This window comes from Schistocerca serialis, chromosome 2 (assembly GCF_023864345.2).
Source record: "Schistocerca serialis cubense isolate TAMUIC-IGC-003099 chromosome 2, iqSchSeri2.2, whole genome shotgun sequence".
Classification (NCBI taxonomy): Eukaryota; Metazoa; Arthropoda; class Insecta; order Orthoptera; family Acrididae; genus Schistocerca; species Schistocerca serialis.
In genome coordinates, this window is record NC_064639.1 from 45,380,408 (window position 1) to 45,452,496 (window position 72,089).

General features: G+C 43.4%; 1 pseudogene; it reads left to right on the forward strand.

Annotated features, from left to right (window-relative positions):
- Window positions 1-37,885: 37,885 nt before the first annotated feature.
- LOC126459551 (5S ribosomal RNA) lies at window positions 37,886-38,002 on the forward strand (annotated as a pseudogene).
- Window positions 38,003-72,089: the final 34,087 nt, after the last annotated feature.

Sequence of the window (72,089 nt, forward strand, 5' to 3'; positions counted from 1 at the left end):
GCCACTAAAGCCGAGAATTTTGATAGTAGTAACAATGAAATGTTAAATATAAAAATACTTCACAATAATTTTTTACACCAGTGCATACCATATCGGTTTTACATAAGTTCTAGAAATTACGATTCAGGAAGTACATAATTTAAACTCTTTCTTCCGAAAATTTTAGATTTACTCGTGTCCTACACTTAAGAAGTACGGTGGCAGCAAACTCTCATTACTTTCACTGCGTCACAAGTTACGAAGCATAAAAATTGGAGCCAGCCACCACCGTATCAGTCAGTATTCACGTATCAGTACACTACACGCACAGGTAAGCGTGTTAAAGGGGAGGGGGACGCTATTATTTTCAGCTGTTGCCGCCTACATTTCTGATATTTCCTTTATGTATGGATGATTTTACCCCTTCCATCCTACGTAAAACAAGTTGGTTTTTGCGGGTCTACTCTGTGGACTCACGAACCGTGTTACATTTGTTGTTGACGGCAGACAGGGTCAGTTTCTCTGCAGCTGAAAATTCCTTCATCAGAGAAGACGAAGTAAATATTCCCGAATTGTACTGAAGGACAGCTGCGAACATAAGCAACTTAGAAGTAGATATCCTCGGTGTAGCGAAGCAGTATAGACTAAAGACTCGTACCTGAAGCCTGGGAAGTTTCGCAGATCGCACCAATACATAAGAAAGGAAACAGGAGTAATCTGCTCAATTACAGACCAGTAACGCTAACATCAATTTGGAAAAGAATTTTGAACACGGAAAAGGGGTACAGAAATGAAAATGAGATAGGTGGAAAAAAGTAAGTGAACTGTTTATTATTTCTAAAGTGATGCCATACCTTTTAACAAATTTATCCCACTGTGAGACAAGACGGTCAATGCCCTCATAGAAAAATGTTTGCGGTTGTCTACGGAACCATGAATGTGCCCAGGCATCCATCCCTTCGTCTGAAGCAAATCGACGGCAATGACTTGTTCAGGGGTTCACAAATATGAAAATCGCATGGGGTGAGGTCAGAACTGTATGGAAGAAGTGAAGTGACTGTCCAGTGGAACCTTTGCGGCGTGTGCGGGCCCAGTCGTTGCCAAGTTTTTGCTGGGAAGAGCTTACACATCCTCCATACAGTCATCTCCTACCCCCTCTCCCTCCCTGCGAATTCGTTACTTCTGAAGGTGAGAAAAAACACATTCGAGGCCGCCGATTTTCTTCGGATGAAGAAGTGCGCGCCTGGTTGCACAGTGGTTCCGTAAGCCAAGTGCAGACATCTCTGATGAAGGCAGTGACTGTGTTTTCCCACAGTGAAACAAATGCATTAACAGTTATGGCGATTACTTTTGAAATAATAAACAGATTAGCTACATTTTTTTTGTATCGTTTCCACCTGACAGCACCTTATATTATTTTCGAACGTTATGAATTATCTCGAAGAACTCGATCGAATGACACATATTCAGCACGGTTTAGAAAATATCGACCTTATCAAACACAATTAGCATTTCACTCACCTGAAGTAGTGAGTGCTACGTATCTGTATCTGTATCTGCATCTACATCTACATCCATACTCCGCAAGCCACCTGATGGTGTGTGGCGGAGGGTACTTTGATTACCTCTATCGGTTCTCCCTTCTATTTCAGTCTCGTACTGTTCGTGGAAAGAAAGATTGTCGGTATGCCTCTGTGTGGGCTCTAATCTCTCTGATTTTATCCTCATGGTCTCTTCGCGAGATATACGTAGGAGGGAGCAATATACTGCTTGACTCCTCGGTGAAGGTATGTTCTCGAAACTTCAACAAAAGCCCGTACCGAGCTACTGAGCGTCTCTCTTGCAGAATCTTCCACTAAAGTTTATCCATCGTCTCCTTAACGCTTTCGTGATTACTAAATGATCCTGTAGCGAAGCGCGTTGCTCTCCGTTGGATGTTGTCTATTTTTTCTATCAACCCTATCGGGCACGGATCCCACACTGGTGAGCAGCATTCAAGCAGTGGGCGAACAAGTGTACTGTAACCTATATCCTTTGTTTTCGGACTGCATTTCCTTAGGATACATCCAATGAATCTCAGTCTGATATCTGCTTTACCGACGATCAACTTTATATGGTCATTCCATTTTAAATCACTCCTAATGCCTACTCCCAGATAATTTATGGAATTAACTGCTTCCAGTTGCTGACCTGCTACATTGTAGCTAAATGATGATGGATGAAGGATCTTTGTTTTTATGTATTCGCAGCATATTACACTTGTCTACATTGAGATTCAATTGCCATTCCCTGCACCGTGCGTCAATTCGTTCCACGTACATGGAATTTCAGTTGAATTCCACATTTCCAGTAAGCTTTTAACGCCGGCTTCTAGTCGAACTACGTGCCTCTGGAGTATAGTCCTAGTTGTGCGACTGGATTCATGATTTCCTGTCAGAACTTGAGGAAAGTAATCACGGACAACGAATATGATATGTGGCGTTCCCGAAGAAAGCGTTACGGGTCCTCTGCTGTTTGTAATCGATGTAAATAATTTAGGAGACAATCTGAACAGCCCTCTTAGATGGTCTGCAGATGATGCTTCCGTTCATCGTCTAGAAAAGTCGTCAGAAGAAGAAAACCATTTTCAGAATGGTTTAGACATCGATATGGTGCCAAATTAGGGGGGGGGGGCGATACCCTATGGTGCAGTTTTTCACTGCAGTGGACACCTGTTACTGTCGCTTCTTTGGCGTTTTTGATCTCTCACGAGGATGGAAGTGCACACAGCGCACAGCACCAGTAGGGAGTATCCAAGGGGGTGGACTGTGTGCATTTGCAGCCTCACAAACTGATTAAAAACAACTGGACAACTGCACCACAGAGTTAAGTATCCGTTACGCGATAAATCACAGAAATATAAACACTTTCAGTTCAACTAAATACCTAAGGATTATAATTACGAGCAACGTAAGTTGGAACGATCATATAGATAATATTGTGGAGAGTCGAAACGAGACGGTGTTTAACTGACAGAACACTTAGAAGACACAACAGGTCCACTAAAGTTAACCGCCTACAATACGCTGGTCCATCCTCTTCTAGAGTGTTGCTGGGTGGTATAGGATCATTACCGTATAGGATTGACGGACCGCGTAGAAGAATTTCACGAAAGCGCTAGATGTCCTGTAATATCGTGAAACAGGGAGAGGGTGTCTCGGAACTGATATGCGAGTTGGGGTGACACTCATTAAAAGAAAGGCGGTTTTCGTTGCAGCAGGATCTTCTCACGAAATTTTTATCACCAACTTTATCCTCGGAATGTGTAAATATTTTGAAAAATGTCGTATTACCGCCCTTTATTTACACAACCAGTTTCACTCGTCTGACCATCACCAGGTTCATAAAAGTATTCAGAGCATCATGTTAGGCGAAATATAAAATCGTTATCGCCAGATGACAAAACCATGAACTAGACACTGTAATCATATCATTATGTAAATTACGTCATCAGTCTGTAAAAACTGTTCAGCCACCTCTGCGTGGTATGAATCTGTTTACAGCGTTAACGCGGATTACGGTTTTAACGCGGATGAGTACACTGCCTAGCACAGTCCTCTGGTGTACTTAGGTGTACTTCGCTAATGAAGCGTTGAGAGCCAACAGTAATTACATATCTAAGTTTGACGAGGATAGAAACTATCAGTTCGACAGTGTCTTGTCGGCTAGAAGAAAAACAGTACCGTTATATCAAGTCTCGAAGACCAGTCCGTTCATCATTTAGAGTCCCAGCCGCGGAGACGGCTTGCTGTCCAGAAGCCTATGGCCCAGTCTCTCGCGCGATGTAGTGGAAATATTCACGTTGCTGGCTGCGACAGAACCGTTCTCCAGACCTCGTGCGCTGGCCTAAGTAGCCACCACGTGGACAGACATGAGCGGGCCTATATTCACCAGGTGACATGGCGGATGCATGAAGAGTTGCACTCTTCCAGAGACTACTGCCGCCTGGTGATATGGCCGGAGTGCTTCTGACGCGTTTACTAATCTGGCCACGGAGTTCTAGCGTTGTGAAGTTCCATGGCGTAAGCGCTGTAGGGGCTGACTCGCTGCAACCCGCACGACGAGTAAGTTGTGCGTGGTGTTGTCAGCGCCTGACGTCTAGAGCGCCACAGCGCTGGCCAGCATGGTTTGAAACCTTGTTTTAAAACGATTCTTATATGGAATATGTCAACCACAACCACATGTACACTGAACCGTGGATAGGGAGCACGGCCAAACCGAGAACAGTTTATGGGACCACCGCCATTTGTACTCCCGCTCGTGTTACAAACTGTCAGCGACTTTTGAGGAACCTACTCAAAATGGTTCAAATGGCTCTGAGCACTATGCGACTTAACTTCTGAGGTCATCAGTTGCCTAGAACTAAGTAATTAAACCTAACTAACCTAAGGACATCATACACATCCATGCCCGAGGCAGGATTCGAACCTGTGACCGTAGCGGTCGCTCGGTTCCAGACTGCAGCGCCTAGAACCGTACGGCCACTCCGGCCGGCGAACCTATTTCTGATGGCTCTTTGGCGTACATAATTATGAACGGGAAGAGGAATTTGACTTATGACCTTAAGCACGGAATAATTACTGAGAATTTTTAAACGGGTTGAGAGGTATAGTGTTGTTTAATGGATCTTGATCCATTAAAAAGGTTCGCTCTGACGCTTAGAAGAAGTGCTGAAAAATTGCGCATGTTGTTGTTGTTTTCGTTGTTATAAGATAGGTGTTCTACACATTGGACAATTTTATTGCATTCCTCGCTGCTGGCCAATGCATTCCTTATGAAAAAAATATTTGCGTCTTGTCATCACAAATTACCGTTACTGGTTTTCTTCTTCATCCAAGCTGATGGCACATTTTTCCTGACACTGCTCAATTAGATCATATAGTTGAAATAATCTTTCGAAGAATGGTACAGATAATTTTTTCCACACTGGCATTACCTCCAAGTCTAATCTATCTCGAAATTCCATTATAAAATCTTCAGACAGTTCCTGATAACTTGGGAGCTTGTGCCAGTCTACTTTATGTTGAATTTCACGAATGAATTTTTCAGATAACTTTTGTGAGTATGAAATTCCTTTCCAGTCTACTTTATGTTGAAATTCACGAATAAATATTCGACATAATTTCTGTTCACGTGAAATAACTGTCCAGTCTACTTTATGTTGAAATTCCCGAATGTTTTCTTGAGATAATTTCCGCGACAATGACATCTCTTTCCAGTCCAATTTATGTTGGAGAACACGAATGAAATTATCTGACAGCTTTTGTTTATTACCGGACATCCTCTTCCGATCTAGTTTATCATGAAATTGGCGCATTAAATTTTCTGATAATTTTGTACTTTTGAACTGCACTCCAATTTAATTTAATCTCTTCTCTCATGATTAACTGCACAAATACTTCTATGCATGTACCTTTCATTGAATACAATTTGTGTAGCACTCCAAAGCTTAATTTTTTGCATGCATAGCTCAACCCATTAAAAATTGTTCTTCTGCAGTGTAATTCTTCAACTGTTTGGTAGCCATTTATAACACAAACAGTCCTAATCTTTTCAATAAGGCAGTTCAGTTTTTTATAAGACAATGGTCGCCATCTTTTGCACAAAGTCTTCAGGGTTTGTCCTCAACCGCCGCACTTACTTTAAACCGCTAAGATTTTGCAAAAAAGTTACCACAAAAAAGTGTCCACCATCTTTTCTCCACTGTAAATAAATATTGCATTTTTTCGGTCATCGACGATGACTTTATTTAGGTAATATAATTCGTACCTCATTGGTTTTATACGTATTTGCAGTAACTGTCAATTGCAACGTAATTATAATTTTGTTATTTTTTCCTAAACTCAAATGTAAGTTCTATGTAATTCTATATTAAGTGCTGTGGTTCTGTAGGTTCTCCGTAACTTTATCGAAGAGGAGAGGAGAGACAGCTGACGAAAGTCTGAAGTGAAAAGACGAAGAGAGAGGAGTTTACAGCTTGGTAGCGTAGAATCTAGTTGCATGTCGTGGAAGTTATTTCTTCGTGGTAATGTTCGGATACCAAACTGCGGAGAAGTGAGTGGAATTATTAAGGAATTAGGAAGCAGTTTTGGAAGTTTAGCGACGAACGGAACGGAAGATGTTGCCAGAGAAAAGTGATGGAGCCACTGTTGCAACGAGTTGCTGATTTGTATGACGAAACATCGAAGTGTGTAAGTTTCGACGGAGAAAAGGGCCTGACGAGAGAGAAAAAATGGTTCAAATGGCTCTGAGAACTATGGGACTTAACAGCTGTGGTCATCAGTCCCCTAGAACTTAGAACTACTTAAACCTAACTAACCTAAGGACATCACACACATCCATGCCCGAGGCAGGATTCGAACCTGCGACCGTAGCAGTCGCGCGGTTCCGGACTGCGCGCCTAGAACCGCGAGACCACCGCGGCCGGCGACGAGAGAGAAGGAAGAGAGAAGACAGAACTAATGTTTACGCGCAGAAGATTAATCAAGAGAGTCGACGCCGAAGATCATCAAGTTATGTAGAAACCGAGGTACTGGAGGAGGAGGAAGAAGAAGAAGAAGAAGAATTGTGAGAATTCTTGTCAAACGAATTTGAATGTACAGAGGAATAGCAGTGGCATAGAAGGTAACAGCTGTTTATCTCGACTGAGGCAAGAGGAAAAACAGTAAACTATAACAGAGTAGTAATAATAACTACGACAGCAGTTGCTAGTGATCCACATCCATTACTTCCTTGAACATAGTATATAGAGAAAGGCAATGACTGCTTTCCTGTCTCCCATCGCTTGCGACACGTTCTTGTAATACAAAGTTAAGTATTGTCTACATTTTTTATTGTAATAAAAAGTATTACTATGATTTGCTTGAATTGTTGTCTAGCATTCCGAGAACGCAGCCTCCATTAGGCACCCTATACGAGACGAGTGGGCAGGACCCCACATGTGTTATACCTAAGTTGTCTCAGGAGGTTCACGTGTATTGGATGTCACCATCTCCACTACAACAGCAATGTATCGGAAGACCCCGATTGGAATATAGGAGAATGCAAGCTCTGCTAAGAATTTAGTTATACTCGTAGTTAGCGATTTCATATTGCAGCTTCATCTGAGATATAAGTAGTTATATACAGATTGTTTAATAAAGTATCAATAAATTCGTAACAGGTCAAACATTTATAACTTTATGTAGGAAAATATACACTAGCGACAATAATACTCCGTAAATCTGCGTGAATCGAAACGTAATCTTCTTGTCTAGCTAAACATGTACTGTAAGTATTGCACTTATGTATGTGTATGTGGTTGTGTGTGTGTGTGTGTGTGTGTGTGTGTGTGTGTGTGTGTGTGTGTGTGTCTATGTGTGTGTGTGTGTGTGAGAGAGAGACAGAGAGAGAGACGTGAGACAAATTAGTCCACAGCAGACATTTGTTCAGTTTTTGGTACAGCTGCAGGCAGTGAAGAGATAGTCATTTGAGTTTTCATTAAGAAGAGCAACGGTTAATACATCCTTCATACATGCATAATGGAAGATCAATCTTTCAGTATTAAGAGCACCAATAGATATTTACATACTGATTCCCATTTTACTTTCTTTCATTTCCGTCATTTACTTTTTACTGAAGGTATTGAACAGTAGGGGCGGAAGACTACATCTCTGTCTTAGATTTTCTGGAATCCAAGTTCTTTGTTATCGGTCTTCCATTCTCATTTTACACCTTTGTTCCTGTATGTATTGTATAATACCTCTCTTTGCCTATAGCTTACATCCATTTTCATGACAAATTCTAATATCTTGGACCATTTTTACTGTTGAAAACTTTTGCTGCATCGACAAATGCTATGAACGTTAGAACGGAAAGAGCCATCAAGTAAACGAAAGACATACTCGTAAAACCAAGTGTTGTTATGTCCCGTCATTACTGACTGGCGCAATATCGGCTTACGAATGGTTTGGAGTGGACACGAATGTTCTTGGTCCGACAAATGTCTGTCTTCACGGACAACTTCAGTTCTTGTGCGGCTTGCTGCTGTGACAAAGACTCAGAGTAGATATTTCATTTTCATTTCAATTGCTATGTATTTGAAGACCTGCTGCCCGATATTTTAAAAATCAGGTTGTGCATAATACAGTTTTACACGTAATAGCACTTTGTTCCATGCTACTATCAAAATTTTTTTTGAGCGATAAAACATGGGTAATAACAATGAGTTACAAAGAAAATTAAATTACTTGTAGGAAACGGAGTGTTAAGGTGATAATGTTAGTAATTTAGAAGAAAATAATAGAGAGCTGTGTAGGACCACTGAAGGAAAGGCGGTCGTACGGCTCGAGGAGCACCGCAGCCAGTGTGGCCCCGTCCGCGTCGACGTCGTCTGCTTCCGTCTGGACACGCGGTGTCAGCGCGGTTTCACGGCATTCCATCTCCCAGAGACCACAAAGGTTTCAGACAGCTCGCCGCAGTCACACTGCGTGGCAAAGTTTTCGTTCCACCACCGCTTTAAAAACGTATTAGAAGTATCCATAGTGTGTAGTGATAGAGAAGTTGCGCGCCGGCCGAGGTGGCCGTGCGGTTAAAGGCGCTGCAGTCTGGAACCGCAAGATCGTTACGGTCGCAGGTTCGAATCCTGCCTCAGGCATGGATGTTTGTGATGTCCTTAGGTTAGTTAGGTTTAACTAGTTCTAAGTTCTAGGGGACTAATGACCTCAGCAGTTGAGTCCCGTAGCGCTCAGAGCCATTTGAACCAACCAGAGAAGTTGCGCAGTTTCACAGAACACGATGTATGGGACTGTATATAATTAGTCTAATGACTTTATGATAATAATATGTTTGTTTAAATGTTTTATTTTCCTTGTTACACGCATGTTGCGAAGATGTGTCGATTGCTATACTTCGAGCGGCGCGGGGTTATCACGTCGCCCGATAAAATACACAGGTGGTCGACGGCTGAACACGCAACGAGATGAGTGAAGCTACACTACATCTCCAGCTGCAACCATGATCTTACAACCAAATAAGTAAACGAACATACACTGTAGTGGATATCTTTAAAAGTGTATTCTCTTTCCGGCTACTCTTCAATCAAGCGTATTTTTATGAAATGAATTTTTTGTTGTGAATCCTACATTAATTCGCTTTATTACGTGCCCAACCTATGTATACGGAGGGTGCATACACACAATGAAACAGTATCCAGAAGTTGTAATGAAAAAGTATTTTATAAATAATGACTAATTTTCATTGAGTGATTTCTTACCACCTGATATAAGGTAATTTTAGGAGAACTCAACACCCTAGGAGGGAAATTGAAATTATAGTACCATTATTCAAGAAACTGTACAACATAGACTTTCGCGAGTATATGTTATACCTTAACTTCTGTATTTTGACAGAACTAAATATTTAGTTAGCACAGGTAGTGTAATGTTTTAATTATTAGAAAATAAAGCAGAATGTCCACTTCTTTGGGAGATCTTGACACATAATTGTGTGTGACGGAGGAAGTGGGAAACAAAAATAAACAAATAACAATAGTACTTAAGAAAAAGAGACAAGAAACTTTTAGCACCTGGTTGAATTATAAAATCTGTATAAAGGAAACAAGATGATTATGTACAATTTTCGCATGTTAAATTGAGTTGATCACCGTTTTCATGGAAACATTTGTTGCAATGGGTAACACACTTGATCCATTTTTGTCAACAAGTGTCATCATAATAAGTACCAACACATTCACCACTTTGTCTTTTGGGACTCGCAGACGAACGTGCCACATTTTTTCCTAAACGTCGCGTTGATTTCTGTGTGGATGCTTTATCTCGAAGTTGTCTTCAATAATTTTCGGATGTGAGAACGACAGATTCTTGTTTTGTAGACACCTTTTTCCAGAAACCTTATTTTGTACGACTAGTACTGGTGATGTTTCCTCAAATGACAACTGAGTATATGATGACCGGACGGGGTCACAAACAACAGCGATGTCATCTCGTACTCCACTTCAGCAGTATCGTTTGATGTATTGACCAGTGCATATTCAGACACGTCGTCAACCAATAGGTCTGGATTATATCGGTAGATCCCACATTTTCTACAAACACTCGTTGGATTGCCTACGGTTGTTGACTTGTTCCAAGCTTCTTTGAATATGTCGCCGAAATCTTCCTTCGTGATGCCCTTTCCGGGGTAATGGCGGGCGAACTTTCGGACATCTGAATTGGTCCAAGTGGCAAGTTTTTTGAATATGAGGGCTTCTATCTACCGCACTGCATATTTACGAAAGGCGGAATCGGGCTCCCTGTAGTACTGCATCAAACCATTATGGCCACAGCAGAACCCTTCATGGTAAACGTCGTTCTTTCCTCTCGCTGAAATGACTTTTTCCGTTTAGAAATTGAGCTGAAGTCCAGTTGCGACAGCATTTAAATCTCTTCCCGGACCTCCTCTTAATCAGAGCGTATTGTACGTAGTTCTGAGATTTGTAAAAAATTTCCCCACTTCTTTATTCAGTCCCTTTGAGCGAGCATAAAATAGTACCTCAGCTTTTCTCATGGTTAATTTTGGATGTCTTTCTAGGAAATAAAAAACCCAGTCATATCCTGCCATTTGTTTCAAGCAATTAAATTTATGGCAAATGTTGTTTCTATCTGCATATTTGAAAGCGAGTTCTCTGTTATCAGTAACACTTAACGCAAATCGTTCCACATCCAGCAGTAACAAATGCCTTACGAGGTCATCCTCTACAGCAGCAATCGGGGTGGCTCCTTTCCCATTTCGTCGATTAGACTAGTTGCCATTCAGAACTCTTGAACGCAGCGTGTTTCTCGGTACTGTAAATCGTTTGGCGGCAGTTTCAAGGGGCATTCTGCCGTCTCTCACTTTGTGAATAGTGGCTGACACACCCTCCGACCTCCAAAGGCAAGGCTTTTCTATGCTTTTAAACTTGCCAGGCGTTATACGCACCTGCGAAATAAATAAATAATTTAATACGTTACTTCAAAGCAGGAAATCCGAAATTTTGCGAGAAGTCTATATGTTGGGATCACCCCACGCGAGAATGTCTAAGCTGGCAGCGGTGGCCGAGCGGTTTTAGGCGCTTCAGTCCGGAACCATGCGGCTGCTACGGTCGCAAGTTCGAATCCTGCCTCGGGTATGGATGTGTGTTATGTCCTTAGGTTAGTTAGGTTTAAGTAATTCTAAGTGTAGGGGACTGATGACCTCAGATGTTAAATCCCATAGTGCTTAGAGCCATTTGAATCATCTGAGAATGTCTAAATCTGTCCGAATTGTTCAACCGAATAAGAGATGGCACTATTATCAGCCTGGGGATCACAGGCCTTCCCCCTCCCAACGTAACAAAGTAAACAGCATACTTTCAACAACAGAACTTTTGTGTTAGCAGAAGAGCCAACACCGTGTTACGAGTGGAGGCCGAAATGCACGGCCGGCCGCGGTGGTCTCGCGGTTCTAGGCGCTCAGTCCGGAACCGCGTGGCTGCTACGGTCGCAGGTTCGAATCCTGCCTCGGGCATGGGTGTGTGTGATGTCCTTAGGTTAGTTAGGTTTAAGTAGTTCTAAGTTCTAGGGGACTGATGACCACAGATGTTAAGTCCCATAGTGCTCAGAGCCGAAATGCACGCGTTTTAGCTCACGCGGCCTGGCGTGAGGAGGGAAGAACTATACTGACGTGAGGTCTGGAACATGGCAAGGAATGAGAATTCAGAAAGCGGACGTAATTAGTTTGATACTCAACTTTAATCCAGTAATGATGAACGTCGCTCTTGACGGTGCATGAGTCACAATATTATCTGTTCAGAATACATTCTTGAAGTAGTTATAGGAACTGAATATGGCGCCTTGCTCGGTCGTAGCAAATGACGCAGCTGAAGGCTACACTAAACTGTCGTCTCTGCAAATGAGAGCGTATGTAGACAGTGAACCATCGCTAGCGAAGTCGGCTGTACAACTGGGACGAGTGCTAGGGAGTCTCTCTAGACTAGACCTTCCGTGTGGCGGCGCTCGGTCTGCAATAACTGACAGTGGCGACACGCGGGTCCGACGTATACTAACGGACCGTGGCCGATTTAAAGGTTACCACCTAGCAAGTGTGGTGTCTGGCGGTGACACCACAAGAACAATTAGAAATCATTTATTATCATACATACATACAAAACACACTGCTATTTTCACTGCTAATCTCATAAATGGAATGATGTAGCGTATGACGGACTCACTGAATTATTTTCTGCGGCCTCTTTTCGTTGTTTAAATTCATGATGAAAACGAACACAATACACACACACGTTAAAACAAGATGTCTCACTACTTACAAGGGTATCTCCCCATCGCACCCCTCTACGATTTAGTGGTAAGTTGGCCCAGTGGATAGTGTGTCAGACACGGAAACAGGAAGAAGGTGTACTGAACCATGGAACAAAGAAGCAAAATAGAAACAATAAACGATCCAAAAAAATTAATGTACGCATACTCAGCTGCGTGTACGACTGTTCTATCGTGGCTGTGTGGTCACGGTGTTCGACTGCGCAAGGGGGGATTTAGGTTCAATTCTCACTCGGTCCCCTTTAAAAAAAATTAACAAAATTACCAACGGTCATTAACGTGCCTGTTCGCTTATTCAAATCTGTGTAAGTGCCATGGTGTAACGTCACTTCGCAACAACGACGTGTAACGAAGGGACCTAAAACGTACGTACCTCTTATTTGATCTACACAGGTACCGCATGTTATTGCCTTTTGCGTTCTGTTTTGGAAATTTTGACTCTTGAATTCCTTCGTTGTAACACAGTTCACACCCGTTTATTTGTTGTTTACATTTCTGTGAGAGGTCTATGCGGCATCGCATATGCTCTCACTATTCGTCACATAATCTGGGTCGTTTGGTAAAAATATATTACCGTCGCAAGTAAATTTGATGAGTATTGAGAGTAGGCGAGATGCCGCACAGACCTCTCATATAAACGTAAACAACAAATAAACGGGTTTGAACCCGTCTTACCAGTCCTAGTCTGTTTTTGATGGTCCCTTTGTCCGTCCGTCAATCGTTATTTCGCTGCCTAGATAGAAGAATTGCTTAACTTCCATCTACTTCGTAACCATCAATCCTGATATTAAGTTTCTCGTTGTTCTCATTTTTGGCACTTATCGTTAGTTTCGTCTTTCTTCAATTTACTCTCATTTCATATCCTGTACTCATTAGAGTGTTCATTCCATTCAGCATATCATGCAATTCTTCTTCACTTTCACGCAGGATAGTAATGTCATTGGCGGATCGTATCACTGATATCCTTTAACCTTTAATTTTAGTTCCACTCCTGAACCTTTCTTTTATTTCCATCATTGCTTTTTCGATGTACAGTTTAAATAGTAGGGGTGAAAGTCTACATCCTTGTTTTACACCTTTTTTAATCCAAGCACTTCGTTCTTGGTCATCCACTCTTATTATTCCCTCTTGCCCCTTGTAGACTTTGTATAGTACCCGTCTCTCCCTATAGCTTACCCCTGCTTTTCTCAGAATTTCGAACATGTTGCACCATTTTACATTGTCGAACGATTTTCCAGGTTGACAAATCCGATGGAAGTGTCTTGATTACTCTTTATTAGCCGCAACGTAAGAATTACTTCTCTAGTGCCTTAACTTCCCTAAAGCCAAATAAATCGTCATCCTACCCATCTGCAATTTTCTTTTCCAGTCTTCTGCATACTATTCATATCAGCAGCTTGGATGCGTGAGCTATTAAGCTGACTGTGCGATAATTCTCGCATTTGTCAGCTCTTGAAACCTTCGGACTTGTGTGGATGATATTTTTCCGAAAGTCAGAGGGTATACCGCCAGACTCTTACATTCTACACACCAACATGAGTAGTCATTTAGCTGTCACTTCTCTCAATGATTTTAGAAATTGTGATGGAATACTGTCCATCCCTTCTGACTTATTTAAATGCTCCAAAGTTCTTTTAAATTCTGGTTCTAATACTGGATCCTGCATCTCCTCTAAATCGACTCCGTATTCCTCTTCTGTCACGTAAGAGAAATCGCACCCCTCATACAGGCCATCAGTGTACTATTTCCACCTGTGCGCTCTCTCCTCAGCATTTAACAGCGGGATTCCTGTTGCGCTCTTGATGTTACCACCATTGATTTTAATTTCACTGAATGTTGTTTTTATTTTCGTATATCCTAACTCAGTCCTTCGGACAATCATATCTCTTTCGATTTCTCCACATTTTTCACGCAACCATTTCGCCTAACCTTCCCTGCACTTCCTATTTATATCAATTCCTCAACGACTTTTTATTTCTGTATTCCTGAATTTCACTGAACATTTTCGTACTTCCTTCTTACGGCGATCAACTTAAGTATTTCTTCCGTTAGCCATGGTTTCTTCGCACTTACCTTCTTTGTACCTATATTTTTTTTTTTGCAATTTCTGTGATTGCCCTTTTTGAGCTGTACATTTTTCTTCAACCTAACTGCCAACTGAACTATTCCTTATCGCAGTATCTACAGCCTCAGCGAATTTCTATCATCTGTCTTCATTCTTTAGTACTTCCGTGTCCCACTTCTTTGCCCACTGATTCTTCCTGATCAGTCTCTCCATCTTCAGCCTACTCTTCATCACTACTACATTGTGATCTGAGTTTTTATCTCCTCCTGGGTACGCCTTACAATCCAGTACCTGATTTCGAAATGTCTGTCTGACCATGGTGTTTTCTAACTGAAATTTTCCCGTATCACCCGGTGTTTTCCAAGTATACTTCCTCCTCTTATAATTCTTGAACAGAGTATTCGCTATTACGAGCTGAAATTTATTACAGAACTGAATTATTCTCCTCTCTCATTCCTCGTCCCAAGCCCATATTCTCCTGTAACCATTGCTCATGCATCAGCTACATTGTGTTTCGCTGCCAAAGACCATGCCACGTGGTTCAATATCACAGATTTAACATCCTGTCCTGAGAGACATGGCGTCGCAAATATCGGGAAGTACACCAACAGTGCAACAGTGAAAAAGAAATAGTGATCATATGACGTCACCACAAAACGTATCTCGCCACACGTGCAGCGTTGGTCTTCGGCGGAAGGGATGATATGATATGATTGGGCAATGGAATACTTGCATCCTAGCAAGCGGTGCAAAATTCGAATATCTTTTCCAAATGTGATCTGTTGTAAACCCAGAAGATACAAAATTATCGTCCTTGCTGTCACCAAGCAAAAGCTATTCTTATTTTGTGTTTCTGTCCTTTTGTCCCTTCTTTTGCTACTTATAGACATTATTTAGTAAAGAAAACGTAGGTCATTTACTGCTGAGTTCGGAAGGTGATATTCATTTACTTGTGACGCGATACTGGTGGTTTCGAAAAAAATACTGGTTGCCAGCTGCAAGACTCGAACGTCAGTACTTGACTCTTGCTGGGGTGATAAGGCGTGACAGAGCGATAGCTTGACCGCTGCACTTACGGACAGGTACGTCGGCTGGTGACTACATGTTCAGTACTTCTCTTTCACTTTTGGGATATTTCCCGTATCTGTGGCCGCATCTGTCATATATTAAATTACTTGTTTTAGTGTCATTTATGTGTCTTCTGAGGTTTTTAAACGTTAATAGGAATCACTCTATATGTGTGTGTGAAATACAAGGTGGAGCAAAAAGTGGCCCGGACGAGTGGATACAACAGGACGTGAATTTGCGGTAGCATTGACGAAGTAGGGAAGACCTACAGTTACTGCCAGCTGCCTTGGAGCACGTTTACACATCTTCACGCCTGACAGAGTTGTTAGCAGAGGTCGGTGTGGTCGCGGCCCTAGCTGGCCACGCAGGTCACCCGGTCTGTCAGTGCGCGATTACTCTGTGTGGGAGGCCCTCAAGTGTAAGGTGTATCGCACCAACTCTCACAGCCTTCAAGAACTGCAGCAGAGTTTTTCGGATGAGACTACAGCAATTCCAGCAGTCCAGCTTCTGCCCGCGTCCAACAACTTGTTAATGCGAAGTGCCTTCTGCTGTAGTCGGGTTAATACTGCATTTCCTTTCCTCCGCTGTGTTTCTTTGTACCCTGGAACTCTGGTGTTCTCCGGGTCACGTTTACTTGCTCCACCCTGTATATGTGCTACAAGCGTACACGGGCGAATCCGCGGTCAAAAAGTAAGTCGGTGGATTAAATCCGGAAAACTGATGCTTTTCGCAGGGTCATGCTCATGAGACAAACACCTGAAAACTCAATTTATGTTGCGGGAGACGGAAAGAAGTCAAATATTGTACATCCAGAAGTACTTGAATAAACCTTTTTGCAACTAATTTGTTGCGCAAAAAAGCTTTGTCTTTCATTTATTTTGTACATGTAATTGTCTCTCCTTGTGAGTGCCTACCTACCTGCAGTGTACTCCACTGCAACGAATGCCTGGCAGAGCTGCTCGAAAATAAACTGCGGAACTCCAACTCCATCGCTTGCACGCACCACAATCGCTGGCAATGTGCTGCGGTGTACGAAAATAACAAGAGTTCCGGCAGCGATGTCGGCCTGTCGCCACAGCTCGGAGCGGCCGTATCCGCGTGTTCCGCGTTCGCGTGCGCATGCGCGCTGGTGCGCGAGAGCCCCAGCGGCGCGCTCCCTCAGGTGTGATTCGGCCGCGTCTCGTATCGGGACCACCACCCCACACCAGACCAGACGAGACCAGACCGCACCACACCTGCCGCTGCGTCTCGGTGCAGCCAACAGTCGCACGCCGGCGCCGCAGCTTCGGCTTTACGCTCCGCCTGCCATGCGTCTCGCCGTTAATTCCCGCAGCAGCTCTGTCCCGTTGCCGTTTTAGCCTCTGTACGCTTGCGTGAATACCGCAGATATTCTTACGAATACGTCTGTTTGAGTGGCCATCCCCCGCAGAAACTGTAATAATATTTTGTCTCCATCCTAAGCCTAATTTATATTTTCGTGCATTTCATGTTGCTATTTACCAAATCTTCGTTTAATATGTAACCCAGAAAGTTCTACGGTTGCTGTTTTGCAGATAACTATCATGTTAATGTGTAAGGGTCAGTCAAACGAAAACTAGACAAATGGTGGAAACAAAAGTGGTCAGCAGCGAGTAGTACTAGCGCATTGACTATTCCGTACAAACCCGATGATGTATATAGACAGTTCGTCCATTGCAAGAACTGGGAATCTAGACCATTTTTGCCTGTTATCGACATTCGTTCAAAATGGCTCTGAGCACTATCGGACTTAACATCTGAGGTCATCAGTCCCCTAGAACTTAGAACTACTTAAACCTAACTGACTTAAGGACATCAGGATTCGAACCTGCGACCGTAGCAGTCGCGCGGTTCCAGACTGTAGCGCCTAGAATCGCTCGGCCACCCTGGCCGGCTCGACATTGGTACTTGCAGGATATCGGTCTCACGGATATCACGACTTTCGAGAATGTGTTAGATTCAAATTTGAAGTCCGATAAGAAATGACAATGGAAATATTTTTTCAAATCATATAATCATAAAATTAACAGTTTTCTTATTTTTTTCTTTACTTGTTCTGCGAAATCTTTCTTCTTGCCACATTTAAGGATTGTTTGGTTTTGGTTTTAGTGAGAGTCTTTGCGACTATCAAAATACGTGACACAAATGGCCATACCTTTTGACTAGATTGACTTAGAATCTCCGCGCAGGGTAGCCGCGCGGTGTAGGGCGCCTTGCCACGGTCCGCGCAGCTTCCCCCACCGGAGGTCAGAGTCCTCCCTCGGGCATGGGTGTGAGTGTTGTCCTTAGCTTAAGTTAGATTAAGCGCCAGACGACATGACGTCGAAGACCCCTAGAGGTCTCTGCACTATCGCGCCTCCTGGCCCGCTTTTAGAGTGAGGGCACTCACAGTGGAACACGTGGTTGTAGTGGCCAATAGCGGCGCCCCCGATAGCGTACTTAAACGCCTGCCCCTCGCTCAGCCAGCCAGTCTGATCAAGCGTACGTCTGTTGACACATCGCCTCGCGTTAGACCGCTTACTTGCTTTCTTGTTCTGTGTACGAGTGCACGTGTTTGTTAGATTTCCTTGTGACTTCGTTGTTCCATCTTGTTGTTGTTGTCCGTTCTGTCCTTCGTTGGTCGTGTCCGTCCTCTACCGTTGTGTTGTTGTTCGCGGGCCTCTCCGCTTTCAGTCTCTTCAACCACGCAACCGTCCCGGTCGCAGTTACAACACCGATGATTTCAGCAATTTGGTTCCATATGAACTTACAACCAACCAACTTAGAAGCTCCATTGTTTTACATCGCGAAGGGACCATAGACCTTAATAAAAGATGTAAATTCCAACTTGTCTACCCGCCCTTAGAAAAAGGGTTTTGAAAAGTCGGACGGAGACAGGCGAACAAATGAACAACGACGTGATCCTGTAAGGGTTCCGATTGAGGAGGAGGAGGATATTACTGCTTAACGTCCCGTCGACAACGAGGTCATTAGAGACGGAGCACAAGCTCGGGTTAGGGGGAAGGAAATTGGCCGTGCCCTTTCAAAGGAACCATCCCGGCATTTGCCTGAAGTGATTTAGGGAAATCACGGAAAACCTAAATCAGGATGGCCGGACGCGGGATTGAACCGTCGTCCTTCCGAATGCGAGTCCAGTGTGCTAACCACTGCGCCACCTCGTTCGGTTCCGATTGAGGAACGGATCACTAAGAAGTAAATTGTTTATTATTTCAAAAGTAATCGCCTTGACTATCGATACATTACTGCCACCGTGAGACCAGACGACCAATGCCTTCATGGAAAAATATTTGAAGTTGCCTACAGAGCCAATAATCAGCATCGGCGGCATATGACTTGCGGTAAAAGAAGTCACCCTCATTCTGCCAACGGGCTTCTCAAAGGGGGGGAGGAACGGACAAAGTTTCAGGGCACTCTCTTGTCCCTGGGGTGGGGAACCACCCGTAAAGGCGCAGGAATCAGCAATGATCAACGGCAAGAGGATGCAGAACTCAACGGAAACCACTGCGTTCAAGACACATAACGTGTATCACAAAGACATGTGGCCTGTAATTGAAAAAGTATCATGATGATCTCTCCAATGGCAAAATATTCCGAAATGGTCCCCTATTACGATGTCCGGGAGAGGACTGTCAAGGGACAAGTGACCATCAGAAAAAGCATATATAATTAACGAAAGAATATCATTCTACGAGTTGGGGCGTGGAGTGTCGGAAGCTTGAACGTGATAGGGAAGCTAGAATAATTGAAAGGCAAATTGCAAACGCTCAATCTAGACATAATAGGGGTCAGTGAAGTGAAGTGGATAGAAGACAAGGGTTTCTTGTCAGATGAATATAGTGTAATATCGACAGTAGCAGAAGATCGTGTAACGGGAGTAGGATTCGTTATGAATAGGAAGGTAGGACAGAGAGTGTGTTAATCTGAACAGTTCAGTGATAGGGTTGCTCTTATCAGAAACGAGAGCAAACCAACACCGCCATCTTTCGCCCCTACTTTTCAGCCTGTACATCGAAAAAGCAGTGATGGAAATAAAATAAAAGTTCAAGAGTGGAATTAAAATTCAAGGTGAAAGATTATCAGTGATACGATTCGCTGATGACATTGCTATCCAGAGTGAAAGTGAAGAAGTATGACATGATCTGCTGAATTGAATGAAATATCTATTGAGTACAGAATATAGAATGAGAGAAAATAGAAGAAAGACGAAAGCAATGAAAGGTAGAAGAAATGAGAACAGAGGGAAGCTTAACATCTGGATTGATGGTCATGAAGTAGATGAAGTTAAGAACTTCTGCTACCTAGGCAGTAAAATAACCAGTGACGGACGGAGCAAGGAGGACATTAAAAGCAGACTATCAATGGCAAAAACGGCATTTCTGGCCAAGAGAAGTCTACTAACATCAAATATCGGCCTTTTTATGAGGAATAAATTTCAGAGAATGTACGTCTGGGGGACAGCATTGTATGTTAGTGAAACATGGACTGTGGGAAAACCAGAACAGAAAAGAATCGAAGCATTTGAGATGTGGTGCTACAGACGAATGCTGAAAATTAGATTGACTGATAACGTAAAGAAAGACCAGGTTCTCCGAAGAATCGGAGAGGAAAGGAATACGTGGAAAACACTGACAAAGAGAAGGAACAGGATGATAGGACATTTGTTAAGATATAAGAGAATAACTACCATTGTACTAGAGGGAGCTGTAGAGGGTAAAAACTGTAGAGGACGATAGAGGCTGGAATACATCCAGCAGATAGCTGAGGCCGTAGGTTGCAAGTGCTACTCTGAGATTAATAAGTTGGCACAGGAGAAGAAATCGTGGAGAGCCGCGTCAAACCATTCAGAAGACTGATGACTCAAGAAACGGAGCCATGATTGTACCCAGGCGTGATCCTCTTCATCCGAAGCAATTCGACGGCCACGAATGTCTTTCTTAAGGATTCTGGAAACCGCATGGAGAGATGTGGGGACTCTATGGAGAATGTGTAAAGTCTTCTCTGCGAATCTTCTGCACTATGATCGAAACTTCATCATCTTGTTGCAGGATAATTCCCCGATCACGTGCTGCCGAGATCGTTCCGACTATGCTGTAGAAGTTAACCTGGGAACCCTTACACATCCTCCATAGGGTCCCAACTTCTCCTCATGGGATTCCCATATTTTTGGAGCCGCGAAGAAAGAGTCGTGGCAATCGATTAGCTTCATATTACCCTAAGCAAAAGCAAACATTTTTCCATCAAGGCATCGACCGTCTTGTCACAGAATGGGATACATGGACTAATAGGTACGGAGATTAATTTTGAAATAATATACAGTTTGCTTAGTTTTTTCCATCTGTCTTGTTTTCATTTACTGCCACTTACATTTCCATTTTTTCAGGGCTTTTTCAACTTTTGCCGTGAAATTTTCAATATTCTCTGTTCACGTTTGTATTGCTGAGAATGTGAATTTGCGTGCTCTGTCCCTCTGTCTCTGTCTCTTTGGGGTGGGTCAGTGTGCTTTTCTAGCTCATTAGAGACAAAAATATGATTAGTCTCACTGTGTTTTGCAACATCGTCCGAGAAACGAACATAACGTTCGGCTCACGTCGGCCGTGAAATCTAACGGTGCATTATTGTCAATGAGAAATTCCCAACTAATGAGAAACTCCACAAAATAGAACGCTGTCAGACCGACGACTGTATTATATGTAGAAACGTTGATACAGATTTTCTTGAGGACACACAGGTGGTACGTGGAATTTCCTCCGTCAGAAATCGACTAACATCGCTAGAGGGATGGAAGAAAGGAGTGTAGGGTTCCGCCGAAGTGAGGTCGTTAGAGACAGAATAAAAGCTCGGATGAGGGAAGAATCGAGAGTGAAAATGGCAGTGCCCTTTTCACAACAACCATCCTCGCATTTGCTTCAAGTAATTCGAGAAACTACGGAAATCGTAGGTATGGATGCCGGACGGGAATTTGAACCGTCGACCTCCCGAATGCGAGTTCAGTTTTGTGATCGACAAGAAATCCCTGCAAATATATATATATATATCATGAAATGGAAGGACCGGAGTGACTCAAGAACCCGATAAGGAAGAACGACGCAGCAACCTGTATCCTTGCGCATTTTGCAACATAAACTGTAAGACAAAGAGAGGAAGGGATTATCCCAATGAGATGGGTAAATGTGATGGGCTTGTACAGATACACAAATTATTACAGTTAACGAAAAACTTGAGAATTTACTCAAGAGAAAGGGATTCACAAATTGACAGTCATCAAAGCGCTGGTCCACCTCTGGCCCTTATGCAAGCAGTTATTTGTGTGTGTGAAATGTTATGGGACCTAACTGCATAGATCATCAGTCCCTAAGCTTGCACACTACTTAACCTAAATTATCCGAAAGGACAAACACACACACATCCATGCCCGAGGGAGGACTCGAACCTCCGCCGTGACCAACTGCACAGTCCGTGACTGCAGCGCCTGAGACCGCTCGGTTAGTCCCGCGCGGCGCAGTTATTCGATTTGGCATTGAATGACACAGTTGTTGGATGTCATCCTGAAGGATACCGTGCCAAATTCTGTCCAGTTTCGGCATTAGATCGTCATAACCACGAGCTGCTTGGAGCGACCTGCTTCAAAATGGCTCTGAGCACTATGGCACTTTACATCTGAGGCCATCAGTCCCCTAGAACTTAGAACTACTTAAACCTAACTAACCTAAGAACATCACACACATCCATGCCCGGGATAGGATTCGAACCTACGACCGTAGCAGTCTCGCAGTTCCAGACTGAAGCTCATAGAACCGCTCGGCCACAACGGCCGGCTCAACAACTTTATCAGTCGATTCCAAGCCAAGACGGTTCAGTCTTTTATTAAGGTGTGGCTGTCACGTAACCACATTACCTGAATACTATATGGCCTATATGAAAAGAAAGTATGAACATTCATATTTTAATCATATTAAAATACTTTTTGTGTGAACTTGGAACTACGTGAGTTTACTTTTATGACCAGTGCTGGTTTTTACATGTGTTACTATGCCATTTAAAGGCTAATTTTCTATGAGTAATACACGCTCTTTGTGTCACGTCACACTATCCTGTATGTTAGGCAATATTTTGAGCTCCTCGGCGAGTACTTCCACAGAAGTTTGTTCTGGATGCAGTTTCCGCCGTTAGCCGCAATTGCAACGGTTTCCAACAAAATTTCGTCGTCGATTCCTTTTTTTCATTTTCATTTTCTTCTATGCCTAGATACAGATCTTGCAAACTGCAAAAAATGTCACTGCCAAAAGTTTAATGCATCGGTTACCTTCAGAAATGGTTCCCATGAAACCTCCTTAGCGTTTACGGAAGTTTATCTGTGTCTCTAAAACCCTCCGAGTCAGGTGGTGTTATTGGTATATCAGAGCACCACTTAAATAATTTGATAATTCAGAGGCTTCCTTTACCAGGCTACAGATTAGCTGGCTGTTTCTCAAGGAGTTCCTTGCGGGGTGGGGGAGTGGCTCTGTACGTAAAAAACAATATTTCATTTGAATCCATAGACGTATCACGACACTGCACTGAACAGATATTTGAAAGTTGTGCAGCATTAGTTGAATTTAGTGACACTAAACTTCTAATTGCTGTTGTTTATAGGTCATCTAACTCCGAATTCAGAGCATTTTTGTTTAAGCTAGAGAGGGTTCTTGATTCACTTTGTAGGAAGTACCAGAAAGTAGTTATATGTGGTGACTTCAATATTAATTTTGTATATGATTGTGCAAGAACAAGGATGTTGATAGATCTCCTAAATTCATATGATCTGATGCAAACTGTGTTTTTTCCAACTAGGGTGCAGGGGAACAGTAGCACAGTCATAGACAATATTGTTATTCATTCTTCATTACTAGATGGGCAATCTGCTAGTAAAAGGGTGAATGGCCTTTCAGACCACGATGAACAAATTTTAACACTAAAAAGCTTTAGAAGTCGTTTGACAACTGAAAATTCTATATTCTCTTTTCTCTGTGAGGTACTGGATGGGCTAAACAAAAAGTTTCGAACGCTTGGCGTATTTTTTGATTTAACAAAGGCATTTGACTGTTGATCTCACAATATTGCTCCAGAAGTTGGACAATTACGTAATTAGGGGAGTAGCTCACAATTGGTTCACGTCTTACTTTAGCAACAGGCAGCAAAAGGTCATTATTCACAATGTTGATAACGGTTGTGATATGGGATCTGAGTGGGGTACTGTCAAGTGGTGGGGGGAGGGGGGGGGGTGCCCCAGGGGTCAGTGTTGGGGCCGCTCCTGTTCCTTATTTATATAAATGATATGCCCTCTAGTATATGGTTAACTCTAAAATATTTCTGTTTGCTGATGCTTGGTAGTAAAGGATGTTGTGTGCAACATTGACTCGGTTTCAAGTAGTGCAGTACATGACCTCTGTTATTGGCTTGTAGAAAATAAACTAACGTTAAATCACAGTAACACTCAGTTTTTACAGTTTCTAACACACAATTCAACAAAACCTGACGTTTTAATCTAACAGAACGGGCATATGATTAGTGAAACTGAACAGTTCAAATTTCTAGGTGTTCAGATAGATAGTAAGAGGTCGTGGAAAGCCCACGTTCAGGATCTTGTTCAAAGACTTAATACTGCCATTTTCACTATTCGAACGGTATCAAAAGTGAGTGATACTTCGACACGTAAATTAGTCTTTGTTTGCTTATTTTCATTCACTTATGTCGTATGGTATTATGTTTTGAGGAAGCTCTTCCCATTCTAGAAGGATATTTTTGGCTCAGAAACGGGCGGTTCGGGCAATAAGTGGTGTGAGTTCACGAACGTCTTGTCGACCACTGTTCACGAGTCTGGGTATTTTGACATTGGCCTCTCAATATGTATATTCCTTATTGTCGTTTCTTGTTATCAATATTAGTTTATTTCCAAGAATAAGCAGCTTTCACTCGGTTAATACTCGGCAGAAATCAAACCTCCATTTGGATCGGACTACCTTAACTCTTATGCAAAAAGGTGTGCAGTATACTGCTGCATCCATTTTCAATAAGCTGCCACTCGAATTCAAAAATCTTAGCAGCAATCTACGTGCTTTGAAATCGAAACTGAAGAGTTTCCTCATGGTTCACTCCTTCTATTCTGTTGAGGAGTTCCTTGAAAAATTAAGCTGATTCTTATTGTATTGCTGATAGCGTTTACTTAAACTTATGGGCTGACTTTTTTTCGGGTTCATGACCATTTATTTTTATCTGTTATTACTTTTATTTTGTAAGTTTATGTACTGACACGTTCCATGACCTTGGAGATTTTCTCCTCAATTTGATCCTACCGAACTTGACGTGTAAATAAATAAATAAATAGTGTTGTGCAAAAATGGCCATGAACCATTTTAGAGTTGTTTTAAGAAGCTGAAAGACAACAGTTAACTTGCCGTCTGTGTATATTCGCACCAGCACAGTACAACACCTTCTCGAAGATACGCTACAGACTGGAATTCCACTCACACACTACGTCTACGAAAAGCAGTGACGATATCTCGGTGGACCTCTCAAGTCACGGCGCTTAAAACTCGCGAACTGGATGATTTCTCAGATGAGGTTGCAACCTTCAGCACGCTGTGGGTCTGCTTTGTTAATTGGCGCACGTTCTGCAAACTAGCGCTCCACTGTGCACGCCACGGCTTGCGTTGCTCGGAGCTCGCCGCAGCCGATTGCTTTGTCGGTGGAGACAGGCGGGCGCTACGTACCTTTCCTTCGCAGAGAGAGAGAGAGAGAGAGAGAGAGAGAGTCTGTCTGTATCTGCGAGTCGGGATCTGCGCAGCAGAACCACTGTGCCCGCGCACGCTGCCTCTGCAGCAAATGGAGCGCTTATCGCCGCGGGCGCTGAGACGCAGCACATTCGCTTATCATTCCAAAACAAGGCAGCCGCGCACCGGCGCTCGCATTGCTGTGAGGGGGAAGGGGGTGGGGGGTGGGGTGGTAGGGCGTTTCCCCAGCGTCAGATCCAACACTCTGGGAACGCAGCAGTCGTTTAAGATTCGCCAGCGGTGGCAGACCTTTCTCGCAATACAAGCTCTCTCGCTGCGAATGCGCCTATTTGCCGAGGAGAAGTTGCAATACGAATTTAAATGATGATGACCAATTTGCGGTCTCCGCGAGTACTTGTTTTTACGTGCTCGTTCCTGCAGTCACAGGCGCTTTACAAAATGATGGGCACAGCTGCAAGAAAGAAAAATAAGTTACAGGTATTCATAAAATTTTAACTGTGACCTCGAGAAAAGAAAGCTATGCAATTATTTGTTTGGGAGACCTCAGTTTCTCCCGGCGTATACAGTGTTCAGATGTATAACTTACACATGTCGTTGCTTCGATCTCTGTTTACATGTGTAGTGTGAGAGTCAAGATCGCTTGATTTTAATGCACTTACTTTGTTCTCAAAATGTCGACGAAACATGTACATGAACATGCATCTATGCAAAATATAATGCCACTTTAAACATGGCCGCGCGGAATTAGCCGAGCGGTCTGGCCGGCACGGTAGCTCAGCGTGTTTGGTCGGTCAGAGAGCCGATTGGCCTCTGTAATAAAAAAAAAACTACTGAGTGGCAGGATCAACAAACGAACTTGAACGGATGTCATTGTGACGTCCGCAACGACCAAAAAAAAAAAAAAAAAAAAAAAAAAAAAAAAAAAAAAAAAAAAAAAAAAACTGTCTAAGGCGCTGCAGTCATGGACTGTGCGCCTGGTCCCGGTGGAGGTTCGAGTCCTCCTTCGGGCATGGGTGTGTGTGTTTGTCCTTAGGATAATTTAGGTGAAGTAGTGTGTAAGCTTAAGGACTGATGACCTTAACAGTTAAAGTCCCATAAGATTTTACACACATTTGAACAAACTTTTAAACATGACAGCACAATTCGGAACTAGTAATTGGAATAAAGGTCTTAAACATCAAGCCATCTTGGATTTCACAAAAAATACGTAAAACGTTCCGATAACTTACGGAAATGCTGCCGGGTGGCGTCATCTACAACAACTGGTATTTAGACAGGAGTACAGTGCTTATGGAAGACATCGAGGAACGTGCCTTAGAGTTGGTCGATTTAAAACTTGTGCGTTTTTTCAAACAAATGAGCGACACATCTGATGCCTGACCTCATGGCAGTGAGAATTTGAATGGCTTTTAAGAACACTTGAATTCAATCCACCCGAATATTTCTTTCTATAGGAAGTCTACTCACACTGACTTGTATCTGCAGGCTGACAGTTGTCACCATCCGGCTCAACGTGAAGGGGGAGTTCGTACCTCGGTTCACGGGGCCGACGTCATCTGAGACCCTGAGAGTTTGTCCGCTGAGTTAGCCCATGTCTAAGCCACCTTTCGTCAGAATGGTTACAGTGAAAAACAGATCGGATGTCCGTTGCGCTATCAACTAACTGCGCACCGGGTGGGTGCTGGTAACACTGAGGTGACACCAGCATTTAAGGCCATTTTGCCTTACACAGGGGGCATTTCGCATTGGTCGTACACTGCGGAAATATAACGGGAAGTACGTTTTCGGACAGTCACCTTTCAGGTTCTGGAAAAAATCTTCGAGTAAGCCGGGAGTCTAACCGTATTCCTTGTAGCTGTGGCATGTCATATATTGGTCAGACTTGCAGGACTGTGGACTACCGGTGTACCGGGCTTAAGCACTGCACACGTTTACAACGACCGAGCAAAGCTGTCATTCCTTAACACTGTCTTGGCACCAGTCATCCTATCAGTGTCACAACACGGAGATTATGGCACGCACTTCGAGCTGGTGGAATAGTGTTAGAAAGAAAACGTTGAAATTAAATTAGCAAGTAACCTAAGAAATAAATTCGGCAGGGAACCCTGCTCTCTCCATTGTCAAGAAACAGAGGAACAGAGTTAACGCTACCCCCCTCCCCCCATTATTAATTACACTATCGAGAACTTCTGACGTCGATCGTCTTTGGTCTGTGATGGCGCTAGTGTTTACTGTTGTGACTTGGCAAGACAGCCAAGCCACTAGGAGGTGAAGCCGAAAGGCACGCGTTTAAGCTCACGCAGGCTGGCGTGAGGTCTGGAACAGTTAAAGGATTTGAGTCTAGCAAATAAAGTACGTAGCTGTTGGAATACTTAACTTTAATCCATAATTGGTGAACATCGGTCAGACGGTACATGCATCACAAGATAAATAGCAAATGATAATGGCGCATTGCTAGGTCGTAGCAAATGACGTAGCTGAAGGCTATGCTAACTATCGTCTCGGCAAATGAGAGCGTAATTTGTCAGTGAACCATCGCTACCAAAGTCGGCTGTACAACTGGGGCGAGTGCTAGTACGTCTCTCTAGACCTGCCGTGTGGCGGCGCTCGGTCTGCAATCACTGACAGTGGCGACACGCGGGTCCGACGTATACTAATGGACCGCGGCCGATTTAAAGGCTACCACCTAGCAAGTGTGGTGTCTGGCGGTGACACCACATATACAGTGTGAGAGCGTGTTATCTTTCCACAGTTTCTCTGTAAACCGATGTTTTAAATTCCCTTGGAAAAATGGTTCAAATGGCTCTGAGCACTATGGGACTTAACTGCTGGGGTCACCAGTCCCCTAGAACTTAGAACTACTTAAATCTAACTAACCTAAGGACATCACACACATCCATGTCCGAGGCAGGATTCGAACCTGCGACCGTACCGGTCGCGCGGCTCCAGACTGTAGCGCCTAGAACCGCTCGGCCACTCCGGCCGGCAATTCTCTTGCACAGCGCTTACTTACTGTGGTTTTGCCTTGAAAATGGCAGTGTGTGCTCCTGTTGAAATATCGACGGTTGTCCTGCGTCACTCGTCTGTATTCCCAAAAGTTCTTCGAGCAAGTATTTGTTTGTTTGAAAGTAAATGTCTGCATTCCTCGTATGCATTGAAATCCTCGCATCAATGTACCGCAGCACCGCTATAGCAGGAACCCATTGCGTGCAGAGTCACAAAAAGCCAATGATGTTTACTGCATTCAACGGACCACATATTGCCTACCTTGCTACCACAATATTGGCTACTAATGGGAACAGGAGACGCGACTGGAGGTATTCCTTGGCGAGCACAGCATCAGGATACGGTACGTAGTTGAACTGCTTAGTCGACGAGTAACTCACAACGGTACTACTGTGCTAGTGGTAATGAAACAAAGCAGAGCAATGGCTACGATAAAAAAAGAAAACATTGCCTTTTATGTACAACAACAGTTGCCAAAGTTGTCATTTCGTCATAAAAGAACCAAAGGAATTTCGCGACGTGTACGATGTCTGCACTTATCGGTAGTCGCATCAAGAGCTGTTTCCTATGTTGAGGCTCGCTAGCTCTGTGAGGCTGTGTGGGGCGGTGGTCGGGGGCGAGAGACGTGGTTGTTGACTGGAGTGGGGCAGGCGGGAAATGTGACGGGCATAGCGTGACTGGAGGGCCGACGGATTTGGCCAGGACCAAGTGGTGTGATTGGAGCCCTGATCAAACAGTGTTATTGCAGAAGTATCAGTGCTTGAGCGGGAACGTGATAGCTATATTTTTCGACGTTGTTGGCTCGTGTGAAGGCGACGTATGAATTAAGGTACGACTGTACTGCGTCTCTGCTGAGAGTTTACTGAAAAAGCCTCTTCGAACTGTTCACTGCTGTTGTATATGTCTCTCTCTTGTGAAATACCGACTGCTTGATTTTATAGTCGTCACTCCTTCGCAGTATGTCAATGGTGTTTCAAAAGGAACGCTAAAGGCGTCCTTACAAGGCACCATAGTAATACGCTGGTGTTTCCCTAATACACACATCAAAAAAAGTTTTCCATCACCCAGGTTCGCAGAACTCTTGTAGACGTTGACTGTGAATATCGTATCACAGACACAGTCCATTTGACTGTTCCGAATGTCACAAAACCCGACCAAAGATGTAAACAACCATGCACGGGCAGCGCCTATTGGAGGGGGTACGACAGCCGATCAGTTCCAGTCATTCCACCAGGAAGGAGGTTCACGGCTCGTGTTGTCTGTAGTTCATCCGTACCTAGAGGGTCAATACCGCGGTTCGATCGTGTCCGCATTGTTACTTTGTGCCAGGAGAGGCTCTCAACAAGGGAAGTGTCCGGGCTTCTCGGAATGAACCAAAGCGATGTTGTTCGGACATGGAGCAGATACAGAGAGACAGGAACTGTCGATGACATGCCTCTCTCAGGCCGCCCAAGGGTTACTACTGCAGCGGATGACAGCTACCTATGGATTATGGCTCGGAGGAACCCTGACAGCAATGCCAGCATGTTCAACAACGCTTTTGGTGCAGCCACAGGACGTCGTGTTACGGCTCCAACTGTGCGCAATGAGCTGCATAATGCGCAACTTCACTCCCGACGTCCATGGCGAGGACCATATTTGCAACCACAACATCATGCAGCGCGGTACAGATAGGGTCCAACAACATGGACCGCTCAGGATTGGCAGCACGTTCTCTTCACCGATGAGTGTCGCATATGCCTTCAACCAGACTATCATCGGAAACATGTTTGGAGGCAACCCGGTCAGGCTGAACGCCTTAGACACACCGTCCAGCGAATGCAGCAAGGTGGAGGTTCCCTGATGTCTTGGGGTGGCATTATGTCGGGCTGACGTACGCCGCTGGTGGTCGCGAAAGGCGCCGTAACGGCTGTACGATACGTGAATGCCAACCTCCAGCCGATAGTGCAACCATATCGGCAGTATATGGTTCAAATGGCTCTGAGCACTATGGGACTTAACTGCTCAGGTCAACAGTCCCCTAGAACTTAGAACTACTTAAACCTAACTAACCTAAGGACATCACACACATCCATGCCCGAGGCAGGATTCGAACCTGCGACCGTAGCGGTCGCGCGGCTCCAGACTGTAGCGCTTAGAACCGCTCGGCCACGCCGGCCGGCAGTCGGCAGTATATTCGCGAGGCATTCGTCTTCATGGACGACAATTTGCGCACCCATCGTGCACATCTTGTGAATGACTTCCTTCAGGATAACGACATCGAACATGCCTAGGGTAGATTGAAAAGGGCTGTTTATGGACGACGTGATCCACCGACCACCTGAGGGATCTACGACGAATCGCCGTTGTGCTGTGGGACAATCTGTACCAACAGTGCGTTGATGAGCTTGTGGATAGTATGCCACGACGAATACAGGCATGCGTGAATGCAAGAGGACGTGCTACTGAGTATTAGAGTTGCCGGTGTGTGCAGCAAAGAGGACCACCACCTCTGAAGGTCTCGCTGTATGGTGGTACAAACTGCAATGTGTGGTTCTCATGATCAATAAAAAGGGTGGAAATGATGTTCATGTTGATCTCTATTCCAATTTTCTGTACACCTTTCGGAACTCTCGGTACCAAGGTGATGCGAAACTTTTTTTGGTGTGTGTAGTATTGGTAGCAGTCTGACGCTACTAATATTATTATGTATGCCTTTACATTATTTGTTAAGCTGATGCAATGTGTTTTACAGTGTGTAACATGTACCTGTTGCGGGTTAATGAAACCAGCTTCTAAGTACTAAGTATATAGGGCTACGGTCTGTAGCGATGAACTACACGTAATGTTGCAACTGTAAAAGGAAAACACACTTTTTTGCTGCTCAGTTACTGGGCAGGATAGTGGCAGCGGCTCTGGCGTGCTGCACCATTTTGTATTCATTACAGATCTTTGCATTTATGTAAAGGGTGTTCATCCACAGGGTTCTCGACAGGATCGAAAAATCGATGGGGCCATGACTATGGTTGCTCGATAAAAGGGATAAATCAAGGTGCTTGTATCATAATACAATTTTGTATTTTGTATTTGTTGTTTATAAAGATTCTTGCCTTACATCGTATTGTCTTTGACTGTGGATGTTACATGTTGGAAATCCTTTTTTGATAATTTTTTGCCGTAGCAATTCAATTCTTAGTAGCTTTACCCTCTTAGTCATTCTTATATTAACATGCAGACATTACATTTTATTAAGGATGTTAATTATAGAGAGACTGTGAGATGAATAAATCTGATATTTTATTGTATACTCAATCAATCGACTCCAAAAGTAATTAGTTTGGGTCCCACACTCTGCATCCATAACAAGAATGAGAAAGAAATGGCAGTGCAACATTAGTCAGTGGAATGTGTAGTGTCGTACACGCTCGCTTCTGCAGGCAATGAACACGTTCAATTAGTTCTCATCACCCCACTACACCAGTACGTTTCTATATGCGTTGTTTTGGAGTGGATACTTAGCTGAACGTGCTGCACTTTCGAGGAGTTCGCCTTCGATCGCGATGGAAACATTTCTTCAATGTAGACAATCTCCTTTTCGTGCGGTGTAATACAAATGTCCCATAGAAGGTTCATCTCTGCACCTCCCGGGCATTCATTTTCTGTCGTCCTTCTGACGGACATGGTGAGTCATTAGCAGCTAACGATTTTCCTGCCGTAATCGTTAACACAACACCTGCAAATGAGCCTGAGTAATGGTTGAACTTGCGACCTCGCACTCACGGGATTGTTTGTAAGTTGTGCAGCTCTTTGTTAAAGTGTAACGCGATAATTAACAACTCTTGAATTTGCTGTTTTTGTGTTTGTTAATGGTTGTAAAACAATATGCTCTTTGCCACGCAGACATAAAAGAAACAAAAACGTAATAAATCTGAGATTATTGATTTCGGTTAGTTGCTTGGATACTCGTTTGTTTATAATACTTTATTTTTACCACTAACAGATACTTTGTAAAATGTGACAGAGCTTTACCAAAAAGAAACCATTTCAGATTCCTGTTGAAACCTATAAATAACACAATCTAACACTCCATTCACAGAATCTGTATTTCTACACTACTTACTCAGTCTAGACACATTGGAAACACATGAATTTCAGTTGAGCTGCTTGTGACGAAATTACTTTCCGAAACATAAGAACAAAAACTAGCTTCACACTATGACAACCAGGGAGTTTCAGAACAAAACAAATCATTGGAGAGATGATTTGAATGAAATTACTACAATATAGTCCCCACTGGTAACAAAAATAAAGAAACACAACCATGAGTGCACTGTAGGAACTAGCACAACGCTGGGTGGTTTCAAACCAGGCAGATGAAAAAGTTAGATTTGCGAGCAGAGGAAGAAAGTTTCTAAAAAGGCCGTAGAAGATGCATGCCAAGAATATTTGGAAGAGTTTGTAAATGTAATAGAAGATGACGTTCATGGAAGACACGCACTAGCCTGTAAGAAAATGCTGAACAAAGCAGAGAAACAGTAGAGGAAAGTAACAGAACAGCGACAATGCGTCGAATACTACAAGTCGCTTTGGTATGCAGACGATGAGGCTGAAAAAGGGGAAATGGACTATAGAAGGTACGGAGTAGGAGAGGTCGCGGAGGTGCTTACCTTGGAAAATAGGAAACGTACAGGCATAGGAAGCGTCAACAAAGAACTCATCAAATATGGTGGGATTTCTCTCGATCTGAGATTACTAACTCCATCCGCTACCCAGAACGTGGCAAAAAGCAGAATTTATACCCCTGTTTAAAAAAGGGAACGTAGCTGCCAGAATTGTGGAGGCAGAAACTTCCTGGATACCGCATACAAGAAGTAGATAGGATCCTGAGCAGCAGATTAAAAGGAATATCAGAGTAAACAATAAATGGGTTTCTTTAGATGAAGATCGACAAAAGACGCACGGGCCATTCTACTGTGTCGTCCGAACAAGACACAGCCAGGGCAAAAGCACCACAGGCGCAGAGATGCGAACTGGTCCCAGTGCCATAGAGACTCGCCACTTGCGCGAGTTCCACCAGCGCCGCGGGCAGCGCTGAGGATGAAGATATCGACTTCGGATCGGCCACTTGCCGGCCGAGTAAAATCCGTGAATGACTGGACGGCGACGGACAGAAGTTAGAAGAGCAGTTCTCGCCCACGTGGTTATTGATCTTCGTCCCGGACTGACTTAGGCAGGGAACGTCGTTTATTGAACTCTTAGAAGTAAACAGACAGTTGTTTTAAATTGCATTTGCGATGTTTTGTGACTTTTACCTACGTTTATTTGCACTTAGCCATTGAGGGCCTTCTTCGTGTTAGATTACATGCAGTGTTGCAGACTTCATTATTCGACAAGTCACAAAGATAAGGAAGCCTTCTTAACTCTTTTGTGTGACTTTGTTACTAATTTGTTGGAGTGTTCTAGAACCTTCGTTCTCCCATCCTGTTACACTGACCCTGGGCCATAGTTGTTTAATAGTGGCAGGGAGAAATGGTCTTAGCGGTGTACTGCACCAGAAGCCGTTTCACGAAATCACAAATTCTGCCTGCTGTAACAACAGTGGCACCTCGGCCTCCACAGCAGTAGCGACGAGGCCTTTACAAAACATTCAAAAATATTAAGAATGTAATCGAGAGACCCACTAATCATCAACTGATTTGGATAAAGTCTTCGATAAGATCAATAGAGAACACGTGTAGAGCGCAATGAAGAAGACAGGTACATCCACCATTTAATGAACATAAAACACAAAGACAAACATAAAATAAGAAGCGGTCTAAGGCAAAATAGTCACGTCAGACATAAATGAAGAGCCTTTCATCACTAGCGGAGTAGCCTTCTGCTCACAGTTTTTTACGACAGAACGATTCAAAAGTCATGTCCCATAGGACAAAGTGTACGTTGGCTATTCAGTAGTCTTGGCCCATAGGACTGCTTTCCATATTTTGAAAAATGGTGTTATGTACCAAAATAAGAAAAAAAGTCCACTAAACGGGCTCTGAAGTGCGTACCGTTAGAGCTATGAGCACTTTCTCATCTTCGCTACTATGAAACATATCTCTTCTACTGAAGAAAGTTCTCGTTGCTTTTAAGATACGCGTTTTAGATCCCATGTTTTTTAGGCATTTTAGCTTGGAATGATCGTTCTGAATACGACTTCATCCTACGCGTCAAGACTGTAGAATCACCAATGTAGACCTTTTCCTAGGAGCCATGACTTTTTAGTCGCTCATTATACACTCTTTATATGGATACTAGCAGAGAAACCCGGCTTTCCCACGTATCTATTTATAGCTGTGCGTCCACGCCCGTGCCACGCACCATCCGGCTTTGTGCTTAATGTTTGTGACGTCATATCTCCTGAGCAACGTGACGTACAGTCATATAATTTTGTAGGTGCATCGAGCGACATATATGGATACTGTCTGCAAAATGTGTTGCGAATGGAGTTAGTAGCAACGAAGTAATAAATTTAGACGTCAAAATGCTGTAATTTTTCACTAATCTCTCTCTTTGCGACATCATAACTCCTGAACAACAGTGATATAATATTGTAGGTACATTCAGAGCATACCAAGTTTTACGCACGATAACACGCACCTTTTACTTCGAAAAATATCCCCAATGTTCAGGTGCGTCTTGTACTAGTAATAAATATAAAAAGGCCAGTGTTTGATTTAAAATTCCCGCCTGTCTTAAAAATGACCACATATTCGATGAGGCCGAGAACCCATCTCTACCTGGCAGCATTGGATTCACGTGGCAGCAGCAGCGCACCGATGTAACGAACGTGACTTGCCGGGATCCACAAGCGTCCTAACACTGTCTGCCACCCGCCCAGCCATCACATACCCAGAACACTGTCTAGCTTATGATGCATCACTGCAGTCTACAGTGCCAGTGAACTTCAACTAAAGGTGATTTCTGTTAATGGTAACGTAGAATATTTTTGTTAGAAGCTAGTTTCGTAATAGAAAAAAATAAAAGGTATTCATACGATGCGGGCTATAAATTGTAAGTAATAGCATATGCAGAAGAACTTGGAAGAGGAGCAGTTGTGCGGCATTTCTGCCGACCACCAACAGAAAACAGAAAAGAACCATTCGCGGGCTAGAATAGAAGAACTAAAAAAAAGAAGACTAAATGTGGAAGTAGAGGACTGAATGCAAAATGCCCAAAATAGATGATGACGTATTGAAATGGGTTTAAGGAAACCATCAAAATGCCATTGGAATTAAGACAAAAATGACTCAAATACCGTACAATCTCGTAAGCTAGCACTAAAGCGGAACTTCACGGACGTTAAGGAAGGAGTTTGTTGGTGCTACAGATTTATGAAGCGTCATGGACTTAGCACCAATACCAAAATATCTCTCGACATCGAAAGAAAACTACACCAAAACAATCCCAAAGCCTTCTGAACTACCGTCAGGTGTTGTTCACGTGCGTGGCAAGAGTTGGATAGACCAGGGTGGTATGAAATTGTGGATTAACAGAGTGTGGGAGAGAAAGAAAGGTGCTTTATTGAAGAAGAGATCTGTTCTTGTCCCAGATCAGTTTAGTAGTCATTTGAAGATTCTGTGAAAGAAAAATTGTGGACTTACTTCACAATTGCAACCTGGTGATATCTCGACAAACAAACCATTTAATGTGTGCATGAGAGGAATGGAACAATTGGATGGTGAATGAAACCCAACAAGAATGCACGTCGAAGGGAACTTTAAAACGGCGAACAGTCAAACAAGACCGTCAGTGGATAAAATAGTCGTGGTCTGGAGTGAGGGAAGACATTATTGTTCAATCTTTCAAGAAACGTGGAATAAGTAACGCTCTCTAAGGCAGTGAAGCCTATCTTATCTATGAAGAGAACAACGATGATGACGCAGAAGAAGATCAAATGGCTCTGAGCACTATGGGACTTAACATCTATGGTCAGCAGTCCCCTAGAACTTAGAACTACGTAAACCTAACTAACCTAAGCACATCACACAACACCCAGTCATCACGAGGCAGAGAAAATCCCTGACCCCGTCGGGTATCGAACCCGGGAACCCGGGCGCGGGAAGCGAGAACGCTACCGCACGACCACGAGCTGCGGGCGAAGAAGAAGACTAAGAAGAAGATTCAGATGACGATTTTCAGGGATTTTAAATATCAGTTCGGTTTTATAAACTAACGATTTTCTTTTAGTCTGACTTTGCAATCTAACAATTAAGAATGGTAAAAAGTTATTTAAAAAATACTTAACAATTAAGGTGCGTCTTAGAATCCGTAGCGTCTCATAGTCTCCGAAATTTATTGCGAATGGAGTTGCCAGCAAGGAAGTAACCAATTTAAACATCATGCATGATGCGGCTGTTTTTCACGCACCTAATTTTTATAACGTCATAGCTCCTGAATGCGTTTCGTACAATTATACAACTTTGCATTTAAATTCAGTGCTATATATGTATACTGTCTCCAAAATTTACCACAAATACAGTTAGTAGAAAAACAAGTAATGTGAATTATAGCGTCATTTCTCATCGATATCTTTGCTGCATGGACAGCAGAAAAGTAGTAAGCAATAAAATATTCTCATCATTTTGCGGGGGTTGTCAGCGATAAAAGGTTTCGTAAAGACTTGTAATTATGTATGAAGTTCGTTGCATGTCTCTGAGTGCACTCATTCTCAGTGTGTGAAATTGCACGTCGCGGGCTACTCCCTTTCTCACCCCAACCCATTTGACAGGGAGATGGATGTTACCACATAGCGTTTGTTGCCTGACATTAAGGTGCAGATGTAACAAATTTGGCTGAAATGAGTCGAGTGATTTCGGTGTTGATGTGGAACACACACACACACACACACACACACACACACACACACACACACACAAATTTTGAGAATATATAAGCACATACGATTTATTGTATGAATGCAAGGCCAAGTCTCATGGGGGTATTAGAACAGACAAATAATAAAGAGACTACACTGAATTATGTTGTAAATGCAAGCGATGTTACAGTGTTTAGCAGAGAAACAGAATTACCTGCAAAAAAGGATTTACCTCGTAAACAAAATAGGCGAAACCTAAGACATGACTACATTCACAAAGAAAACTGGCTTTTTAGGAAGGGACACCATTCGGACAAAACTAGTGTTGAAAAATGCAGTAACAGGACTAGTCAGTCCCTTAATTGCCTGATGCGATGTATGAGTAAGACAAAGTCGTACCGAAGGAGTAGCAAAATTTGAAACAAAAAACGAAACAATCAAAAAATACTTCCGTAAGAAGACACAAAAATAACGATTTAATTTTTAAAATGTAATAGACGTCCCCGCACTATTCTGCAGAAACAGTACGTCGTACGTCATTTAACAACGATAAGCAAGTAAGATTCCGCTAGCTGAAATAAGATTTCTTAAAGCTGTGTAAGGGCGCACTAAATCTGAGAGCTTAAGAAACAGTGACGCTAGGGAGAAATCAAACGTGTTTAATGTAAGAAACAAAACTGAAAGCAAGCGTATAAAATGAAGTGAATGTCTCTACAGAGCACGGCGCCAGACAGTTTTCAAAGTCAGAAATTATGATCCTCTAGCCTGAAGGTTAGGCAACGGCCTTGCCACAGTGGATACACCGGTTCCCGTGAGATCACCGAAGCTAAGCGCTGTCGGGCGTGGCCGGCACTTGGATGGGTGACCATCCAGGCGCCATGCGCTGTTGCCATTTTTCGGGGTGCACTCAGCCTCAGCCTCGTGATGCCAATTGAGGAGCTGCTCGACCGAATAGTAGCGGCTCCGGTCAAAGAAAACCATCATAACGACTCGGAGAGCGGTGTGCTGACCACACGCCCCTCCTATCCGCATCCTCAACTGAGGTTGACACGGCGGTCGGATGGTCCCGGTGGGCCACTTGTGGCCTGAAGACGGAGTGCTTTTTTTTTTTTTTTTTTTTTTTTTTTTTTTGGCATGAAAATTGGTGTCGCACCAGGTAAAGGCCCAATACTTAAAGAGCAGAAGAGAGGAATGATTTGTTTGCTGCATTTGAGGAAGGAGGAATGCAGAACGAGATATTATGCCAACAACGCACCATCATACGACACAGCAGTTAGTGCCCCGACGCTTCCATCGTGATCGAACGGGGCCGGAAAGACGAAGAACGAAGTGGCAGACCACATCCGTGTGAAGAACCGGGGATGTAAAGAGCACGGAGAACAGCGTGTGACAACCTAGACGAGGAGATGTGTACAGACGAAGTGACTTTCAACTGGTGAGCAACTGACCGCCCAGATGAACCCACAGTGTCTCCTCAACAGTTCAGCGAACGTTGTTGCATATGGGGCTTCGCTACGGGTGGCTGGTACATTCACCTACGCCGACTTCTGTTAATCAACGACGAAGGCTGGAATGTGCGCGCCAGTACCAAATCCGGACGTTCACTGAGTGGTGACAATTGGCTTTTTCAGATAAATAACATTTCATTCTGCACTGGACAGACGGCCGTCGGCATGTACGGCGTGAAACGTCTGAAAACGAACACCCTGCAGCTATCGTCGGAAGGCCCCAAGCTGGAGGCGGCAGCATTATGGCTTGGAGAACAATTTTGCACATTTCCTCGATGCTCTAGTCATTCTGGAAGGAACAATGGAACAACATAAATATGTATCGAACTCTGGGATCGTGTCCATCGCTACATGGACTTCGTTTTTCTTCAGCATGATGGCGTGCACCATCAGGGCTATGCAACGTGTCACACAGCTCGCAGTGTACATCCTTGGTTGGAAGAGCTTCGGGATGAGTTTACCGTGCTCCCCTAGGCACCAAACTCCAAGTATTTACGTCACAGATTCAGGATTGGAGCACGTCGTTAAGAGTTGCTGGCGCTATGGATCCTCAACCGAGGAACCTGGCGCAGCTGGCCACAGGACTGGGTCGGCGTGGCTTCACATCCATGTCGGTATCTTCCAGGTTCACACTGACACTCTTCCTGCACGTCTTGCTGCGGCCCCCGATTCAAGAGGCGGTTATTCAGGCTTTTGATAGGTGGTGACGTTTATGTGACTGGAGAGTGTAAAAGGAGGCGCACAGTATTGTGTTGTCAGAAGAGGGCAGTGACGGCAGAGTGAGTCGGTGAGGAGGTCTCAATGGCTTGGAAAGTGGACTAGTCATCGGATGTCACTGGACTAACAAATCCGTAAGGGATATTTCAAGCCCTTCAATGCGGCCCAGACTAAGTGTTGGCGATATGACTGAAGTCGAAATTTGAAGGGAGAACGACTTAAAAATCTCATGTTTATCATCTGTTAGATGACAAACACTCGACGCATGAATGCACGCATGTCCAGAGGGACAGACATTGTCACTGACGATTACAGCTGTCGTAAACGTTACGAAATAGATGCGCATTCTTCATTGTGGTGAAGAAACTCGCTGTACACTGTGGCAGTGCTGTGGAAGGGTTTGGGTTTGGAGAATGCGTGGAGGAAGTTACCAGCACGTCACGTGCAGTACCGTCAGCGAAGTACACGGGAGATGATGTTGCTGTATAGAGGTATGTCTCGCGGTGAGGACGTGGTCCCCTTATAGCGCTTAAGAAAACGCAAAATGCGGGACACATTTTACAGCACTGCGTACTGCGTACAGTAGAGGAACGGTAGAGAGACGGTGATTGTATCAGCAGGACAGTGCAACCTGTCATAAAGAAACACCTGTGAGGTATTGTTGGTGAACAATAAAGTCATGAAATGGACAGGCCTCTTCAGATTCCCAACCTGGACCCAATGGAACACTTTCGGGATGAGTCAGAACGTCGACTTGGCTCCAGAAGCAAGCGACCACCGTCACTACCTTTTTATGGTTTCGGCTCTTGAGTAGGAATGGGCTGCCACTCTTCTTCAGACTTCATAGCGAAAGTGTTCTCAGTAGAGTTCAGTCTGTCGTATAGGTCAAGTGCGAGCGCGCATATTACAAACGCCTTCTAACAGAAGTCTGGACGCTTTTAACTAGATTGTGTATCTGCGCAACAGTAACGACAGACTCGACTGAACGGCCACAGATGGTGAAATAATAATCGAGAATATTTATTAATGACTTGATAGAAGAAGAAATAAAATTCGACTTGGGAGACATAGGAAATACAGTAGTAGACTTGAACAGAACTTTGGAAAACATGGAATCAAGACCTGCGGAACCGGTTGATAAAATTTCGATGGAAATTTTGAAACCATTAGGAGAAACGGCAACTCTTCAAGCTGGTCTGCAGAATCTATGAGTGTCGAGATATGACATCAGATTTTTGGAAAAATATCTTCCACACAAACCCGAAGACAATGACTGCAAATAAGAGCGAGAAGTCTTATACAATCAGTGTAACAACTCATGCTCCCAAGATGGTGACGAAAAATATATACAGAAAAGTGAAAACAGGAAAATGAAGATCTCTTAGGTGATGACAAGTTTGTTTATCGGAGAGGTAGAGACGCCAAAGAAGCAGGTCTGAGGTTTTGCCTGATAATGGAAGCGAGACTCCAGAGAAATGCAGACGTGTTAATAGCATTTGCCGACCTTCAGGAATAGTTTTACAACGTAAAAGGGTGCAAGATCTACATTCTCAGGAAAATAGGAGTTAGGTATAGAGTGTGACGGGTATATATAAGGTGCAAGGATCAAGAGGGGAAGAAAAATGGAAAACCAAGAACGTAGTTCTCGCAGTGAAAGTGGTATGGGACAAGGATGCCGACTTTCACCCCTACTGTTCATTGTGTACGTCGAAGAAGTAGTGACTGAAGTAAAAGAAAGGTCAAGCAGTGGAGCAAAATTCAGAGTGTAAGGATATCAATGATAAGGTTCGCTGATGACGCTGTTGTACTCCATGAATTGAGCAGAAACCGAAGAAAAGCCAATGTAATGAAGAGTAGCAGAAATGAGACTAGTTTTAAACGTAGAACAAAACTGGAGACCGCAAAACAGACCAAATTAAAGAACTGCTCTACCTTGGAAGCTAAATTATGCATCACAGGCGAAGGGTTGAGGATACAACAAAAAACCCTGTTAGAGGCAACAAGGGCACAAAAAGGACTCTACTAGTATCAAACATCAGCCTTGATTTGAGGTTTACATTTCTCAGACTCTATATTTGGAACATCGCACAAAAGTGAATCATCGACTGTGTGTAAAACTGCATAGAAGATAACTCAAGCTGTTGAGCTATGCTGCTATAGAAGGATGTCGAACATCAGGTGCAGAGGTAAGAAATAAGGAAATTCTTCCCAGAATCCTGTGGAAATATTGATAATAAGAAGGGACAGCGTAACAGAACACGTGTTAAGACAACAACGAAGAACCGTAGAGGGTAGGGAGCTGTAACAGGTAAAAACTGCAAAGTAGATAGAGAGTGGAACATGTTCAACAAATAATTGGGGATCTTGGCTGCAGTTGCACTTCTGAGATGAAGAATTCGTGGTTTTCTGCATCCAACCAATTGGAAGACTGGTGAAAAAAGAAAAAACAAATGAAAGATAACATAAGCATAAAGCTCATAGCCATGGACACCTTTGTAATTATGAAAAACAAACTAATTGCCTTTGTTCTACTAGTATTTGTTTATTTCTAACTGGCCTTGGAAATACTGAGGTATTGTCAGGAAGCGAGTGTGTGTGAAAAACAGTATCTAAACACAAACATACTGTCAATACTCAAAGAATTTATTGTCTTGACGTAAGATAAGAAAAATCAAGTTGTTCTCTCATGAGGTGCACAGACCGTGTTAAATTACACTGTTAATTTACAATTGACAAAATGAACAGTATAAGTTACAGCACACATCGTAAACATGCAATGTCAGTATTAAGTATTCGTATCAGTACAACGTGATGTATCGGATTTGGCACTGGGATATCACTCAACGTTGTCACATTAGGCCACTACTGAATCATTGACGTGTAACCAAACCAATACACCCAACTGGAACATTCTTGATTTGTATCGTTAGGTGTTTCATTTTATATGTACAGTTATCAAACTATCCTTTATTAGTCAGATTTTTGCGTTGCTGGGATGCAGGATTAAAAGGGAAAAGAAAAGATTTGTTAGCAGTTTCTCGGGCAGTGTTCGTCACTCAGTCTCAGTTAGACACAAGATGGTCGGAAAAAAAATGGCTCTGAGCACTATGGGACTTAACTTCTGAGGTCATCAGTCCCCTAGAGCTTAGAACTACTTAAACCTAACTAACCTAAGGATATCACACACATCCATGCCAGAGGCAGGATTCGAACCTGCGACCGTAGCGGTCGTCCGGTTCCAGACTGTAGCGCCTAGAACCGCTCGGCCACTCCGGCCGGCAATTGTATCATACAATGTGATGTATCGGATTTGGTACTGGGGTATCCCTAACGTTGTCAGATTACGCCGCCACTGAATCACTGACGTGTAATCAAACTGATACACCCAACTGGAACTATCCTTTACTGGTCAGTTTTTTGCGTTGTTTGGATGCAGAATTAAAGGGGAAAAGAAAAGATTTGTCACCAATTTCTTGGGCAGTGTTCGTCACTCAGTCTCAGCAGTTTTGTAGCTCGTGTTACAAAGCCTACAGTTCAATTTTCTGTGTATCAAGTATTTGCTGTGTTATGGTAACCCGATGAGAAGTCCTTTTTATTGTGAGAATAGCCACATGCGACTCGCCAAGCGTGGGAAGTCTGTATTCGGAATCAATACGTTGCCGCTCCCCGGAGGAGATTGAAAGCAGGGCCTATTTGGAGGGAGGGAGGAGGAAACGCGCACTGACTATCAGACGGCGTGGCGCTGCTCAGGTCTGAAGGAAAAGTCGCAGCGCCAGGGGAGGCGGGCGGGCGCGTAATACTCTTCCACTGGAGAACCCAACTTCCTTCGCTCTCAGTTCGCTTAACATCGGGCAACGCTTCAAGAAGTAAACTGTACGGTCCTCGATACGCCGAGGTAAGGATTTGTAATGTACACTACCACTTATTTAAAAACTGTACACATCTCGCTGGTGATTTGATAAGCCTGGATTACCCGTGTCTTGCACTTCTGAGGCAACGACTGCGTTGATAGACCAATATTTTTTTTCTTAGTTTTTCTTTTAAATCTGAATATGAAGGACGTGTGTGCTAGGTTTCATGCCGCATGAGAATATTGCCTTGCAATAAGTAAAAAAATAAAAAAAGGCCTAGAGACCCAGAGACCCTAGAGAGAGTGCATATGCAGAGCACCTTTAACGAAATTTTGCCGGCACATTTAAAGCGAGATCACAAGCGTAAAAGAAATAAATTAATTTTACATCCAACCGAGGTGGAAGTTACTAAACAAAAAGATAAAATGAAAAATATACGGTTTGTAGATGTTAGTGTTTTTAAGTCCTTCAGTATTAAATTACAATTGTTTTCGGGTAATAGATGCTATATACTTTTAGGATGAAAACAACGGTTCAACAGACGTCACCAGGAGTGCTTCAGCAGTTGTAATCCTGTTATTAAAAGTAGATATAAGTATAAAATATTTGTAATGAAGGTATCAGGTAGGAACTTAGCAAAAGTTAAAGATTTTAGTTTTTTCTCCATGCATACGATGTATTAATCTCAAAAACAGATTTTCTGTTTGTTTTTTGTTTTTCGTGTAGGGTATTAACAGTGTTTCAACGAAAAATTATAAGAATATTGTTTAATTGCACAAATGATGTTAATGAAAACGGTTTCATGTATGGATCGCCTCATGTTCTGTTAAAATGAGTTCCTAAACGCTAAAGTGAATGAAGTTCTCTTTCCTATGGCTACTCGTTGACAGACTGGCGAAGAATTACTCTTCTCTGCTTACGTAATTTTATATTGCAAAACCCAAAGGCCCTCTTTTATTAACATTAACCGTGCAAAGAAAATATCTTAGATTTGCTACACACAGAAATATTTAAAACTTTCCGTTTACTGTGGACTGTAAAAAAATCAGTTGTAAACACCGTGTGTATTGAAAAGAGATGTAAAGTCAATAACTTCATGAATAGAAATGACCACGGCCATCGAAACAAGTACAATCGTTACATATTATGTGAATTTCAATTGTTTCTCCACTGGAGCAGCTTCTGTGCAAGGGTGACACAGCAAGTCGCAAAGATCGTATTCTTGCCTTAACATATAGACTAATGTTGAGTGACAAGTAGGTTTTTATCGTAGTGAAATGCGAAGAAAGCTGTAATATTGTCGTAACTTTATAGACGATAAACCAGAGCAAACTACTCGTACCTTTTGATGCAAATGAAGTGCCATTTTCTATGAAAACGTCAAGATTTAGGTTTCCAGTATGGAAACGTTTGCTGATGTTTGAAGCAAAGCATGATGTCACAAAATTTTTTCCGCAAAGAACAATAAAATATAAATTAAGACCCTTATGAAGAGAAATGGAAAAATACAATTCATCAATGCCTACAAATAATAAAGATCAAATCGAGATGTCATCTTCCGAATTTTTAAGTACTTACATGTCGTATTGTGTTACTGAGAACAATTCTTAAGTATTACTTCAGCTTGAACTGCCACTGATAAAATAATCGGCAGTCATTCCCCACCGAACTCAAAGAGCGTGCTGCCACATATAGTTACAAATATGAATTCTATACGTCGATTCGAGGAGGAATCGTACCGAAATATACTCTTCTTATTGCTGAAGTCATGTCTAGTGTGACGATACATTTCACACCAAAACAAGAAAAAAAATCGTAAACGTTCTTGTATAGTCAGTGCTATGACATCAGACAAAGAGATTAACAGCAGGATCGTTGTTGATACCATCACTTGTCAACTGACATGTAAGGCACCAACGTATATCGTACGAGCATACATATTTATAAAGTACAGAAGAGTCTGTACTAGTGTGATAATGTAATTTCATAATATTCATGTGCGAGAAATTGAACACACACAACAATAGTGTATTGATGCCGGCCGGTGTGGCCGAGCGTTTCTAGGCGCTATAATCTGGAACCGCGCGACAACTACGGTCACAGGTTCAAAAATGTTCAAATGTGTGTGAAATCTTATGGGACTTAACTGCTAAGGTCATCAGTCCCTAAGCTTACACACTACCTAACCTAAATTATCCTAAGGACAAACACACACACCCATGCCCGAGGGAGGACTCGAACCTCCGCCGGGACCAGCCGCACAGTCCATGGTCGCAGGTTCGAATCCTGCCTCGGGCATGGATGTGTGTGATGTCCTTAGGTCAGTTAGGTTTAAGTAGTTCTCAGTTCTAGTGGACTGATGACCACAGCTGTTAAGTCCCATAGTGCTCAGAGCCATTTTGAGTGTATTGTTGTCTGTGATAGTTGGACAGAACGTTACTGTACTGGGCACGGTTCTCTTGTAGATGCGTTCCCCTCACGTTCCTCCGACCCCTGACCTCGCATGCCTAGCCAGAAGTGTGCAAAGGGAATTCCGTTGTTAAGTGTAGAAGAGAGAGCGAGTAGATGGAAAGAGTAAACTGGAGACCTCTGCAAGGGTCTGCTGATGTGACTGTAGGAAAAATGGTACCCGATGTGTGAGACATGGTCAACCCAGCATTAGAATTCAACACAGTTTTGAAAGAATTGCGATCAAATAAGGCAGAAGGGATAGATAACATTCCTTTGGAACTTCTGAAATCACTGGGGGTAGTGGCACAGAAGCTAATATTCAGGCTGGCGGGCAGAATCCAAGAGTCTGAAGAGGTATCACTAGGCTTTCGGGAAAATATCATCTGCCCAAGGGCAGATAAATGCGAGGAATATCGCACAATGAACTTAACGGTTCACGTATCGACAAAAATGATATGCGGAAGAAGGGAAAAGGAAAAATTGAGGAACTGTTAGAAGACGACCAGTTCGGCTTTAGGAAAGCAAAGCCATGGGAGAGGAGCTCCTGACATTGCAATTAATAGTAGAAGGAAGACTGAAGAAAAATCAAGACACTTTTATAGGATTTGTCGAATTTGTCGATCTCGAAAAAACGTTCGACAATGTAAAACAGTGCAAGACGTTCGATATTCTGAGAAAAATATGAGTAAGCAATGGGGAAAGACGGGTAACATACAACATGCATTTTATACAATGTGCCCGTTATTCAAGAAATGATTTGCATCAATTCACTCTGCATCAAAGGGCAACAGCTATCTTACAACATATTGGGTGATGTTCCTACTTTTCCGTCCACATGTTGTCGGTGTTGCTCATTCGGCCTGCAGTAAGTTCTAGCCTTGTGAGATTTCCAAGTTGCTGAACTAGCGAGCAATTTAACTCCCTATGTTTTTCTTTTTGCCACTTTCTTATTAGGTCGCTTTTTTGTCTGTCTCCTTAGAATAAACTCTGAGAATTTTTTAAATGGCTCTGAGCACTACGCGACTTAACTTCTAAGGTCATCAGTCGCCTAGAACTTAGAACTAATTAAACCTAACTAACCTAAGTACATCACACACATCCATCCCCGGGACAGGATTCGAACCTGCGACCGTAGCGGTCGCTCGGCTCCAGACTGTAGCGCCTAGAACCGCTCGGCCACTCCGGCCGGCCCAGAATTTTTTAAACCTGGCTTCCCGTTGAGCTAGGGACTTGAAATTTTAAATACAGGAAAGAGCTGGATGACATAGGTAGGGGTGGACCCGGGAACGAAAAACTTTGATGATGCCTCATATCCCAGCTGCGTTGCACGACTGGCGTGTTATGCACGGCCGGGCACAGAGATGCACGGCCGAGCACAGGGATGACGGAAGAGGAGATGCTTATCGCTTACTTGTCTGTCTGTTCCGTACAAATTTTGCAATGCCTTTTAAAGTAACTCCCCGATGATCTAGAGACTGCAAATTTTAAACAAAGCACAAAACTGGACGTCAATGCAGTATAAACTCGTTTTGGTGTGTGGCGGAGGGTATTTTTTGTACCACTGCCGTCATATTTCTTCAGTTCCAGTCACGAACATTTCTTGTGAAGAACGACAGCTGCCAAGCCTCCATGTAAGCTTGACACACTTATTTTTAATCTTCACAGCCTTTTTGTGAGATATACATGAGGGAAATAATATACTCGTTGATTCAGATGAAGAGAAAATCAGATAAACCTGAAATTTTACCGTATGTCTCTGCTTGTCAAAAAGTTTAAAATCGATCGAAAAATGTCACACACATAAGACTAAAAAGCATAAATTAATTATTTAAATAAAACTGCATTTTTAATGTGCCACGTTTTAAAATCGGACGAAAGCGTATTAAATTATTGCTCCTAGCCTCGTACAGATTCCTAGCCCCCATACGGACAGTCCCGAAAATTTGTGATTGTGAATTATTAATAGCTATAAAAATGCTTGTGAAATATAAAATGAAAAACGTAGAGCACATGCAATATATAACTGATGCTCAAATAGTTCACCTTCTTATTTTTAAACCGCTTAGTAACTGATGTGTGAATAGTTTTCCTCCTGACTGCTATGTACTGCATGCGACCTACGTTTTATATCTTACCCAAGTGTTTTCACAGCTATTAAATATTCTCAGTCACAAATTTCCTGAGTTCTTGAATCGGATTAAGAATCTGTGTGGGGCTAGTGTTATTGAGATGTAAAAACTTGACATTATAAATTCATTTTTATTTAAATAATTATTATCTATTTATGTTGTTGTTGTTCTTGCTCTTTTTTACTCTCAGAGTTACTTCTCTCTCCCTCTTTCTCTCTCTCTCTCTCTCTCTCTCTCTCTCTCGCTCTCTCCCCACACACACACACGCACACACACACGCACGCGCGTGCGCACGCACACACACGCACACACACACACACACACACACACACACACAACCGCGCGCGAACTCTGCAGGGTAATTTTTTTTTTTTTAGTCACGGTGAAAATTTGCGCGGCCATGACGGACCGGAACGCCTGCTGCTGGCAGGAATGCTTTAGCGAGGGCGAACTCCGCGCACACCGCCTCCGACGACGTCAGCGTGTGAACACGCGCGGGGGATGTTTGTCTACGTCACCGCTGGCGACACACTTTGCCGCCGGCGTCGCATCTCGCGTCACGTAATGCGGCCCCTCACTCATTTTGACACATCACCTGTCGCGTGTGAAACGCTGCTGCCGGGCGATATTTCCAGGCAAGAAAAGACGCTCAAGGAAACGTGAGCCAGGATCGGTAGCGAGGTGAAGTCTCGGCGGTAAGCACTTCGAAAATCAGGCTAAGGACACCAACCCGCGTGACCGCTACGGTCGCAGGTTCGAATCCTGCCTCGGGCATGGATGTGTGTGATGTCCTTAGGTTAGTTAGGTTTAAGTAGTTCTACGTTCTAGGGGACTGATGACCTCAGTAGTTAAGTCCCATAGTGCTCAGAGCCATTTTTTTGACACCAACCGCTCTCAAACTACTTTGGTATAACGACCCTCGTTTACTGACACGATGTTCGAAAATTTGCGTCCATCACGTGAGGTGACTTCTTTTTCCTTTCTTTCGAACTGAGTTGGGACTTTTCTTGTCCGAAATATCTCAAGATTGAGAAATTAGAGTCTCGTCGACAACAAGATAAATAAAGGTGAAACAGAAACTCGAATACTCGTTTTGAGGTAGGATTATATGAAAGACGCTAAGAACTTAAGTCTATGTCGTCGACGTCAGAGTGCTGGACTAGGTAGGAGAAGTCATATTGTTGCGTGTCTTACCGGAGGCGGGAAACCACCTCCATCGGAATCAACATGGATTCCGCAAACAACGATCGTGTGACACACAGCACTATTTGAGTCCCCACCAAGTTCAGAGAGCAGCATCTATCTGCCCTACGGTTGATTCTTTTTTTTTTTTTGTCATCAGTCTACTGACTGGTTTGATGCGGCCCACCACGAATTCCTTTCCTGTGCTAACCTCTTCATCTCAGAGTAGCACTTGCAACCTACGTCCTCAATTATTTGCTTCAAATATTCCAATCTCTGTCTTCCTCTACAGTTTTTGCCCTCTACCGCTCCCTCTAGTACCATGGAAGTCATTCCCTCATGTCTTAGCAGATGTCCTATCATCCTGTCCCTTCTCCTTATCAGTGTTTTCCACATATTCCTTTCCTCTCAGATTCTGCGTAGAACCTCCTCATTCGTTATCTTATCAGTCCACCTAATTTTCAACATTCGTCTATAGCACCACATCTCAAATGCTTCGATTCTCTTCTGTTCCGGTTTTCCCACAGTCCATGTTTCACTACCATACAATGCTGTACTCCAGACGTACATCCTCAGAAATTTCTTCCTCAAATTAAGGCCAGTATTTGATATTAGTAGACTTCTCTTGGCCAGAAATGCCTTTTTTGCCATAGCGAGTCTGCTCTTGATGTCCTCCTTGCTCCGTCCGTCATTGGTTATTTTACTGCCTAGGTAGCAGAATACCTTAACTTCATTGACTTCGTGACCATCAATCCTGATGTTAAGTTTTTCGCTGTTCTCATTTCAACTACTTCTCATTACCTTCGTCTTACTCCGATTTACTCTCAAACCATACTGTGTACTCATTAGACTGTTCATTCCGTTCAGCAGATCATTTAATTCTTCTTCACTTTTACTCAGGATAGCAATGTCATCAGCGAATCGTATCATTGATATCCTTTCAGCTTTTTATTTCCGTCATTGCTTCCTCGATGTACAGATTGAAGAGTAGGGGCGAAAGGCTACAGCCTTGTCTTACACCCTTCTTAATACGAGCACTTCGTTCTTGATCGTCCACTCTTATTATTCCCTCTTGGTTGTTGACCATATTGTATATGACCCGTCTCTTACTATAGCTTACCCCTACTTTTTTCAGAATCTCGAACAGCTTGCACCATTTTATATTGTTGAACGCTTTTTCCACCTCGACAAATCCTATGAAAGTGTCTTGATTTTTCTTTAGCCTTGCTTCCATTATTAGCCGTAACGTCAGAATTGCCTCTCTCGTCCCTTTACTTTTCCTAAAGCCAAACTGATCGTCACCTAGCGCATTCTCAATTTTCTTTTCCATTCTTCTGTATATTATTCTTGTAAGCAGCTTCGATGCATGAGCTGTTAAGCTGATTGTGCGATAATTCTCGCACTTGTCAGCTCTTGCCGTCTTCGGAATTGTGTGGATGATGCTTTTCCGAAAGTCAGATGGTATATCGCCAGACTCATGTATTCTACACACCACGTGAATAGTCGTTTTGTTGCCACTTCCCCCAATGATTTTAGAAATTCTGATGGAATGTTATCTATCCCTTCTGCCTTATTTGACCGTAAGTCCTCCAAAGCTCTTTTAAATTCCGATTCTAATACTGGATCCCCTATCTCTTCTAAATCGACTCCTGTTTCTTCTTCTATCACATCAGACAAATCTTCACCCTCATAGAGGCTTTCAATGTACTCTTTCCACCTATCTGCTCTCTCCTCTGCATTTAACAGTGGAATTCCCGTTGCACTCTTAATGTTACCACCGTTGCTTTTAATGTCACCAAAGGTTGTTTTGACTTTCCTGTATGCTGAGTCTGTCCTTCCGAGAATCATATCTTTTTCGATGTCTTCACATTTTTCCTGCAGCCATTTCGTCTTAGCTTCCTTGCACTTCCTATTTATTTCATTCCTCAGCGACTTGTATTTTTCTATTCCTGATTTTCCCGGAACATGTTTGTACTTCCTCCTTTCATCAATCAACTGAAATATTTCTTCTGTTACCCATGGTTTCTTCGCAGCTACGTTCTTTGTACCTATGTTTTCCTTCCCAACTTCTGTGATGGCCCTTTTTAGAGATGTCCATTCCTCTTCAACTGTACTGCCTACTGCGCTATTCCTTATTGCTGTATCTATAGCGTTAGAGAACTTCAAACGTATCTCGTCATTCCTTAGTACTTCCGTATCCCACTTCTTTGCGTATTCATTCTTCCTGACTAATGTCTCGAACTTCAGCCTACTCTTCATCAGTACTATATTGTGATCTGAGTCTATATCTGCTCCTGGGTACGACTTACAGTCCAGTATCTGATTTCGGAATCTCTGTCTGACCATGATGTAATCTAATTGAAATCTTCTCGTATCTCCCAGCCTTTTCCAAGTATACATCCTCCTCTTGTGATTCTTGATCAGGGTATTCGCTATTACTAGCTGAAACTTGTTACAGAACTCAATTAGTCTTTCTCCTCTTTCATTCCTTGTCCCAAGCCCATATTCTCCTGTAACCTTTTCTTCTACTCCTTCCCCTACAACTGCATTCCAGTCGCCCATGACTATCAGATTTTCGTCCCCCTTTACATACTGCATTAGCCTTTCAATATCCTCATACACTTTCTTTATCTGTTCATCTTCAGCTTGCGACGTCGGCATGTATACCTGAACTATCGTTGTCGTGTCGGTGTTGGTCTGCTGTCGATTCTGATTAGAGAAACCCGGTCACTGAACTGTTCACAGTAACACACCCTCTGCCCTACCTTCCTATTCATAACGAATCCTACTCCTGTTATACCATTTTCTGCTGCTGTTGATATTACCCGATACTCATCTGACCAGAAATCCTTGTCTTCCTTCCACTTCACTTCACTGACCCCTACTATATCTAGATTGATCCTTTGCATTTCCCTTTTCAGATTTTCTAGTTTCCCTACCACGTTCAAGCTTCTGACATTCCACGCCCCGACTCGTAGAACGTTATCCTTTCGTTGATTATTCTATCTTTTTCTCATGGTAACCTCCCCCTTGGCAGTCCCCTCCCGGAGATCCGAATGGGCGACTATTCCGGAATCTTTTGTCAATGGAGAGATCATCATGACGCTTCTTCAATTACAGGCCACATGTCATGTTCCCTGAAATCCGGAGGGCGTGCCGCACAGAACCTCACTGTTTCCTAATGAACGAAATAACGTGCGTACGGAATATCAGGCCACCATTGTGACCGAACTGAAGAGTTCCCAACAAACTAATGATCTATATAATATTTACGTTTGACTTCATGACCCCCACTACAAATAGACTGAGCCCTTGAATCTCCCTTTTCAGACTTTCTAGTTTCGCTAGTGCGTTGAAACTTCTATTCGGAAGGTTCTCACCGCGCGGGGTAGCCGCGTGGTCTCAGGCGCCTTGTCACGGTCCGCGCGGCTCCTCCCGTCGGAGGGTCGAGTTTTCCCTCTGGCATGGGTGTGTGTGTGTTGCCCTTAGCGTAAGTCAGTTTAAGTTAGATTAAGTAGTGTGCAATCTTAGTGGCCGATAAAGTCAGTAGGTCCCATAGGATCTTACCACAATTTCCAGAATTTTCGAATGGTCCAGGGAGGCCTGTTACTGTTCGCAGCCCTCCTCGCGTAATCCTATGGGTGTTTAAACGGGTTATGAAGACCTTGTACGCCTGGTTCCTTAATATTTATCGTCAGTATGGGATCCGTACCAGAACTAATTCGCGGAGGAAACAGAGATTGAATGAAGAGCTGCGCGTTTCGTTAATTTTTTTTAAGAAAATTCGGAAGTCTCATGGATATGCTCGTTCACCTCCAGTAGCAGATGTTAGAAGAGAGGCGTTTTGCATCGCTGTACGGTTTATTGTTGCACTACCGTGACCGTACTTTTCTAGAGGAGTGAAATATATTGCTTCCTCCAAAGTGTATGCCGCTAGAAGGCAATGAAGATAAAATATAATGAGAGGGAATCAATCTCATAGAAAGGCTTCCCCGCAATCACTCTTTCTGCGCACATTGTTGGCTGGAATAGGGAAAGGAAGTGACGGAGTGGGTGTCTTGAAGGGGATACGACCCACGGCTCTTCTCTCTATGAACGCGTTCGCCATACTTGCCCCAACCATTAATACAGCATGTACAGATGTGTGATGTTCCTTACGATGATCTGAAAGAGTTTCATCAGAAGTGAATGCCGCTACACTTGCTCTGCTGTTTGAGTGTGGTTAGCGTCACGGGAGGAAGGTAGCGAAAAATAATAGGCTTCCATGGGGTATTCCGTACATCGTCCGTGCGACTAAGTTATCAGTCGAAATTCCGACTTCACTCCCTGTAACGTTTCCTACTGAAGGTATATATACCGTGTTCCGCTTTAAGAGATACAAAGAAGCAGTAATTGCATGAGATGTAATATCTGCATCACGTCGGGCAGGGGTAGAGATTTCATCATTGGGGGAAAAGAAAATGAGAGAGAGAGGAAAGAAAGAAAGGAACATGACGGTTTTAAGTCCCATCCACAATCCTCCTCATTGAGAGTACACTAAAGTGATGCTATTGTTAATACTGAGCAGGTGGTTGGGAGTGAATCATTGAACGCACATTCCAACTCGCTTTCAAAACAAGTTCAGCTGTAAACATAAACGAGAGTAATTACTTCTACTGCCTCACTGGAATGCTGGTAAAAATCTTCTTCCCAGTTAAAACGGCCGTAGTTTCGTTAAGATATTGGTTCATAAAGAAGTTACGAGTATCATCCAGCAATATACTCGAGAATATGCGTATTATAGTTTGAAACGTGCCCATTATGAATGTTCTGTGGAATATCCAATAAATCAAGTGAATTTATGTCTGCAGTAGCATCGACTTCCGTAATTTGACGCACATGCGGGATACTAGCCCGAGATTTTCGTAACCTGGTGCACCCATCGTGCGCGTTTTTTCGCTAAGAAGCAGAGAAATTTCAGTTTAGAGTTTGGTGGCATCGTCAGGTAGCTGTCGCCCCAAAAGTTCCGTTAAAGGCTACCTCTGTAGCGTGTGGAGGTGGGGTGTCCTGCCTCTGTATCCTGGTACCGCGAGACGTCATTGCCATAGTCATCATCGCACTTCCGTTTGTCGTATGAATAAACGCATTGCAGCTGTTTTGCTTTTTTGTTTCGGTTATTAAATTTTTCGAGTCTTGTGATTTGTGTAGAGAGATTGAAACTCGCTTGTCTTCTGTTACTTTTCGGTAACACGTGTTTCCCCACATTTGGTCCTCCGACCAGCCTGAGCTTGATATATTCTTAGAAGCAAGGTTATTTCGCTATTCTCACGTGAGAATTAATGCCTGAAATTTAGTAGCATTCAGTCAGTTTAGCGTGTTTGGTGGGCTCTCTAGAACCTAGTAAGTTGTTCTCATGTCTTCCCCACCAGGCATGTTTGCTTCTGCTTCTCCTTTTAGTGATAGAGTATTTCTGTACGTATAAAATAAAGGCTTAAATATATTGAAGTTTTTTAGCAGTACCTGTGCCTTTTATTTGCAAACCTCCCATCCACTTGGTTACGTGCGGTAAACTGAACACCAGCTAGCCCTGGTGGTTGGCAAGGAGGCACAGTCCATGGGATGCGTTAGCATTATCCTTTGCGCATGTCAGGCTGTGAGCTTGCTCAGAAGGCATGAATAAGCTTATTGTCGCATAGGAGTAGAAGTTATATACACAGGATGCCCCTGGAGGAATGGTCAGTATTCAGGTCGACTCGACTCGAAGCAAAAAAATCTAGTAATCATAAAATCTAAAATGCATACTTTAACAGCTATGAGTACTTGTTCAATAGAAGAGACGTGTTTGACAGCAGCGAAGATTAAAGAGAGCTCATATATCTTGAAGTGTGTACTTTAGAGCTCAAGTTTACGGGATCTCCCACCTCTCAAGATATGAAAAGCAAAGAGCTTCCTCATACCTCATAAGGTATACGTCTCAGAGCGCGACATCACTAGACTTTTTTTACTTCGAATGATCGTTCCTGCCGTACCCTTGACTGCCTACCATCCATCATGCAACATCCTGTTTACATTCCCCCTTTCACTGGATTGTTAAGCAAGCATAAGTAAGTTTGACGACGAACGACAACAAAAGAAAGGGAAGCATACTTTCAGACTTTCCGAAAATCTGTTCATGTGTGACATATGATATTTCATGACACCGAAGAGCTACAGGATACTGTAGAAGTTACTAGTAACACCACATTTAGAATACGAAGCGCCCATCTGTAGTTCGTTTAGAGGTTTATTATAAAATCTTTTGTACTCAAACGAGGATGTACTTCGCAGGATAAGTCGAGGGGTGTGTTGAAGTGGCAGGAATCTTACAAGGGGGATCACGACGTTCGGATCACCGATTTACTTCAAACTTTGTACACCTATAGTCCTTTAGGACAACATAATCTGCAAGTAATAAAGCGGTGCGTTACGATTCAGAGCACGGGATGGCGGCGGTCATGCGGTTAGCGTCCAGGCTCCTTAATCGGTGCATCGCTGGATCGAGTCCTGCGTGTCTATTTTATATTTTTTCAACACTAGTTATATTACTTTATACACATTACATTTGAAAAGTAAAATCATGAAAAGACACGTGTATTTGCATGAACTTTTATTGAATTTCCGACGATATTTGGGTGTTTGGAAATTTTTACTATCACAACAAATATTATATTTATGACTGTCGACAAGCAAACAACCAAACGCATAATTTTTCCTGAAAATGTATGCCTGTAGTGATCTCCGAAATCCCTTATACCTGCAATCGGGTAAGGTACTGAGAACTGCGTTATATCCGAACATTACGACCTGCAGACACAGATTTCAAGGACGAGGAACAGGAAATAAAGGTGTAAATACGTTATTCAATAATACAGTGAGATACAATACGCCAGAATATAAGGATAATGTGCGATTAATCGTCGGAAGTGATTTCGGCATTACGAGTTGCAGGAAGACAGTCATCCTGCAGACAAGGCAAGAATAAATTAAAACGCCGTGTACCACATCGAATGAAGTTAGTTTCCCGCATGCAAAATAAGTCTGCATAGTTTGAGATGAAAAACCAAGCTCCTTAACATTTTGAAAAATTTCTCTATTCCGACAATTTGGATGCAAACCGTGCATTACGCAACATTTTCGTCGACATTGGCGCCAAGAGTTGACGATTTACGATTGAATGCATTTTAATAGCATCTTCAAGAGAAGAAATTTCTCGTTCGTTGTCAATCAAATATGACTAATGTTGAAGGAGCTTGATAAAGGTTTTAACTTGCATATGGGAGTAAAAGTCGCATAATATACACTGAGGGTAAAAGAGCGTAACATCAAGAAGGAATTGTGCGGCATAAGCGAAAGTTAGTAGGCGTGTTTCTACGTCTGCAAGACGATGTCTATTCAAATATTGTGGAAGTCGCTTAAGAATGGTGCCAGTAGCGTCAGTATGAAGCTTTGCTTTGAGTACGCGCTGTAACGGTCGTGGGCGTTAGTTACCTTTGAGATTAGATGTGGTGAGCTGATGTTATTCAGGAATCCCTTTACGCGACAAAGACCTCATTATCAGCACCTCACTGATTTTGAACGACATTATGTAATACGCCTACGTGAAGCTGGCTGTTCCTTCAGCGATATTGCAGGAAGACGTGGCAGAAATGTAGCCACTGTACGTGACGGCCGGCAGCGGTGCTCACGAGGGAATGTGGTCGCACGTGGCGCTGCCGAAAGGGAAGGCCGTCCGTCGTTTTCGTCGTCCGGGTTTGGGGCGTCGTAGTGGACCCACAGCTGCTATTTGGGTAGCAGTTAGCACCACAGTGACACAACGAACTGTTAGAAGTCGGTTACTTCAAGAACAGCGCCGACACATATGCCCTGTAGCATGCATTCCACTGATTCCAAACTACCGCTGTTTGCGGAATCAATGGTGTCAAGCGAGAGCTCATTAGTAGGCAGTGCTGAGGTTTGCTGTGTTTTCTGATTAAAGCTGGTTCCGTCTCGATGCCAGTTGTGGCCATGTGTTCATAAGGAGGAGGCAAATTCAGGGCCTGCAACCAACCTGTGCGAGTGCTAGACACAATGAGGCTACACCTGGAGTTACGGTCTGTCGTGCTACTTCGTGTGACCGCAAGAGCACTCTCGTGGTTATTCCACGCATCCTGACTGTAAATTTGTGCGTCAGTCTGGTGAATCGACCATTCACGAACAGCATTCCCGGGATCCACATACCGCTGTCGCACCCCACCACAATCTGCAGGATGTCGACAGGTTGCCTTGTCTCGATCACCACATCCGTCCCCAATCTAGCGCATGTAGGATATCATTGGGACGACAACTGTAGCGTCATCCACAAACAGTATTAAGCGACCAAGTGCAGCAGCATGGAACTCCATCCCACGACCTGACATCCAGTGCCCTGTGGAGCACAATTCAAGCACTATGCACGCTTCCATTCAACACTGGTTACTAATCTATCAGCGTTTCGTATCTGCGATGGCTTTTCTCACGCTTACATTAACCAACGATCTTTGCAATGTTAATCACTTAAATATGTTACGTAGACAAATGTATTCGCGAACTGTCATTACTCTATAGCCATTATTTTTTGTTCTTGCAATTTTTTTTTCGTCAGTGTATGTTTTAATAATAAATGCATCAAGCGCTCGGTAAAATCACTACAGTTATTTTTCTCCCCTTCGGCGTTAGCCAGTCTTTAGACTGGTTTGATGCGGCCCGCCACGAATTCCTCTCCTGTGCTAACTTCTTCATCTCAGAGTAGCACTTGCCACCAACGTCCTTAATTATTTGCTGGATGTTTTCCAATCTCTGTCTTCCTCTACGGTTTTCCCCTCTACAGCACCCTCTACTACCACGGAAGTCATTCCCTCATTCCTAACAGATGTCGCATCATTCTGTTCCTTCTCCTTATCAGTGTTTTCCACATATTCCTTTCCTCTCCGATTCTGTGCAAAGAACCTCCTCATTCCTTATCTTATCAGTCCACCTAATTTTCAACATTCGTTTGCAGCACCACACCTCAACTGCTTCGATTCTCTTCTGTTCCGGTTTTCCCACAGTCCACATTCCACTACCATAGAATGCTCTACTCCAGACGTACATTCTCAGAAATTTCTTCCTCAAATAAAGACCTATGTTTGAGACTAGTAGACTTCTATTGCCCAGGAATTCTCCTTTTGTCATTGCTAGTCTGCTTTTGATGCTCTCTTTGCTCTGTCCATCATTGGCTATTATACTGCCTAGCTACCAAAATTCCTTAACTTCATCTACTTCGTGACCATCAATCCTGATGTTCAGTTTCTAGCTGTTCTCATTTCTACTACTTCTCATGACCTTCGTCTTTCTTCGATTTACTCTCAATACATACTCTGTACTGATTAGACTGTTCATTCTGTCCAGCAGATCATGTAATTCTTCTTCACTTTCACTCAGGATAGCAATGTCATCAGCGAATCGTATCACTGATATCCTTTCACCTTGAATTTTAATTCCACTCCTGAACCTTCCTTTTATTTCCACCATTGCTTCCTGATTTTTAATACGAGCGCTTCGCTCTTGGTCGTCCACTCTTATTATTCCCTCTTGGCTGTTGTACATATTGTATATGACTCGTCTCTTCCTATAGCTTACCCCTACTTTTCTCAGAATTTCCAACATCTTGCACCACTGTGCATTGTCGAACGCTACTTCCAGGTCGACAAATTCTATGAACGTGTCTTGATTTCTTCTTCAGTCTTGCTTCCATTATTAACCGCTACGTCAGAATTGCCTCTGTCGTGCCTTCACCTTTCCTAAAGCCAAACTGATCGCCATCTAGCACATACTCAATTTTTGTTTCCATTCTTCTGCATACTTTTTTTGTCAGCAACTTGGATGCATGAGCTGTCAAGCTCACTGTGCGGTAATTCCCACACTTGTCAGCGCTTGCCGTGTTCGCGATTGTGCGGCTGATGATTTTCCGAAAGTCAGATTCTATGTCGCCAGACTCATACATTCCACACACAACCTTGAATTGCCGTTTTTTTTGCCACTTCCCCCAATGGTTTTAGAAATTCTGATGGAATGTTATCTATCCCTTCTGCCTTATTTGATACTAAGTCCTTCAAAGCTCTTTTAAATTCTGATTCTAACACTGCATCCACTATCTCTTCTAAATCAGTCCCTGTTTATTCTTCTATCACATCAGACAAATCTTCTCCCCCATTCTTTCAGTCTATTCATTCCACCTATTCGCTCTCTCCATTGTATTTAACAATGGATTTCCCGTTGCACTCTAAATGTTATGACACTTGCTTTTAATGTCACCGAAGGTTGTTTTGACTTTCCTATATGCTGAGTCTGTGCTTCCCACAATCATTTCTGTTTCGATGCTTCACTTTTTTTTTGCAGCCATTTAGTCTTAGCTTCCCTGCACTTCCTATTTATATCATTCCTCAGTGACTTTTATTTCTGTATTCCTGAGTTTCCCAGAACATTTTTGTACTTCCTCTTCTCATCGATCTACTGAAGTATTTCTTCTGTTACCCATGGTTTCTTAGCAGTTACCTTCTTTGTCCCTATGTAATGACCCTTTTGGGAGGTGTCCGTTCCTCTTCAATTGTATTGCCTACTGAGCTATTGCTTATTGCTGTATCTATAGTCTAAGAGAACTTCAACCGTATGTCTTCATTCCTTATTACTTCAGTATCCCACTTCCTTGAGTATTGATTCTTCCTGACTAATGTCTTAAACTTCAACCTACTCTTCATCACTGCATATTGTGATCTGTGTCTTCATCGGTTCCTGGGTATGCCTTACAAGCCAGTATCTGATTTCGTAATCTGTCTGACCATGACGTAATCTGACTGAAATCTTCCCGCATCACCCGGTCTTTGCCAAGTATACATCCTCCTCTAGAGATTCTTGAATAGAGTATTCGCTATTACTAGCTGAATCTTATTACAGAACTCAATTACTCTTTCTCCTCTGTCAGTCCTTGTTCTAATCCCATATTCTCCTGTAACCTTCTCTTCTATTCCTTCCCCTACAACTCCATTGCAGTCCCCCGTGTCTATTAGATTTTCATATCCCTTTACATACTGCATTACCCTGTCAATGTCCTCATACACTTTCTCTCTTCATCTTCAGCTTGCAACGTCGGCGCGTATACCTGAACTATCGTTGTCGGTTTTGGTCTGCTGTCGATTCTGATTAGAACAACCTGGTCATTGAAATGTTCACAGTAACACACCCTCTGCCCTACCTTCGTATTCATAACGAATCCTACTCCCGTTATACCATTTTCTGCTGCTGTTGATATTACCCTATACTCATTTGACTAGGAATCCTTTTCTTTCCATATCACTTCACTGACTCCTACTATATCGAGATTGAGCCTTTGCATTTCCCTTTTCAGATTTTCTAGCTTCCCTACCACGTTCAAGCTTCTTACATTTCACGCCCCGACTCGTAGAACGTTATCCTTCCGTTGATAATCCAATCTGATTCTCATGGTAACCTCTCCTTTGGCAGTCTTCTATCGGAGACCCGATTGGGGGACTATTCCGGAATCCTTAGCCAATGGGGAGATCATCATGACACTTGTTCAATTGCAGGCCGCAGGTTCTGTGGATAAACGTTACGTGTCGTTAATGCAGTGGTTTCCATTGCCTTCTGCATCCACATGCCGCTGATCACTGCTGATTCTTCCGCCTTTAGGGGCAGTTTCTCACCCCAAGGACAAGAGTGCTCTGAACCTCTGTCCGCTCCTCCGCCCTCTTTGGCAATGCCTTTGGCAGAATGAGGGGTGACTCCTTATGCTGGAAGTCTTTGACCGCCAATGCTGATTATTAATCAAAATTTAAGTAGTGGCGCGATTCGAAGACGGGGCCGAAGACGCTTTGATTATGAATAAGACACTACCCCTAGACTAGGGGCGCTTTAAAGACAGTATTTACCCTTAAAACGTATTGTTCGATCGTCAGTAATTTATACTGGCGTTTCCTCTCGTTTGTATGTAAGAAAATTAACGACTTCGCCAACATATAAGTCAGTGTGTGGTTGCCGTAGTGCCCCGACTCGAAGATGACAATGTGTTTAGCTTACCGATAGGCTTTGGAGTCCCCATTTTCTATGCTCCTTTGCGTCATCGGATGTGGATCGGTGTGGTAGTTCTTGAAAGAATTGTTAAACTGCACCCTCTAACAGAAGTTCAACTTCTATAGTATCCTCTGTTCGTAGCCAAATCCCAAATAAACCAACTGTAACCAAAATGTCATTTCTGGACTATGGTACACCAAATCATGAGATTTAGTTCCCAACTGCCAAGATGGAATTATATGAAGATTTTATACTGAGTCTTATTTGACATGATGAGTGATACACACACACACACACACACACACACACACACACACACACACAGACAGAGAGAGAGAGAGAGAGAGAGAGAGAGAGAGAGGGAGAGAGAGAGGCTTCAATGACTAGTGCGAGACAGAATTCCTCCTGGTGACGCTGCGAACATGTGACGCTATAAGAAAAAAGGAACAAATGGGGAACTCCACCGACACAAGCGACTCTGACGAAGGGCTGACTGTTATGGCCTTGAGGCTTGCAACGGGCATCTCGGAAATGGCGAAGCTGGTCAGATTTAAGCGTGATACTCTCGTGATCATCGATGGGAAGTGATGAAGGATGGTGAAACTATGAGCGGGCGAGAACATGTTGGATGTCCATCTCACATCATGGAGAATGGAGATTGAAAACTTGCCCGCTCTATAAAGCAGGATATGACGACAGGGTACTGTGCTTGTGCAACCACAAGTATTTCGTAGCTCACCGATCAACAGACGTCGTTGAATGTGGAACTCCGCAGCAGACGGCACCTTTGTGTTCCAATGTTGACCCAGCGTCGTCATCTGTCACGACTGAGCCGGCCGTGGTGGCCGAGCGGTTCTAGGCGCTACAGTCTGGAACCGCGTGACCGCTCCGGTCGCAGCTTCGAATCCTGCCTCGGGCATGGATGTGTGTGACGTCCTTATGTTAGTTAGGTTTAAGTAGTTCTACGTTCTAGGGGACTGATAACCTCAGAAGTTAAGTCCTATAGTGCTCAGAGCCATTTGAACCATTTTGTTACGACTGTAGTGGGCATGCAATCATCGAGTCTGTACTGTGGATCAATGAAGATATGCCACCTGGTCGGACGAACGACGTTTCTTTTTACACCAGGTACATCGTCGTCGCCAAATACACTGGCATCCAGGCGAAGGGCTACCCAAACATTCACGGTGCCACGGACAATTCCATTGCAATAATTTTACGCTATGGGGGAGACATTCACCTGGGATTCCAAGGGATTTATGGTAGTAACCGAAGGCACGAGCTGTGAAGTACGTGAACATTATTGTGGACACCTGCATACGTCTCCAGATGGCGATGGCATCTTCCTCGAGGGTAACTGTCCGATATCTAGGCTTCGCGACCATCGTCTATTGTATTACCAGTGTTATATTTGGAAATGTATCTCAATTCGCGATTGACAATGCGAACGAAGCAATTGCTCATTGAGTTTATTGCTTTCTTTATTCTTCTGAAGTGTTAGAACTCATTAAATAAACTAACATGGGATCTGGTGCTTTACGTCTGTGTGGCCTGGCTGTAGACTGAACCGACTACGGAAGCGAATGATGCCTTCTCACAGTGCAGCAGTAAGGTGCGGGTTGGCTGCTGTCTCTGGGTTTATTTAAAGACTTACCTATAGAAAAGCAATCGACAGCGCAAATGGAACTATTTTTTGTTTCCAAATTAAGTGGACCTTTTTTGAGAGGGTTGTGAAGGAGCCACTGTGTAATGTTAGATTGTTGCGGCTTGAGGTCGTTTCTCCCTTCCACTGCATCGTGAGCGTAAACATCAGCTCCTGCGAGTTACTGCGACGGCTTGCTCAACTGAAGACACCGGCCAGGTGGACCGCCGAAATTTTGTTCAAGACGACGTCGTGTTCCGGCTGGAGACTCGACATGAATGTCATCCGACTTCGGTTAAATAGAAGGAGCCGTCTTCCTGATAGGGGGATAACTTATTCAGCCCCTAAAATTATGGAATAACGACCCTGTACAAAATAAAGATCATCACTTTAGCGCCATCTCTCGATGGCCTCAAGAACATACATAACGTTAAGCTCATTCGACAAAGTACTAGACACCCCCTTAATTGGACACAGTGGTCGATTTTAAGCGCTGTGGAAGATGCAGGACCATGCAGTCATGTGACCCTCCACCGCTGACGTCCGTCATCGCTTTGAAGTGTGTGTGTGACAATTACTTGTGTGGGATCGGCACAGTAAAATGGATCGATGTGACATAATGGCTGAAACAAGCTAATGAGATTGTACGAGCCGTCACTCTGCCATGAATGAAGCAGCGCGATTTGCCGGTGTATCAGCGCGGACTGTCCGCCATGTCTACAGGGAATGGTGTGCTACTCCCAGTTTCATGACTTAAGCCTAGAGACGAAAAATGTCAATGAAAATCGGTTTCAAAGCCTACGGTTCTATTTCAGTTTCTGACGAAACATTTCAACGGGACTCTGGTACCTCACAAAAGGCTAAATTTCCGTGGGACGGCAAATATTTTGTCCAAAAGTCAATACCGATAAAGAAAGCATCGCTCGTGCGAAACTCAGCTTGCTCTTTTGGTACACGACATCCTGAGAACCATAGATGAAGGGCAACAGGCATATTACACATTCCTACACATCCGAAAGGCATTTAATGCAGTGCTCCACTGCAGACTGGATGACTTGCGAAACAAATTCCGTAATTTTTGAAATCAGCACACCTTATGTGCTTTTTGACGCAGTTATGTTGATTAAATACCTAGGGATAAACCGAACGAGGACGTAAGGACGTTAGTAGGGAAGGCGAATTGTCGACTTCGGTTCATTCGGAGGATTTTAAGGTATGGTTCATCTGAAAAAAGGGATCGAGCGTAGAACACTAGAGCCACCCTTTCCTGAGTACTGCTCGGGTGTTTGGAATCACCAGGTCGTATTGAAGACATCGAGTAAACTCAAAGTTGGGCTGAAAGATTGCAAGTGTTACAGGGAATCTTTGGTAACTCAAATGAGAATGCCTGGAAGGGAGGTGATGTTGGTTGGTTGTTTTGTTTGGGGGAGGTGGCCAAACAGTGAGGTCATCGGTCCCATCGGATTAGTGAAGGATGGGGAAGGAAGTCGGCCGTGCCCTTTGGAAGGAACGATCCCATCACTTGCCTGACGCGATTCAAGCAAATCACGGGAAACCTAAATCAGGATGGCTGGGCGCGGGTTTGAACCGTCGTACTCCCGAATGCGAGTCGAGCGTGCTAAACACTGCGCCATCCAGCTCGATGAGGGCGACGATCTTTTCGAGGAACACTACTGAGAAAATTTAGAATTGTTGCTCATTGCAGAACTATTCTACTGCCGCCAACAACTTCGCATAAAGACCGAGACAGACAAATTAGCGGCCGTACGGAGGTATAAGGTCAGCCATTTTTCCCTCGATCTATTTGCGAGTGGAACAGTAAAGAGTAGTGGTAGAAGGTTCCCTCCGCCGTACACCGCAGACGTGTGTGTGGGTAGGTTGCTCACGGCGGCGCGTAGAGTTGCGAGTCCAGCAGGGCAGACAACACAGAAATTGGACACTAGCTGGTTGGAGACTTGTAGCAAGGTCCGAGGAGACGCGACCCAGCCTTTTTTCAAATGATGCTAAGCACCGAGTGCACCGTCATTTATCTTTGTCTGCGCGGAGGGTGTAGTTCAGGCCGCAGGTGGTTCTGTGGTATTTTGTGAGCGTTTCCTGTTCCCTGAGTTCGGCCCATTCGTTCCGGTTGCCGTGATCAAGAAACGTGGTATTTATTTCAAAATTCAAAATTGTTGAGGCATTCGTGGCCACTTGTTGACAAATTGCCTACTGGCTTCTGTCTCGAGTTCTTCGGCCGACGTTCATCTAATGATTTTTCTGACGTTTCGCCAGCACGAGTGGCTGGTGTGGTGTCACCGCCAGACACCACACTTGCTAGGTGGTAGCCGTTAAATCGGCCGCGGTCCGGTAGAATACGTCGGACCCGCGTGTCGCCACTATCAGTGATTGCAGACCGAGCGCCGCCACACGGCAGGTCTAGAGAGACGTCCTAGCACTCGCCCCAGTTGTACAGCCGACTTTGCTAGCGATGGTTCACTGACAAATTACGCTCTCATTTCCCGACACGATAGTTAACATAGCCTTCAGCTACGTCATTTGCTACGACCTAGCAATGCGCCATTATCATTTGCTATTTATCTTGTGATGCATGTACCGTCAGACCGATGTTCACCAATTATGGATTAAAGTTAAGTATTCCAGCAGCTACGTACGTTATTGGCTATATTAATTACCTTGTCCTGTTCCAGACCTCACGCCAGCCTGCGTGAGCTTAAACGCGTGCCTTTCGGCTTCCTCATAGTGGCTTGGCTGTCTTGCCAAGTCACAACAGCTGGCATTGTCAAAACTTCACTCTCCATTGCCGGCAATGGAGGGTGAAGCTTTGACAATGCCAGCCACTCGTGCTGGCGAAACGTCAGAAAAATCATTAGATGAACGTCGGCCGAAGAACCCGAGACAGAAGCCAGTAGGCAGCTTATTTCAAAATTGTTGGTTATCGAGTGTTGCTCTTTCTTCTGCGTCTACACGGTGTTTATGTTGTCGACACAGCCGTGTTCAAAGGTCTGCACGCTTACGTTACTGGTTTGAAGAACATTCAGGAATCTTGTCGCACCTCGATTGGTCAGCTAAATGACCCCGTCTTAATCCCATACAAAACACGTGGGGCTGTTTGGACCATTCCCCAAATTTACTAACTCTACGGAACGTAATCATCAATGACTACCTTCAGATGGATATGGTACCTCTTAACCTCGAAAAATTGAGGACTTTACCAAGTCTAGAGGCGGTGTTACTAGTCCAAGTAAAATATTTTCTGTGTAAGACGAAGTTTTTGCCCGGACTGCTTAATACTGATATTTGAGTACTTAGTAACTAATGATTATCCCACACAAATTTATAGCTTACTTCACTTCTTCCATTTATTTTTGCTTGATACTTAAGTATACACATCGCGTCGTCAACCAGTATCATCTTCTCTATGAACCTCTCGAGTAACTCTAAATTTCTTTATATCATTTTGAATATCCTACAGTCTGAAAGGCTGTTATTCTGTTTAAGTCGTAAATCGCTTTATACTCCGTGCTGTGAGGGAAAAATTTCCGAGACGTTTCTTTTTGGTATGAGATGCAGGAATCGCATGAGTTACTACCCTTCTAATGCGTATGAGACGTCCGAAACGCTCTGAGACTGTAAATATATCGTCATGGTGAAGCACTGTACATGTAGATGCAGGAGCATTCATGTAGTTTCTGTTAATTATTAATTTTACAGTGTATTTATTTCATTCCGTTGCGGGGCCGACAGTTAATATCTGATCAGCGCGGATTCATAAAATTATGTGTACGGTGTTGTATGTCCCTCCCAGTGCTCGCTAGATCGGCGCTGTCCTTTCGGATGGCAGTGTTCACGAGTTATACTTTATGTACGACATCGATTTATGAAATCTGCAAAGCATTCACTTGTGAATAAAAGAAAACGTGTCGCCCGTAAATTTTTTACTCGTCCATCACACACAGCGGATGAAAATATTTAAAAAGTGAAGCTTCCTCACTATTGCTTTAACCTCTACAATATTTATAAACACGCAGTGGGAGTAATGAAAGAAACAGTGAAAGCTATTACTTGTAAAGAAATGAACGCACCTTAACGCCTACGTGTGCTGAATGCGTACGAAGCTCTACTGGCGTTAATTTTTCAAAGCTATCAACAACACGACGGTTGGTCTTTAATACCAAACACCTTTGTTTAGGCATGTGCCCGTTTGCATCCCAGCTCTCAACTGTCGTACCAATACATTTATAATGCGACCTATAGTTTAATGTGGACTCGGAGCTATGGCATATACGTAACATTGCCAAAGGAGCCATAATTGACATAGTAACCCTACGACCGACTGTGGTTTGAACCCTGGACTTTTGTTTTAGTAGTTTGATGCTCACTTAGACATTGAGCGTCAACTATTGTCAATTCCTCATATGAAAATCAGTGAAAACTTTATGAATGTGTACATCTGAAGCAAAAATTGTGTGAAATTGAAATATGAATCGTGGGAGAAACGAATAAATGAAACCAAAAGCATGTAAAATTTTTAATACACACAGATGTTAGCAAGAAAGTGCATGCCTATAATACTAAATCAAGGTGTATTAGAAAGAGCATGCGCAACAAGCAATCTTTGAAAAAGATTAATGAGAAGGAAGGCTAGGTTTGCGGAACATTTTCTACTGACTCGAGAAATAGTTGCACTGCAGTATTGTAAGGGGAAAGTTTTAGTGACAAAAACAATACAGTGGACGAAACAGATTATCAAGGTCAGCGGTAGGCTTGTAGAAATGAAAAGATTAGTTCAGTACAAGATTTTAAAAATCGAAACCCTGGTGGAAGAGCCACTTTGATACTGTCTCGAGTGCGATATATCGACTGTGCCTATCTCTGTATAGTGGGTCAACATGCATTGCAGTGCCTGCCTACGTGTCGTGCTGGCGGCGCTACGAAGACAACGTGATTCCGTGTCGTCCGCGGATAAAGGGCTCTCTCTGGCAGTCGCCGCCGCCAGCCAGTCAGATACCTGAGTCCCAGTGACGTAGGACCGATATTCTGCCACGCCCACGAGAAAGACAGGCCGTGGCACATACGTCACAGCACGTGACACTGCGGTTCTTACGAATGCCAGCAGCTGTCTCCGGCGGGGAGCGAGTAACTATTTCATACGAGTTTAAAAATTCTTGACTTCATGTTCACATGCATGCAAGTTCTCGATAGCACACAACAAAATTAAGACCTTTAGTGGGCACTGAGACGCCCTGCTAAACCCGCAGGGCAGGACAGGTAGTTTAACTAGTGGAAAGTGGCCAAAATTAGCGGCTGTCAGGTACACTCGAACATATAATCTTTTGTTTGATCAAACATTACAGGAGCCAAGAATTTTTTTTTTAACACAGCTTCAGTTTTGGAACTTAATTGGCGGCTGAATGCTCCGTGCAATATCATGCCTTAAGGGCAATACCACTTTAATTTATAAACGGCTGAAAGCCGGTAACTTAAAGCTCAACCAAAATCAGAAATTTAAAAGGCAAAGCCTTATCTTGAAACAGTTCCTTAATTAGGCTGAAGGCCCATAGAATCTGACACTTTAAGAGCAAAGCAACATAAATTCAAAATCGGCTGAAGGCCCAGCACTTAAGACTCAGTAACATTAATGTTATAAATGCCAAAGGCTTTACGTAAAATAGTTCTTAAATTAGGCTGAAGACCCAAACCTTCTGACACCTCAAGGGCAAAACAATCTTAATCTAGCAATCGGCTAGAAGCCATACAAGTACAAACAACAAGAACAAACAAGAAAGGGCAGTACACCCAAGGGCGCTCAGACGTTCCAAGGGTCGGGCTGGAATTTAAACACTAACCGTCGCTTAGGTGAGACAGGCAGTTGGCCCAACCATTGTCAATCCGACGACAACCCAACCGACGAGGTAATCTCCGCTTCACCCAATCAGCACATAACACGGAGTTCAATTGGACAACGTAGAAGGTATTGGCGCCAGTAATTAACGGTTTCTTTTTTTCCAGAGACCTTCATAACTCTTGCCCTGGTTGGACATGAGTTTGTGCTGTCTTGTGGGAGGGGAGATTTAGCGCCTCTAGTGCCCTGTGAGCGGCTCAAGACGGAGTGAAGGCGGTGTCGTTCGTGCATCTTGTGCGGAAAACAGATTTTTTTTTCTGGAGAAGATCAGGACTTTTGTCTGGTATGGACTTCTGATCGAAGTTCTGGTATGTGTGGTTGGTACTTGGGGCCTGTCCTGTGACTGACTTCACTAGTGAGTAGTTTAGGCTGGGGATCCTGTGGTGAAGTTCTTACTGTACTGACAGTGTGACTTCAAACGTCTCGGACTACTCGTTTGCCGGGGGCACACTTATTCGTTTTTGGTTTACCAGTCTTGACGTTTGGTATCCTTGTGCGCTCTGTCGTATAAGTGAGCCAAATTTGTCCTTGGTACGACTAGCGAACGGGTGTGTCACACATTGAAATGTACCGTGATTCCAGGGCTCTGGTAGAGAGTAAATTGCGATCCGTCTGCCTGATCGCTGGACCGCGAGATTTTTGCATTTCTTTCGCGGCCACGATCGATACACAGGTGCCACCTCCACGTCTCACCTCCGCCGCACACATCTCGCCAGCTGCAAGTTACATCACCGCACGAAGCAAACACGGTAACATACTGCCACTCCGGCATTGTCGGGGCATACAGATGTCAATCGCTACTTGCTCTAAGCTGCTCCTATGTAGAGTAACTTCAGTAGATTTGATCAGTCAACGTCTGCTCAGCGTCAGATCAATTCAGCTTGCATTATCCACATTTTTAGGACCAGAGTTATACCGTCTTTGCCAATCCAGGATCCTTGTCCAATGTAGTCTTAAATCACCTGTTAGTTGTTTATAGTATTCAATCAATAACTTATTTAGCATTATTTATGTCTGTTTTGGGAAAATAAATGTTGTTAGTACACTAAATTTTGCCTACAACTTCAACCATTTTAAATATTACCACCAGGGTTAACTTTCACATGTTTAATAACTAATTTAAGCATGAAACGTCCTAGCATATTAAAACTGTGTGCCGGAAAGAGACTAGAACTCGGGACCTTTGCCTTTCTCGAGCAAGTGCTGTACCGAAGCACGCCTCGCGACCCGTCCTCACAGCTTCAATTCCGCCAGTACCTGGCCTCCTACCTGCCAAACATCACAGAAGCTGTTCTGTGAACCTTGCAGAACTGACACTCCTGGAAGAACATGGCCTAGCCACAGCCCGGGGGATGTTTCCAGAATGAAACTTCCTGGCATATTAAAACTGTGTACCGGACTAATACTCGAACTTGGGACCTTTTTCGGGCAAGTGATCTACCGATTTTTTTAAAATCTCATTTTGTTCGTTATTGTTCATTGTATTTGTTTGAGCCATACGTCCGGTGACGCTTGTTCAAGTTCGTAGTTGATCCATTCACACAGTTTTTTTTTTTTTAATTACAGAAGGCAGTTAACCCTCTGACCGGACACGCTGAGCTACCGTCTAGTCACCCATCGTGCGGCGAAATGTTAAGGTCCCGTGTTCGAGACTCGGTCCGCCACACAGTTTTAATCTGACAGGGAGATTCAATATCAGTACACACTGCGCTGCAGAGTGAAAATCTCATTCTGTGATTTAAGCATGATGGAGAAGTTACTCGGCTGCACTCATGAAGTTGAGCATATGTTCGATACATCGGCGTCTTAATAGTACAACTAAAGGTTAATTCTTTAGCCGAGTCAGATTTTTTTAAGGATTACGTTCCTTTTTTCGACCATCAGTAATATTACCATGATTTCGCTTGCAAGTGGTTGTAAGGAATTTCAGTGTTGAGGATTGCATTGCATTGCACAGTCACAGTAATAGTAATGACCTTGTTATGTTTCTCCTCTCTCTCCTCTGTCCAAAGGACGCGGGTCTTTTTACGAGGTGATCTGTCCCGAAACCTCTTTTCTTTTTAGTGTCCTTTTGAGAAGTACTCGGTTTCTAATGTCACTTTCAGTTATTTTCAGTTCCTGAATGTCTTTCTTGATTTTTATCAACCATGGTGTCACGGTCTTCCTGCTCTACCAGTAGTTGAGAAGACGGTTGGTTAGTCTTGTTTGGTCCATCCTTGCGATATGTCCGTAAAAAGCGAGATCTCTCTTCCTGGCTACATCTGTGATTTTCTCGGTATGATTGTATAGCTCCTGGTTTGATTGTCTTCTGTACTCACCGTCTGTTTTGACCCGTGCCAGAATTTTTCTCAGGATCTTCCTCTCCTGAATCTCTAGTTTTTCTGTGAAGCCTTTCCTGTTCAGATTCAAGCATTCAGGGTGGATAACTAATTGGTAGTGTTTTAGTTTGGAATTGCGCGACAGACATTTCTTGTTATAGATGTTCTTTGTCAATGGATATGCTAATTGTAACTTATTAATCCGAGTTGTTGGTGCTGTTCCTTCTGATAGATTATATTCCAACCATTCTCCTAGATACCTGAATCTGTCAAATTTCTCAATTTGAACTTGTTCCAGCTGAAGTTCACTAGGAGTATCACTGATTTTGGTGAGGTATTTTGTTTTTTCTAGTGACAACTGAAGTCCAGCCTTGGCAGCCAAGAGTTTGAGCATATTGAGCTGCTTTACCGCTACTTCCACTGAGTTTGCTGCAAGTGCCAGATCATCTGCGAAAGCTAAACAGTCTATTACTAGACCCGTTTGCGTCCCAGGTAAACACCGCTCGGTATATTTTGTACTTCCATTTCTTTCCGCCGCTCTCTGATCGCCTTGTCCAGTGCACAGTTGAAGAGAAGAGATGAAAGTCCGTGTCCCTATCTAACTCTTGTCTTTATCTCAAAGCTTTCTGAAAGCGTTCACCTGAACTTAACTCGTGATCTTGTGTTACTCAGAGTCTTTTGGATATGGCTGTAGGTTTTCTGGTCTAGGCCCATTTCCTGCAAAATTCTCATGAGAGTATGTCTGTCGATTGAATCGTATGCTTTCTCGAAGTCAAAGAAAGTAACTACGTACTGATTATTCGCTAGTTTAATTTGACTTCAAATTAAGGATGTGTTCAGCAGAGGAAAGTCCTTTTCTGAAACCGCCCTGATAATCTCCAAGTTTTGGGTCCAACTGGGGTTCAGCTCTGTTCAGTAATGCCTTAGATAATATCTTATAAGCGACTGGTATCAATTAGGTCCCTGTATAATTGTTTATGTCAGTCAAATAACCCTTCTTGTGTAAGGACTGGATCAGAGCAGATATCCAGTAATCTGGTAACTTCTCAGTGTCCCAAATGTTCTGTAAGATCTCGGTCAACTTGTTGATTGCTTTGTCTCTAGCCTGCTTCCACCGCTCTCCAACTATAGCGCCTTCTCCTGGTGCTTTGTTATTCTTCAGCGACTGAATGATGTT